At 38.9% G+C, this 64391-nt stretch overlaps 4 protein-coding genes across 5 annotated transcripts; 1 reads left to right on the top strand and 3 right to left on the bottom strand.

Moving 5' to 3' along the window:
* The first annotated feature begins 5435 nt into the window (after positions 1–5435).
* Positions 5436–10761, top strand: LOC104447738 (probable LRR receptor-like serine/threonine-protein kinase At5g45780). 2 transcript variants are annotated; one of them, XM_039312536.1, is made up of 11 exons: positions 5436–5832; positions 5974–6106; positions 6215–6286; positions 6871–7014; positions 7120–7191; positions 7277–7336; positions 7790–7854; positions 7941–8090; positions 8185–8523; positions 9252–9643; positions 10217–10761. In XM_039312536.1, exons 1-11 carry the CDS (start codon positions 5733–5735, stop codon positions 10535–10537), a joined length of 1848 nt encoding a protein of 615 aa, XP_039168470.1. In that variant the 5' UTR covers positions 5436–5732; the 3' UTR covers positions 10538–10761. The 2 variants fall into 2 exon arrangements, with proteins under 2 accessions (XP_039168470.1, XP_010059023.3); XM_010060721.3 differs by having other exon boundaries at positions 7935–8090.
* Positions 10762–15322: 4561 nt separating this feature from the next.
* On the bottom strand, positions 15323–17146 carry LOC104445023 (receptor-like protein 51). Its single transcript, XM_018872886.2, is given in 2 exon segments — positions 15323–16332; positions 16335–17146. Coding segments are annotated over 2 exon segments (1431 nt in total). The 5' UTR covers positions 17071–17146; the 3' UTR covers positions 15323–15637.
* Positions 17147–24814: 7668 nt separating this feature from the next.
* LOC104445855 (WD repeat-containing protein 53) lies at positions 24815–29594 on the bottom strand. The gene is made up of 11 exons (XM_010059802.3): positions 29455–29594; positions 29209–29305; positions 28926–28987; positions 28693–28749; positions 28199–28255; positions 27916–27972; positions 27664–27706; positions 26735–26812; positions 25635–25941; positions 25401–25560; positions 24815–25305 (listed from the first exon to the last, which is right to left on the bottom strand). The coding sequence occupies exons 1-10, from the start codon at positions 29557–29559 to the stop codon at positions 25524–25526; spliced, it is 900 nt and encodes a 299-aa protein (XP_010058104.2). The 5' UTR covers positions 29560–29594; the 3' UTR covers positions 24815–25305; positions 25401–25523.
* Positions 29595–49162: 19568 nt separating this feature from the next.
* Positions 49163–50287, bottom strand: LOC104447737 (F-box/kelch-repeat protein At3g23880). The gene has a single exon (XM_010061442.2). It carries the CDS (start codon positions 50285–50287, stop codon positions 49163–49165), a length of 1125 nt encoding a protein of 374 aa, XP_010059744.2.
* Between the last annotated feature and the right edge of the window lie 14104 nt (positions 50288–64391).

The raw sequence follows: 64391 nt of genomic DNA, 5'->3' as shown, positions 1-64391 counted from the left end.
CTACGAGTGGTGGTAGTGTCTTAACAATATGGAAGTTTGATCAAGAACGTTATAGGCATATGCTTACTCAAATGATTATTATTGATGAACAACAATTTTCCATGGTTGAGCGTGTTAGTTTTCGTGATTTTGTTACTGAATTGCAACATCTTTTACAACATCTTTTACAATTTACAGTAGCAAGAGATTGTATGAAGTTATATCTAAGTGAAATGACTTATTTGAAAGCTTACTTTGGTAAGCTTAAATCTAGGATTGCACTCATAATGGATATGTGGAATTCCATTCAAAACATGAACTATTTGTGTCTCATTGCACATTATATTGATGAAAATTGGCAGTTGCATAAAAGAAAAATCAATTTTGTGTTGATGCATAATCATAAGAGTATGGAGATTGAGAAAATGGTGGAGAAATACATTTGTGACTGGGGAATAGAAAAAAAGATGTCCACAATAACCGTGGATAATGCTAGTTCAAATGATGTGGCCGTTGGTTATTTAAAAGAAAATTTTTCAGAAGAATGATTTTTTATTTTGAATGTCAATGTTTTATATATGAGATGCACTGCTCATATATTTAACTTGATAGTAAGAGATGGATTGAATGAGGTGCGTGATTCTATTGCACGCATCCAAAATGTAGTTAGGTATGTTAGGAGTTCTCCAGCGAGAGTTAAGACATTCAAATTTTGCATTGAGAGTGAGAAAATTGCATACAAGGGCTCGGTCTGTCTTGATATTGCCACTAGATGGAACTCCACTTACATGATGTTACCATAAAGTTCAAGAAAACTTTTCAAAGAATAGAAGAAAATTTATTTTTCTTAAGGGAAATTGACAACGATTCTCCTCAAGATGAAGATTGGGAAAATGCCATTATTCTTTCTAAATTTCTGAGACGGTCTTATGATGCAACTAAAAGGATGTTTGGTAGTTCATATGTTACTTCAAATGATTATTTTGAATGGATAGTTATGTTGTATAAGTATTTGAATAATACGGCGAATTCTTTAGACCCAAAGCTTCAAACTATGGGTTTAAAAATGAAAGAGAAGTTTGACAAGTACTATGGGAGTTTGGATAAAGTTAATATGATGGCATTGATTGTGGTTGCATTGGATCCTACAAAGAAGTTGAATTATGTAAAGTTCTGTTTTAAACAAATTTATGATGATGAAGCGAAAATTGATGAGATGCATGATAAAGTGAAGTTTGCCTTAGAGAATTTGTATAAATCTTATGAGCAATCTTTTGTTGGCTCTTCTAGTAAAGAAAAATTTGGTGGTTCAAGTGTGAATAACAATAGTAGTGCTTTCAAAGCCGATATTGATGACAATGAGTGTGAAATCCATGCTTTGCACAAAAGCTTTCTCCACACAAAGAAAAAAGTGTTGGATAAAAACAAATCTGAGCTTGATCGGTATCTTGAAGCTGAAAGTGAAGATATCTTTAATCTCAATATTTTGATATGGTGGAAAAGTACTGGGTCAAAGTATAAAATCTTATCTTTGATAGCTCGAGATGTTTTGTCTATTTTCGTGACTACCATTGCTTCAGAGTTGGCTTTTAATACATAGGGACGTGTACTTGATGGCTTTCGAAGTTTTTTTTTACTCCTAGAGTGGTGGAGAGTTTGATTTGTACTCAAGATTGGTTGAGAGCTGTTCGCGTACCGAATTAATGTTGAAGAGTGCATCGAGAACTCGGAAAATTTGAAGCGGATAAGTCATATATATTTCTTTCTATTTTGTAATTCATTCGCATAACTATCTATTAAGTGAATGTCTTATTTAATTTTTTTTTTTTTAAGATTTGGATTGTCTTACTGAGGACATTATCATTAGAAAATAAACTTCATTTTGTGGAAACTCAAATTTTGTGGTAAGTAAGTAAACTTGATTAAATCATAACTTTTGCATGTCTTTAGAGTATGGTTTCTTGTTGATTTTTCTTTATATATGAATTTTAGGTTTTTGTCAGAGATTTTGTACCACGTGGATTGACTCGTCTGATTTCACTTTTGGAGGAGGAGTTATGTTGATTTCACTTTTGGAGGAGTTATGCTTGCGCCAAAGATTTTTTGACCATTTTAGACAAATGATCGTACGGGAACACGAGGCCGAAGAAGGAGAAGAAGATCAAGCACATCAAGGACAAGGTTGAAGTTCCCAGGTCCACTCCTTGGCCTCTTTCTTTCAAGCTCATTTGAAATTCATCTCACTCTCTCGCGCTCTCTTTTTCTCTAGTTTTGTTCGTTTGTGTAGTTGTAGTTGTACTTCTGATTTACCGATTGGCAATGGAATATGGAAGCTATTTGTGTAAATCGTCGACGGATTTTCGGTTGGGATTCACTTTGTATTTCGGTTTTGAGATTAGAGAAGTTCTATTTTCTTTGAGATCGATTGTTCTGCTGGTTTGAAAGCGTGCATGGTGATACTTAGGAACTTTTGGATAAGAATGAGAGTCATTAGCATTTCAATTGACGGTGTTTTTAATCGCTAGTTCTCGCGATTTGCTGAAAGTGAGTGATTTGATTGTTGATGTCTGGAAAAATTGGAGAATAAGTTTATCTTTGGTGCAAAGCGAGGATACGGGACACAGGTTAGCTTGTTGCTATGCAAATATGGTGTAACACAATTAGAGGATATTGGTTAATTATGTGGTTTTGATTAGCTTTGGGTCTGAGCTGTTAAGAAATTGAGGAACCTAACATGCCAAGAAAGGAGAGAACTTGTTTTCAAGAAATTGATATGTGAGGTTGCTGTACAACAATTTTTATATAAAATGACAATTTGTGTATGGCTAATCCATCAGTGACCACCAGGCTCATTAGGGGGATAGAGATCATAGCCATCCTAAAATTTTCATCATTAACACAGTAGATTATGCTGGTGACAAAACTCGAGTCTCACTACAAGCACATTGATCGTCATTAGTGCTTCTACTGGTGAGAGTTGATTGTAATGCAATTGGATTGTAGAAAGGAGATATTTAGCATCGCTGCTGTCTTAATCATGGATGGCTCTACAATTTATGTATAATGACCTGCCTGGCAAATCCAGGGTTAGCTCCACAAGGTCTAGTGTAGTAATAAAATAAACCATACCAAAGATAACATACCTATTGAAATTGTTAGAGCATAAATAATTATGTTGTTTTCTCGCGTATTAATATAAAATTCGAAGTCGTATATGATGGACGATTGCAAAACAAGTTCCAATATAAACAGGGTTAGCCTTAGAACCATACGAGAAAAATAAGGTGAGTCGAATACACGATCCAATGTAAATAGGGTCGGGTACAGGATCCAAAAAATGGGAACCGATTATAATAAGGTCGAGTATAGGGTCCAGGTCTGGAACCTACCCGATCATCACTATTGACCGCACTCATGATATAAGTACCCGGTTTATGTAAAAGCCCCTTTAAGAAAGAACTCAAGGCCACATGAAAAATTTATAGCAAATCCATGTTAGTTTTCATTATGTTCCTTTAGCATACAAATTAGAGATTAAATTTTGAATTTCAATTTTTTTCTTTGCGATTTAGAGTTTACAATTCTAAGTTTGTAGTCTCAAAATTTAGTGGGGCCAAAAGTCCACAAAAATAATAGGGTAAAAATATACACCGTGCATCAGAATTTGTTGGTAAATAGCAATATAAGTAAAATAAATAAATAAATAAAAATTGTGGGGTCGACTTACCCCAACACATAGAATGGCGCTCCGTTCCGTGCCGGTAATTTTGTCGGTCGGGGTTGTCCTTTGAGGTTGTCTCCAGGTGACCACAAATTGCGGTACGGTGTAAAAAATTCTAATCTTTTTCAGTATACTACGCAATCAATGTTGCCTAACTGAGAGAATATTGGAAATTCTTATGAAGGGGAGCTAACATTAACTTTATAATAGTTTACTTTGTGATAATATGTTATTATTAATTAAATAAAATATATGTGAAGATGCTTGATAGCCCGAACTCGATAATGTGATACAAATTATATTGGGCTTAGCACACTGTTCGGTAACAAAAAAGTTGGGTGGTTAGTATAAGGTAGTATTTTAATAGTTACTTGTGGAGCACTCTTTCACTTCTTATTCTCAACACTTGTCGTTATCCATAAAACCTGTCTGAGGGAGGAGAAGCAGACGAAAACCTAATCCCAAATGCTCGTGTGGTATCATCCTCACTGGTCGATTCAAAGATGTTAATTGGCAAATCAGGGGTGTGATTTTGATGTTTCATCAAAACGGATGACGAAATACCTTTAGGATCTGGGATAGGTCAACGTAAATCAACGAAGGTTGCGACGGTGTTTTGTTAATTTTAGACAATAAATAACAAGGAATTTAAAGTGCACTGAAAACAATTGTTACCAACGATTTGAATGGCAGAAAAGTAAAGATATAAATAAATTTGCAAAAGAGTGTTGATTTGTGTGATTGATTTAGGGCTTTACAAATGATACAGTGTGAGTATTGTAACCCATAATTGATGGCTACTAAGAAATTTTACATGATCTACATGGCTCCCACTGATTAGCAACAACCACCCACAAATTATTATATCCAAGACTGTCAACTTCACTACTCGACAATTATATCGACTCTACTATTCAACATTTACATTGACTTCGCTAATACTCTATTGCTCAATGGTTTCTATCGACCAAACTATCAACTACAACACTTGGACTTTTTTTTTTTGGTGTCAACAGTGTGTATCTATTTTAAATTCTATGTACGGAACTAGATTGTTGAATTTTTTTACACCAATTTCTTGTTCTATTTCAATATTTACATATTGTACTACGTTTAAGATAGAAAAAATGTCCTCTTTAATATGTATGAAATAGAACAGAAACTAGCACAATTTACAAAATGGCCAAGAAAGAAAGTTGATGCGAAGGTGATCAGTGAAGAGGTTTCCATTGTGCTAGTATGGAGCTAGCCGGGGACTCATCTTTCTTACATGCCCTTTCTTTTATTTTTTCTTGCTAGAACTTCTTATCTTTTTTACATGGCCAATCGAATCACTACTGATACATAGGCCACTAAACATGGTAACTCAGCGAAACACGTGGAATCTTGTTTATAAAAGAAAAGAAAAAATCATGCACTTAGTTAAATGAAGAAGCCATGAATGTTCATGTCAGGGAGGACCTGAAGTCGATGGGATATCAAGAAACTCACCAACTTTGATAAATGATAAACTCAACCGAGGACCGGGGACCATCTCTGCTTGTTTCAAATCTCGAAGCCCCCAGTTCCCAACCTGCACAATTAAAAATTACACCGTCTAAAGCTTTCCTGGTCTTACGTTCCTGAATGAAGTATTCTAAACATAAAATTTTAAAAAGAAAACTTCACGTCTTCCGACCATCTGCCTTCATTTTTCTCTTGCTCTTTCCTTCGAATAATTTGTCTTGTCTCCGACTTGTTTTAGCTTCTCGAGAAGTAATAGGTTACAAGAGGGTGCTGTCATCTGTCGTGTGAGTACAGGCTACCCTGCTTTAAAGGAACAAATAGAAGAAAAAATTGAGGAGAAACTAGGGAGAAGAGAAGAACGAGAAGAAAGTAGAGCTCTTTTTGTACTGTCAGAAGATCTCGGGGAGCTCCTTTCATTGGGTCGAAACCCACAAAAAGACCCATAAAAGTCGCTCATTGAGTGTAAAGTTCTCAAAAGGAGAAACAAAAGGAAGGAAGAACAATCTTGTCTGGTTGCTCTTCTTCCATGGAAGTGGAACTGGTTCTTTTCTTGTTCTTTCTTCTTGCTCCGGTTGTTAGAGGCTCTGATGACAGTGTTCTCTCTCCAAAGGGTGTCAACTATGAAGGTCGTCTTCTCAAGAAAAAATGTTTCCTTAGCGTTATCTTGTGTTTTCAGGGATTGAATGAGTTTGGATTTGCATTTTTCTTTTTCCTTTAACTCAAAGATGTTTGTGAATGTGCTTTTGTGCAATTTTTACATGTTTTAGTGGCTGCGTTGATGTCGGTGAAGAGCAAAATGATGGACCAGCAGCACGTTTTGGAAGGTTGGGACATTAATTCTGTGGATCCGTGCACCTGGAACATGGTTGCTTGCTCTGCTGATGGCTTTGTCAATTCTCTGTAAGTAATGCCCCTCATATCATCTTCCTAGACTTTCCTTTTTGTTTTTTTAATCTCTTTAACATCGTTTGAATTCATAGTTTTGCTGATTTTGTCTGCTATTTTCAGCGTAATGGGCAGCGTTGGACTATCAGGAATGCTTTCACCGAGCATTGGAAACTTGAGTCACTTGAGGACATTGTAAGCTTTTCAGCATCCTCCACCTTTTTGTTTCACTTGTTTTAGATTATCTGCTTTTTCTGCAGAGAGAAATGCTGTTTTTAAAAAAGTTTACTTTATTTTATTGTTAGGTGATGGCTTGATCGTTTAAAACTGAGCATTTTATCTGTGATTCAAGTAGCTTGTGTCTTTAGTGTTTGTGCAAGTCATTGACTAGTTGGAGGGTGTCAAGCAGGACATCAATTACATCAATCTCAGTTTCATATCTTCTGTACATTGCTAGTGGATAAGTTGATCTTCATGCCATCATAGTACAATGCAATAAGTCTACTAGCATTTTTGCAATTAACTCTAGTGTTGCCTGTATGTATAGAAGATTGGCACTTGATGATGTGTTGATATCACTTGCTAAATTCAATCTTTTTTTGCTAGATGTGGACGGAAGATATTACCATTTGATTCTGTAGTGACTCACTAATCTTGGGTGTTAATTGACATGATCCGGAATAGCTTTTAGAAAGAGCCATTTCATTATCACAAGTGTTTTTACGGATTTCAGGCATCAAGTTTCAATTGTAGATTCTAAGTTTTTGTCTTTATCGAAGATTATTGCAGAACAATCAACTATCTGGTCCAATCCCAGCTGAGATAGGAAAGCTTTCGGAACTTCAGACTCTTGATCTTTCAGGAAACCAATTTTCCGGGGACATCCCAAGTTCACTAGGATTCCTATTTCATCTGACTTATTTGTGAGTATTGCTTTGCTGATACCATTTTTTTCCTTCTCCTCTATTATTTGCATTGTACCTGTCAATGTCGGGCCCTCTAAACCTTCTCCATATTAAGTTGTTTAGGCGGCTGAGTAGAAACAAGTTAACAGGGCAGATACCTAGCGCGGTGGCAAATCTCTCAGATCTTTCATTCTTGTATGTGTTCCATTCCACTCTATTGGTTTCTCATCAAGTTAAGTCTTTTATATCTGTGATTACACTTATAAATCGAATTAAGCAGGGATTTATCTTTCAATAATCTTAGTGGTCCAACTCCAAAAATACTTGCAAAGGGCTACAGGTGAGCACCATCTAACAACATATCTTATTATCAAGCTGCATGCTTCTTTTCTTGTCAGTGCATGATATATTTATGAGCTGTGATTTTCTCTATCTGACAAATGAGTTAAGATGTATCAACTAAATTTGACAGAAAACAAAAGAAAATGTTGGTTATCCATGGACACTTCTTTTCTCGGGGTCAAGTGTAGTGAAGTAAGAGCAAATCATAGGATGTACATATTAATCATATGGAAATTGTATGATGCATCTGTCTATTGGAGTGCTACAAGAATTTTTACAATGTTCATTTAACTACATCTTGATGTCCCAACTCCTGTTTTTGTTTGTCAAATAAGGTGTTGACTGGCCTTAGACTTCAAACTCTTGCTATGCTTTACCATCATATGATCAAATAAATTTCAAGATACATGTGCTGGTCTGTACATTTAACACTTCATGGTATTTCTCGTAGTGTTTTAGGAAACAGCTTCCTCTGCACTTCAAAAGCTTGCACAGGCCTCTGGAAACCAATGAACGGTAATGCAGTCAGTCAACTTCTTTTGTATAATAAATATTCACAAGAATGCAAGCGGAGTTCATATACTATTTTGGAGCAGGAACAGCTGCAGCATCTTCACCTCAGAGGGCAGACGGTCATAACAGATGGGTTCTTTCAGTAGGCACCGGTATCAGTTGTACGTTCGTGGTTTCGGTTATGTTGCTCATTTGCTGGGTACATTGGTACAGATCACGTTTTCTCTTCGGCTCATATGGTACTTCCTAGACACGGTTCTGGGTTTTGCTTTCATCTTACATAATCCTTCTTTCGAATGACTTGGGAGCCTTTTCCATCATGTGAATTCGCAGTACAGCAGGATTATGAATTTGAGATAGGCCAATTGAAGAGGTTCACTTTCCGTGAGTTGCAAACAGCAACTGGAAACTTTAGCCCCAAAAACATCCTTGGTCAAGGTGGATATGGAGTAGTCTATAAAGGATGTCTTCTCAATGGTACATTGGTGGCAGTCAAACGGCTGAAGGACCCAAACTATACTGGTGAAGTGCAGTTCCAAACTGAAGTCGAGATGATTGGCCTAGCTGTGCACCGAAACCTCTTAAGACTCTATGGCTTTTGTTTGACGCCAGAAGAGAGAATGCTTGTCTATCCTTACATGCCAAATGGAAGTGTGGCTGACCGATTGAGAGGTTTGATTCCCCTTTTTTGTAAGCTTGCTTCTCTGCTTGCCAATTGTCGCGTTCTTGATCCTTTCTTCGTCTTCATTTGTTCTTTTGAAATCAGGAGATTAGATGCTGGACAGTTGCTCATGGCAATTGATTGTGCTTGCGTATTTTATCTTTGCAAAAAATTGGTAATCAATGTTAATGTCTCACCTTCAGAATTATGTAGACTCAATCACAGGGAAACTTGCTTATCACAAGCTTTTACTGTTGAATTGTTACACGGAAATTTACTTACCTTTTAATCATCTGTGCTTAGACTCCCCTAAGCCCTATTACGACTATGTGATGGGATTTTCATCTTCTCATGAGATACCAGTTTCATCACTTGTGGCATTAACCCTGAATAATTTATCTGGAAGAAACTCATTCTGATATTTTGAGATGGGAAGGTGTATAGATATGATGCTACAGTAATTGAAGCAAATGTGCATCTTTATCGATAGATTGAGGACTTCAGAGTCACTTAACAAATTTAAGTATTGCGGAATATTATACGGAGCAGACTTCTTGTGTGTCAAATAAATAATTCTTTTATCTTTGAACAATAGCTTACTCTGCCGTCTCCTATCATGACCCATGAGCTTTTGGATTTATCTTATATTTTGCCCTTCCCAGTCTCATTTGTAAAACAGAACATAATAGTCTTATTATCTTACTCTGACATTCTTGAGTGCCTTAAATCTCTCCTACAGAGACTTCTCGTGAAAGGCCATCTTTGGACTGGAAGAGAAGAATGTGTATTGCCCTTGGCACTGCGCGTGGACTTCTGTATTTGCATGAACAATGCAATCCTAGAATAATTCACCGGGATGTGAAGGCAGCGAACATCCTTCTTGATGAAAGTTTTGAAGCCATAGTTGGTGATTTTGGTCTAGCTAAATTGCTAGATAGGAGGGAGTCTCATGTGACTACTGCAGTACGTGGTACCGTGGGACACATCGCCCCAGAGTATCTCTCAACCGGACAGTCCTCGGAGAAAACCGATGTCTTTGGATTTGGGATACTGCTTTTGGAACTCATAACTGGGCAAAAGGCACTAGATGCTGGAAATGGTCAGGTTCAGAAAGGAATGATTCTTGACTGGGTTAGTACTTACTAATACTGAGCAAAGGAATGTCAAGTTATGGTCTATTTCTATAGTTAGAGAATGATACGAACAATTTTCTCTCATGCATCATTTGTTTATCATTTTCTGTTTAGGGCATAAATTTGTTGGACCGTATATGCTCAATGCATCTTTGTTTGAGCCTGATTATTGTGGTTAAATATTCTGACTCAGTACATTAAGTTGATTGAATGAACAAATGGACCTCTTCCCTTAATCCATATCTGAGGCTTACTTTTTTCTTTAATGAATGAAGAACTTTTCAAATCTTTTCTGTTTTTTATATGAGTGCACATTGCTGATTATTTCCCATTTTCTCTTCTAATTTGTTGTCTGACTTTAACATCATCAGAAGAACTTGGAGCAGTGATGTATTGTGATCAATGAACGTAATATATCATTTTCTCTATGCATTATAGAAGGTTTTCTGTGGCTTATACTGTTCGGACTGATTATGATTGTTCTGATTACAGTCTGCTTTAGGAATACAGAGTTTGATCAATTTTGCTTGTACCCTAAGTAACATGTTGAATATCATATCCAATTTGCCAGGTGCGAACCTTGCATGAAGAAAAGAGGCTTGAAGTCCTGGTAGATAGGGATCTGAGAGGGTGTTTCGACGCGCTGGAGCTAGAGAAGGCGGCAGAACTGGCCCTGCAGTGTACTCAGTCGAATCCAAGCCTTCGGCCGAAGATGTCTGCTGCTTTGAATATCCTAGATGGTCTCGGACAAGTGGAAAACATGGAGGATTCACATGGTGGGAACAACAACCTAGGAGAAAACAGAGAATGTAGTTTCTCTAGGAACTACAGCGACATCCACGACGAGTCATCTTTCATAATTGAAGCCATGGAGCTCTCTGGACCCAGATGATGAGGTTTTTTTTGCTCAGCGCCTGCACCAGATGCTACTGTATATAATATGAACATCCGATATCTGAACTTACAACATATCAGAAAGGATTTTCGGGAGCGAGTCTTCGAGAGGTTCAGAACGCAGCTTGCCAAAGAATTTTGTCCTATGGACTTACCCTAATATTCCAAATAGATGATGATCATGTCAGATCTAATACACAGAAGAACATATGTATGCTTTCCTTTTCCTGACTAATCCACTGTTTTTTATTGACAGGAATCAGGATATTTTAGCCCTCAATTGCATCCAAACGTGGTCATTTCCAGTAGTTTAGGTGCTGATTCGATACTAGATGACTTTCCCATTCGAATGTTCGGTCCATGATAGCTTGTAATCAGCAAGAGAAAGTCCATGCCACGGTCTAGTTAAGCTATGTTGCCAGTACTGCATTAGGGGATCGCGATAATACATTACTTTCTTGTGACCTTACTCGAGACGGAATCCAACGTTAAGCCGTCAGCCTTCAGGAGATGCCGAGTCTTAGTCAATTCATCAATTTGCTTAACCGATTGATCCATGTTAGGGCTTTTCTAGTTGCTTCAGGTTGAAGAATTTCTAGTTCTGGCCTACAGAGATCATAAGTGGTACTTTTTTCCTCAAGATGCTGTTATTTCAGGAAGCAATACCCAGCCATACATATGGTTTTCAGATGTCACGTAAAATGATATTATGTGAAGGGAAATTGAAATAAATGGTCATTGAAATTTGGTTTAATTAGCAATGTCGTTTATAAAATTTATGTTGGTTAAATGTGATTTTTAAACTTTGATCCAATGTGCAATATTATCCTTAAACTTTTAATTTATGTAATATGTCTTTGAACTTTGGTTCAATATCCAATGTGGTATCTCGAACTTTAAAATATTAATGAAAATGTACCGATAATTCATGGATCATATTAAAAAAATTAAAAGTTTATAAACGATATTGTATATTGGATCAAAATTCACAAATCAAATAGCACAAATTAAATGTTCAGGAACAACATAGAAATTATTTGTGCTATTGTCCCCATAGGAGTGTGATATCAATATTATTTGGGGATAGAATCTGATTTAGGCCCTCTAATTATACTACTCTTTCAATTCGACCCTTCAGCTTCTTTTCGTCCAATTTCGAAACCTCTAATTGGCTTGATATTCGCAATCGAAAAAGTGCCACCCGTTTTGTCGCCTTCGTTTTATTCCCATTTTTGGCTCCTTCTCAGGCACCTATTTTTCTTTTTCTTTTCAATTTGGTCCAAGTTTTGGTTTGGCTCAGTGCGTTGTGCCCTTCATTATCTCATAAACATTCTTGTGGTACAAAAGGAAAAGCATAATCATTTACCAACTTTCTCCAATTTTTGCACTTTTCATGCTCCATTTTCAGAATCTAAATTTCATTTCCAAAGGTTAGGGATAAAAATAGTATAAGCGCCAAAACTTTCGCGAGTCATTCATTTGAATGTCATAACTGTTTTTTTATTTTTATTTTTCATTTGACTTTGGTTGGCAATTTGTGCGGTCGGAAAATTTGACGTCGCATTAATTTAATATAATCTGTCTAATATAGCTTGCTAACAAAATCAAGTCAGCGAAACAGCATAAAAACGATGTTGTTCGACTCATTTATCTATCCCAAATTGACAAATGGGGGCTAAATTAGAAGTGTGTCAAAACCCTAACCCCAATTTCTCAATTGGGGGAAAGCGGGAGCTGACATGGTGTAGATTGCTTGAGTAGGATACAATCAGCCAAGCAACGTTTCATACCGTTTCTGTCTTCTTCTCCGGCTGAGCTCGGAGGAGAAAACGCTCCGAGGATTAGGGTTTCTTTTTTAACATCAATTTGGCGAAATTTTTTCTAAAAAAGCTATGTCATAATATAATTCAATTTAAAAAGCTATATAGGATGAATTGTCGGGGTTAGCACTTAACAGAACGGTTTTTCGTCGATATGGCACTCAAGTCATAAAAGAGAAAGGTTACAACATTCAGGTGAGTAATATACGAAAATTACAGCACTTATGATGTTTTTATCCCTGAAAAGTCACAAAAAATAAAAAGAATTGGAGCTCATGTCTTGAGACTCAGGAGTGAGCAAAAGGAATTGCCAGATTGGATCAATTGGGCTTTCCCAAGTGCCAGTTTAGTTCTTGGTTTCATAAAATTGAAACCGGTGATTTTCAGTCCGGTTTCTAATTCTAGGTGTCGAATTGCCCACTCCAATTGGCCAGACACAATTAATTATTTTATTTTATTTTATTAATTTCTTAAAAATCTTTTGAAGAAACTCTAATCCTAATTCACAATTACCGCTCGCTCTTTTCCCTGTTCCCACTCACGCTCACTCTTTTCCTCTCTACTCTCACGCCTCTTTCATAATCACAAACCCTAATTTCTCTTTGCCTCTCAGGCTTCTCTCCCTCGACCGTTACTCACGACTCATGTCTCTCTCAATCACTTTCTCGCTCGACTCTCGCCTCCCTCTCTTGCTCGATTTTTTGCATCTCATCAAAGTAATATCCAATGCTCTAATTTCTTTTTTTTTTTCTTTTTCCATACAAAATACAAGTTATAGGCCAACTAGAATGTGAAGTTGGGTGATTTGTAGTTTAGGATTTTGCTTACAATGGTGGGCGTGTTTATGGTTTTCAAAACTACCGAAACAAGAAGATGTTATATGTTCCATTAGATCACCCGGGAATCGAACCGATTGATCCAGTCTTAGGACCAGGTAGTTAGGTTCCTCATTCCAAAAAATAAGAAATCATTTCCTTTGTTCCGGTTCTTGATTCTTGGATAGGAATTGAATTGCCCGGGAATCAATCACTCCGGTTAGGACTCAATATCCCGAGATGGTAAACTATCAAATATGGTACGGTGTGGTTTGTCATGATCAATTTATAGACTTTAATGGAAAAATTAGTTTTCCTGCTTCGCATCAAATCACTAGACACGTTCCGAGCATGTTGTTAGGGCAGAGTGGACCGCGGTCCCCTACATTTGACCAATTCGAATAAGTTAATGCAATTTTTCTCCGACAAAGAGGAGCGGCGCCAACTAGGCACGAAATTAAAAATATAATTAGGTGATCTTGGAGATTTCTTTAAAATATGTGAGCTTGTTGTCACCGCCATATCACTCCAGTGGCTAACAAAATAATCAATTTCAATGCTCTAAAATTTAGCAAATATTTACCCATCATCACTGTAAGGAGGAAGGCAAGAAAATAATATTGAAAATCAACATATCACGATGCATTCAATGACCACTTCCCTACTTTTACTTTGCAAAACATTTTGTACCCGAGACCATAGACGCCCTCGAGCCCCCACCCCTACCACAGTCATAGTCACCAGACGCCACAACGGCTCGTGACCTCGGCCGGAGGTTGTGAGCCGACATGGTCGACATCGATTGAGGTGGTCCATGGCTTGAGAGGAGGTCGGCTGATCAAGAGAGATCTCCGAGCAGTTTTTTTATAGAGGGAGGAAGGCAAGGGCCTCGAGGTTGGCATCGGGCCATGGCCGGCCAGGTAGCGTCGGACATGGCGGCCAGCGGTAGACACCGGCGTCATCTGAGGGGGGCGGCAGTAGCGACTTTGTAAATGCCGATTTTGAAAATAAAGACAACAATAACTGATCTGAAGGTGCAAAGTGGTACTTGGAATCGAAGCTCCAGGTGCAAAGCTGCATAGTCAAAGTAAGAGCCAAAAAGATTTCCGACCCGTTAGCAGAATGTAAGATCAAGTCCTCGCCTGGACTCCTGTACAGATCTATGCACATCTTGGTGCGACATTTGCAAGGGAAAATAATATCGAATACGTATGGCCGCAACGATGGATCGAAACGAAGTGTAGTCATTCGACACCGCAGGATCGAGATCAAAGGGCGAGCGATCGGCATTGCTATCAGCTACGGCTATTGCTCTTCCTCAAGCCGATTGCAAATTCTCAACCTCGTACGAACACCCTTTTAAGCTCTTTGCCAAGGCTAGTCGGATCGATGAACCAGTGCTACTCACCAACTTCCAATCGCGCGAGAACTCGCACATACAGTACCCACGCACGTTGAAATACAGCAAGAGGCAGAGAGCAACAGGTAAAAAGCAAGCTACCAAAGCGATCTTTCTCAACCCGAATCAGCTCAAGATCAATCACATTGCGCAGGAAGACATCGAGAGCTTGTTAGATACGAAATCGATTGCTTCTTGCTCCGCAAATAAGGAAACTATGTAGTCAATGAGACGCTCATTAGGGAACAATAATGAGATACATTGGTGTCGTACAAGCCTCTAAATTCTACTAATCAGAGCAATGCTTACAACAAATGAAACTAGCTACTTTTTCCTACATCTTGAATAGGATGTTTTGTCACTGTGTCAATGAAATGCTAATTAGGGAACATAAGAAAGTACATTGGTGTCATAGACGCCTCTGATCCTACTAATCCAAGCAATGTTTTCAAATGCAACAAGCTACTTTTCACTCCATCTTGAATAGGATGTTTGGTCACCATCTCAGACACAAAACTTATCTTTGGATCTCTTGCATCATCTTTTTTTTTTTTTTTTTTTTTTCCTGAGGACTAAAAGCCCAGCCCTCGAAAATTTCCAGGGGGGAAAAGCTTGAAAGCTACGGCGCTTTCCTCATGCATGCATCAACACTTAATCGAGCCTCCAATTCTCATGATGTAGATGGAAATAGATCATATCTAATCTAGTTTACCCAAATGAACAGAGGACTAACAATTAAATCTTGCAACTTTCAAGCTCAAACGGTGATAGCATTTTCAACATTGCATATACATGCAAAACAACCACCTTTATGAGTTATATAACACACAATAACCCAAAGCAACATGGGAAATAATTAATGAAAAAATTCACCCTCTGCAATTCAATTCTCTCTCGCCAATCTTGTGTTATCCCCCCCTCTCTGCCATTGAACCCTCTTCTTCTCGAGCACCCTTTTGTATATGACGAATCAAACAATTAAAATCAACACTAACTTGCCAAATTTCTCCCCCATCTACTTCTATAATTTCCTAATTTAGCAGCAATGAGTTCTGGTATATGCATCATTTACAGCATCTAGATAGGAGAACCAGGAACACGATAAGGAACACGATGGAGGAGAGCGCGATCGCGAAACCGAGAACGACCTTGTTCGGCCCGTGGTGGTGGCCGCTCTTGCCGGAATCGCTGCTGTCACTGTCGCTGTCGTCCGACGTGCCGCTGTCGTCCGCCGTCGAATCCCCCTTTGCAGGCGGAGGCGACAGCGGGAGCCCGTGCTTGTCGCAAGGCGCGATCCCGAGCTTCACTTTCGACGACATGACGGTGTGGTTGTAGCACAGGTTGCTGTTCTCCCCAATCTTGAAGACCACTAGTTTCTTGATAAACGACTCATTGAAAGGCATGATCCCATGGAAGTTGTTCTTCTCAAGATTCAAGTACTTGAGGCTTTTCATCTCGGTGAAGAACTTGGGGATGGTCCCGTTGAGCTGGTTCGAGCTCAGATCGACGTGGATGAGGCCCGGGATTGCCGACATCGACTCCGGGACGCTGCCGGAGATCGAATTGGACCCCAAAGACAGGTTCTTGAGCGAGATCAGGTTGCCGATCTCGGTGGGTATCACTCCGGCGAGCGCATTGGAGGAGAGATTCAGCAATTGGAGGTTTTCCAGGAAGGTAATGGATGAGGGTATGGGCCCCTTGAGCTGATTACCGGACAGATCGATGTGGGTGATGTTGAGGTCCCAGTGGCGGGGAGATAGCCGGTGAAGTTGGCGCGGGAGATGGTGAGGGACCGGAGGTTCTTGATGTTGCCGAGGATGACGTAGAGGCCGGAGGCGTTGACGGGGACGTCGGAGACGGCGAGGTCGGTGAGGTTCCTGAGGCGGGAGAGCCAGACGCCGGTGAGGTGGCGGAGGCTGTGGACGCAGGAGAAGGAGCGGAGGGAGGCGGCGAGCTCGGCGGGGAGGCGGACGGGGGCGACGGGGCAGTTGAGGAAGGCGAGGGACTGGAGGGTGGAGAGGGACTTGAGGGCGGTGAAGGAGAGGGCGACGTCGTCCGGGGAGCAGTTGGCGAGGCGGAGGGAGGTCAGGTGGCGGAAGGGCTTGCCGGCGTCGCAGGCGGTGGCGGCGGCGGCGGCGGCGGACAGCGGGGAGCAGGGGTCCTTGGGGATGGGGATGTTGAGGGACTGCAGGGCTTGGAGCTGCTTCGGGTCGAGGCCGGAGGAGGAGGAGGAAGGGGCGGAGGGGGTGGTCGGGGTTGATGGGGCGGCGGGGGAGGCGGAGGGGGAGGTGGCGGCGGCGGGGCGGCGGCGGCGGCAGGCGGAGAGGTGGTGGGGAGAGGCTGTGGTTGCGGGTGGGGGAGGGGGCGGCGGTGGGGAAATGGCGTGTGGTGGAGAGACGGAGGAGTTGGCGGCGGCGGCGGCGGGCGCGGCGGCGGCGGTGGCGGAGAGGAGGAGGAGGAGGAGGAGGAATGTGGCCGGAGGTGACGGTGGTTCCATGGTGAGCTAGAGAGAGAGAGAGAGAGCTTGGTTTAGTGAGAGAGTGAGGACTGAAGTGAGAGTGAGGACTTGAGGAGAGAGAGAGAAGGGAGCAAAATGACGGTTGGAACTTTGCAGGACAAATATGTCCCTACTTGTTGGGCTCCAAATGACTAAAGTACCCCTGGGCATGATTACCCATCCACTGCCACGGTAACTATATGATGAAAGGATCTAAGGGTCATTATTGAGGACTTCTGACCAAACAAGTCAAACTAATAAGGACCAGTTAAAAACTAGCACTTGACATTCTAGCTAGAATTGCTTCTCAAAAGTTTGATGAAAAAGGAAAAAAAACTTTTCATGATGAAGAATTCATTTTTCTAAATTTAAGCATGCATATAATTTTAAGATCATTTTCAACAAATCGGATGAAATGCCCTAATCATTAATTCATGGATAATTTTTTTATTCAAACAAATGCATCCCTAATAAGCAACCATTAGAAAAAAAAAAGCACATAAAAATTTTTACGACATGAAATCAATGCTTATACTGTTTTTTTTCCTTACCTAATGTGAACTTATATTGAAAAAGGCAAAGAGATTATTTGGTATGAAAGCTACCATAAGATTAAAAAGTTCACTTATTATACAAATGGATACTTGTTATGTGACCAATCAATACATTATTACAAATATCACAATAATTGAATGAATTGATTTTTAAATTTAACATAAAAACTAATGTTGATCAAATTTAGTTTCGGTCGATGGTAATGTTGAATTAGAAATTAGAACTTTGATATAAGAGTGTGTCTGTTTCGTTGAAAACTTCATACTAAAAAAAAAATTCTTGAGAATCATTTTCAAAGAAAATTGTTAGTTTTAATTTATTCGGTGGTTTAAAAAAGAAGTTGTTCTCCTTCGATTTAAGCTTGCCACTTTTCAGCCTATGGAAATTTTTTTCATAATTCAATTAATTTCCATCATTTAAACATTGAAAAGTCGAAAATAAGTTTCAAAACAATTTTCCTTTAAAGAAACATATCCTAAATTATGAAAAGTCTGGGAGGAAGCAATTGGATCAAACTAGGTTTTTCATGCCTCTAATGATCTTTAATATAACTTAAATGGATTTAGGATTTCGGGTTATGAGATAGATTTATGATTCTATTGACAAAATCTTTTTAGTTTGGGACGAATTTAGGACAGTAATTAACTAATGTAACATTTTACATCTTAAAATGCTACAACGGTTATAATTTAATAGCTTGAAGAATAATCAAGATTTACCATGAATGATTTGGACCTCATAAAGTTCAACGCGTCCCCATTTTTCATCCTTCGGTACTTAAATTAATACATTCATTATCATTTATAAATGAGCAATCCTATCATTTAACTAGATTATAATTGACTTTTTACATTCTACAATCATCGACTTTTTCTCTAATAATCTTATATCATGTATTATATTTTTGTCGGTCATTGCTGACTGTAATGTTGAAACATTCAATGTTAGATAATTAGAAAGACAAGGGTCAAATTGGAATTCAACAGACGACAAGCCCAGAATAAAAAAAAAACAAAAAACAAAAGTGGTACTAAATAAATAATCCAGTCCATCAACGTAGACAGTTGTCCTTTTTCTTATGTACATAAAAAGCGTCCCATGTTAACTTTTTCTAATTGGTTTGGCCAAAAAAAAAAAAAAACACTTTATTGTATTTCTCGGACGTCCTTGACTTTATATAGATTGTTTGGAACTAAACACGGCAATAATTAAAAAAAAAAAAAAAAACCGTTTAGTGTTCTTATGCACATTAAATCATTTTATAATAATAAGATCGCAAGGAAAATTTCAGAACACCAAAACAACAATTAGATAAATAAGTTCGCACATAAGAAAATGAAAAATGTTAGTTCCATTTTTTTAAACATTTCCGGGAAAAAAAAACTTGGGCAACTTAGTTAATTTTATAAAATAGAGTTAATATCATTAATAAATTAAAAGTTGTAATCCCACGACATATGAATTTTAAAAAAAAATTGTTTCACCAAAAATTCAAACTAGTATCGTGCAATCTATTTGTCACAGATTAACTTTTATCTCAAATCAAAACTCGCATGTCATTATACATTAATGTTAAACTAATTTTCATATCACAAAAAAACTTAACCTAACCCAAATCTATCATCCCTAGGCATCGCTTCCAATATCTTTTAAAAAATATGTGTGTCGCAAGAAGTTCGACTTCAATAATAAACAAATTTGACATGGAAAATCCACAAGTGTTGACACATTCGAATGAGGGTTGATTTGTGTCCGGAGTGTCGGTTTTTGGATTTTTTTTTTTTCATGAGGCGAAAATCGATTTGAAGAAAAACACATTAGGAAGGTATTGGTTCGAAATTTTTGCGAGACGAAAATTATTCAGTGGCCAATATTTTCATGAGGTACCGGTTTGTGATTTTCAAGTGTATTAACCGTATAAAGTATTTTTGTTAATTATTATTCACATAATATTAATAAAAACCAGATGAAATGTTTTCTTTTAGCTCAAGCTGGACGTGCGTGGTTTCCAGCTAATTTCCACGCAACCTTTTTTGGGTGCGGCCAACTTATGAGCTATGATGATGGCCTCATCATTCTCCGTAACATGGTCTATTTCCAAGGGAAAATGAACAAAAAAACTCATCTCCCACGCGCTCGAGCACCGAAATTTGGAAACTCGCTACGAGACAATGGAAACGCACCGAATCGGACGGCTGTGGAACCGCAAGATCAAGCGCGTGCAGGCGAAGCTCCGTAGCGCGTGTGATTTAAAAATCATTTCTGGAAGAAAAATTGAATTTTTGATAATTCCAATATATATTTTTATATACATGGCAATTTTTTTGAAAAGTCTGAAACCGAAAATCGAATAAATTGCTTGCACGACACAGATCCTTCAGCTTTTCCCTCTCCCTACGTTTCCTGAGCCTCCTTTTTTATTTTTGTTTGAGGCATAGAAGACAAAAAATTCATTAAATAATAAAAAGAGGAAAAAAAAAGGGGAAGGTATCGTAATTTCTGAAAGAAATAAAGTAATTTCCCCTTTTTTATTATTACTGTTCTCATCGCCACTTTTTCTTTTTTGGGTTATTTAACAAGGGGCTTCCCATTTTTAGGGCTTCTTCCGTTTGACTTCTTCAACTTCATATATTAATGCAAAAGAGCAAGTATAATTATTACGGTGGTTGATGAAGATTGCTTAGTTGCTTTCCTAATTCGTGCTACCAACTCTTGTAGGTATTAACTCAATGCGTGGCGGCCCGATTGATTACTACCATAAATATTTCGAATTCATCGTCGGGAAGTTATTCCCTCACTATTACTATAGTTTGATAATTCCATTTCTTGTTTGTACGTCAATTTGCAAAGTGAATATTATGAGATCAAAGTTCCGTATATTTAATGAAAAATGAATGATTTAAAAATTACTTTTCTAAAAGTGATTGATTGTGCAGCTTGGAATTATTAGTCAAACAATTTTTTTTTTTTTTCATTATCAACAATTGTTCATGTCTAAACATATTCATAGAAGATACAAGTATTTTCTATTCATTTATTTTGTAAAAGCAACACGACGATCGTTTTTAGGAAAAATATTTTCTAAATTATTTGTTTTCCTAAGAAAAAGATGCATTTTAAAAAAGTAATTTGCATGCATGATGCTCCTTTTCGTACGTAACATTTATAGTTAGAGAACGACAGGAGTTTCCTCTTCATGTTCTGTTCGAGTGTTGCTATCAAAAGAGACGGTTGGAAAATCACACTCTATTGTATTGAAGGAGCTTCCAAAAATTTCTTTTAATATTCGGTAGAAAATGGGGAAATAAAAGGTATAATCTTGTTCATCCAAATTCAAAATTGAACAATATGATAGTCATGTTTTCATTCCATACATTATCTAATAATATTTCATGGTTTTTTTTTTAATATCTTCATTGATTTTTTGAGTAAACAAGTGTTAAAGACAATTTCATGCTCACTTTTGCGTGTATAATTACCTAAAATTCATCATGTTTTTCTAGAGGGGCAATACCATTAAAAATCCTAAACTAATACCCCATGATATATTTACTCAAAAATAATTTTCGTCTTGCAAAAGATTGGAACTTATACCCATGATCCAAATTTATTTTCCACTAACAATCCATTCAATGTTCCGATAAAGTTTATACATGTCAAAAAAAGCTTGTGGATAACCCAAATTTATTATCCGCCGGCATTCCATTCAATATCCTGATAAAGTTTATACGTGTTTAAAAAAAAGTCATGAATTTTCCATCTTGAATCTATTATTTTTCACATCAGATCCGACTTATAGTCATTTGTCATATGTGTCGACACATGTATTTTCAACAAAATGTTGGACGGAACATTAGTAACGAATAGGTTTAGATTCAGGGTATAATGTCTTGGGTTTTCTTGTGAAGTGAGAATTAATATAATATAATCATGTCATCGGGACTATTTCAATATTTTTAATGGTACTACCCCCTTTTCTCTAGAAAATTCAAAGTTCTTCAAGGTTAGCATATATTTTTGGTCAACGCAAAATTAGAAGAAGTTTTCTTTCCCCAAAAAAGTCATGTTTCTCAAACTTCGAAAATACATCCATCCAAATGGACCAATACCAATACCTCAAAAGAAGAGACTTCTTATTGATCTCCTATTCAAAAGTTGCTTCACGATAAGATCGTCTCGCTTCAATGGAAATGATCATGTTCTGAACAAGAAGATTTGCGTAGAACCCAACCTATGTGGCACCATCAAATTGGACCAATTAGACCAAAAAATCAATGCAAATCAAAAGTGTCTAGGCGGGATTGATGTTTACAACGTTTTGATTATGTCCTCAGATTGCTCCAATCCAACAGAAACCCTCCAGCAACAACTCCATTCTCTGTGTGCAGATCACTCTGCACGCGTGTGATTTTAAAATCATTTCTGAAAGGAAAATTGAATTTTTGACAATTCCAATATATATTTATATATACATGGCAATCTTTTGAAAAGTCTGAAACCGAAAATCGAATAAATTGCTTGCACGATACAGATCCTTCAGCTTTTCCCTCTCCATACGTTTCCCGAGCCTCTTCTTTTTTTTTTTTTTTTTTTTTGTATGAGACATAGAAGACAAAAATTCATTAAATAATAAAAGAGGAAAAAAAGGGGAAAGTATCATAATTTCTGAAAGAAATAAAGTAATTTCTCTTTCTTTATTATTACTGTTTTCATCGCCATTTTTTCTTTTTTGGGTTATTTAAGGACTTCCCATTTTTAGGGCTTCTTCCGTTTGACTTCTCCAACTTCATATATGAATGCAAAAGGGCAAGCATAATTATTACGGTGGTTGATGAAGTACTTAGTTGCTTTCCTAATTTGTGCTACCAACTCTTGTAGGTACTAACTCAATGCGTAGTTGGCTCGATTGATTACAATCATAAATATTTCGAATTCATCATAGGGAAGCTTTTTTTTTGGTAATCGAGGATCCGCCAGGCTCGCCTTTCACTTACGTTAATCGGCAACCCACGGTCCGTACAGTGCACGATGCACCTCGGATCAAGTGTCAATACCTCAGGGGAGGCTAGTACATGACCCCACCACCATGACCCTCCACTTAAGATGTGTTAGTAGTTGTGGAGTTTTGACCCTGTGATCTCTGCGATGAAGTGTCCAAAGCCCAACCAACTTAGCTGCTTACTGGTGGGTCATCATAAGGAAGTTATTCCCTCACTATTACTATAATATGATAATTCCATTTCTTGGTTCGCATGTTAGTTTGTAAAGCAAATATCATGAGATTAAGGTTCCATATGTTTCATAAAAAATTAATGATTTGAAAATTATATTTTTTTAAATGATCAATTGTACAGTTTGGAATTATTAGTCGAAGAAATTTTTTTATCAACAACTATTTATGTCTAAACATATTTATAGATGATATAAGTATTTTCCATTTATTTAATTTTTAAAAGCAACAACGGCAATAGTTTTTAGGGAAAATATTTTTTAAATTGTTCATTTTCTTATGAAAATGATGCATTTAAAAAAAGTAATTTGTGTGTACGGTCCTCCTTTTCGTACGTAACATTTATAGTTAGAGAACGACGGGAGTTTCCTCTTCACGTTCTGCTCGAATGTTGCTGTCAAAAGAGTCGGTTGGAAAATCACACTCTACTGTATTGGAGAGGAGCTTCCAAAAATTTCTTTTAATATTCGGTAGAAAACGGGGAAAAAGGAGGGATAATATTGTTCATCAAAATTCAAAATTGAACAATATGATAGTCATGTTTTCATTCCATACCTTATCTAATAATATTTCATGGTTTTTTTTTTTTTATATAAATATCTTCATTGATTTTTTTAGTAAACAAGTGTTAAACACAATTTCTCGCTCACTTTTGTGTGTATAATTACTTAAAATTCTTCGTGTTTTTCTAGAGGGACAATACCATTAAAAGTCCCGAATTAATTCCTCATGACATATTTAGTCAGAAATAATTTTCGTCAAGCAAAAGATCCAAATTTATACCCATAATCCGAATTTATTTTCCACTAACAATCCATTCAATATTCCGATAAAGTTTATACGTGTCAAAAAAAGCTTGTGGATAACCCAAATTTATCATCCATTGGCATTCCATTCAATATCCTGATAAAGTTTATATGTGTCTAAAAAGAGTCATAGATTTTTAGATCTATCTTACGGTCATTTGTCATATGTGTTTTTTTTTTTTTTTTTTTTTTGAATTTGTCATATGTGTTAACACACATGTATTTTCAACAAAATGTTGGATGGAACATTAATGAGGGGTACCGGCTTGGGTTCTCTCGTGAAGTGAGAATTAATTTAACATAATCATGTCATCGGGTACTATCTCAATATTTTTAATGGTACTACCTATCTGTTTTCTCTAAAAGAAGAAAATTCAAAGTTATTCAAGGTTAGCATATATTTTTTGGTCAACACAAAATTATAAGAGGTTTTCTTTCCCCAAAAAAGTCATGTTTCTCAAACTTCGAAAATACATCCATCCAATACCGAGACCTCAAAAGAAGAGATTTCTTATTGATCTCCTATTCAAAAGTTGCTTCACAGTAAGATCGTCTCCCTAAGATGGAAATGATCATGTTCTGAACAAGAAGATTTGCGTAGAACCCAACCCATGCGGCACCATCAAATTGGACCAATTAGACTGAAAAATCACTGCAAATCAAAAGCGTCTAGGAGGGATTGATGTTTACAACGTTTTGATTGTGTCCTAAGATTGCTCCAATCCTACCAGCAGAAACCCTCCAGCAACAACTCCATTCTCTGTGTGCAGATCACTCTGAATATCCAAGCTGCCATCACCGTAGATAACCCATGTATCTACTGGCTCCATCGATGACAAACGCCAGCTCTAATTGACAAGATGTCGTTCTTAGGAGAGCAACAAAGCCGATTTTCTCGTAAGTTCATCCCTACCCACCAGCCACGACCCCCTCCGGGGCTGGATTTTGCTAATTAAATTCCAATCTTACATGCTGGTCGGACAATGCCCGCACCAGAGGCATCGTGTGGAATCGCGGTCCTTCATGAATTATTTGCTTCAAATTGTGAAAAAAAATTTCCTAACAAAAGCTATATGATCATGAAGGTTGAGATCAATCACATTAACAAGATATTGTAATAGAATAAATTTCGCTCGACATGCCAGATTTGTGCTGATGCAAAAAGAAAGTAGAGATGACATGGATTTGATCTCAGCCATTCTATTAATCAATATAAAAACCGATGAACTCTGGTGGATAAATTACCATGTAAAGCACAACATTCGCCGTGACTATATCAATTTTCAACTTTAAGAAAGGTCAGTACGCTATATTACCCCAGGGCATTCTTGAAGCTTCGCTCGGTGGAGACTCACAGCCCTCCTGCTGTAGGATGTAGCAGCCGCATCGCTGAGTAGTAATGGCAGTTCACCTGAGGGCAAGTCCTCAGCTGGTCTCGCCTTAAATTCCGAGCATACGACAATCGTGAACATAAAAAGCGCCAACAGCTCATCGAGAGTGTCCTCCGTCATGTGGCAGAGAAGCTCCTGCTTTCCACAGCTTTGGGCTGCACAACTAGGAAACACTATAGACTTTGATCACTTTGGTTGTGTCGCAGACAACGAGGTTCTCAGTTGCAGCAGGAGTTGTGCACAGCCAATTCACCTGCACATGTGAAGCGCTGTGATTTAGAATGACTGAAGGACGTAAACATGTACATCAAAGAGATTATGAAGGTAGATGCAGCAGGAATAACTTACTTTTCTGCTGAGATTGATGTTCAGATGTACGAGATCACGATGATCACTTTGGCTGCCACTTTGGTCCATATCAATGTACTTGAACAGATTCCACAACTTGATGGATTTATCATTTCCCCGAGATTATGAACTTCCCCGCTCACCAAACATCGAAAATGCCCTGAAAATATATTCCTGCTATTCAATATGCATATATTTAACTTCTGGTGTAGCTAAATTAGGTCAGCCACTTACACACAAGAAACAGCAGCAGTATGACCGCCCACAGTGTAATCCAAGTGTAATCTCCCCCGAGTATCTGTATTTTCTGCATCACTTGATTGGGAGTGAGATCCCTTCCGGGGTTTAACAGAATTTTTTGTCCTGCTAGCAGCAAGTTCCGATCCAATGTTCATTACATCGATGCCACCATCACCCCGTGCCACAACACAGATTTTGCCCAACTTGTCCAGGATATCAACATCTGGAACAGCTATTGAGTGAACAAAAGCAGGATTGAAGCATTGCCCTGTGCTACTGCCACTTTTCATTTCAGATGACCCTGCAGTAAAGAAAATGAAATAGGACTCTTATTTTAGACCTTTCAAACTACAACAACACTAGATGGACTCCAAAAATAGAAATGGTGCTGCTGTACTGTAAAACAAGTAGCTGAAGTTGTACTACAGTACTTTGCCAAGAAAAAGAGATTCTACAGGAAAAGAATTATGAGAAGTTGTTATAATAATTGAGAGCTGATCAAGTTCTCTAGCTCTGGAAATCCAATACAGAAACTATCAATCCAACATGCAAAAGAGAGTTGTTCAACCGCCTACATAACTAGGAAATATCTCAACAATTGAAAAAAGAAAAAAAGAGATGATGCATGATGAGCCTGTCTAGGTGTAACTTCAGCTCACATTCTAGGAAAATTGACAAGGTGAATTCAACTCATGATGAAGAATGTTACAGGAGATAACAATCATTAGCATCCCAAATGTATAACCTATAAGAGTACACGCTCATTCACCAAGATATGCAACCTTTCAGACCGGAAATATGCTTGCAGAAACTACTATAGCACAAAAATAGAGCAAAGTCAAAATTTCAGTTCCGCGACATCAGCTCAAGATAGAGTTCCAGACAGCCTACTCAAATGTGCAAAGTCATAAAAGAAATATCTTGAGACACTATGAAATGGCCACCACCCCCCTTTATGTAAGTTGAAACCCATCTGAAAGGAGGGTTGCTAAGGGTTTGAGTAGCAAGCCCTACAAATTGATCACAATCTGATCAACCTAATTTAAAGATACTTATCCATGAATATACTGTAAACGATCTCCATAAAAACTTACCTAAGTCTACAACTTTGAAAGGTCTCCCTTTGGAGAAGTCCCACATCACTAGCTTTGAATCAAGGCCTCCAGTGATGACTGTAAGAAAAAACACAAAAACAGATTGATGTATAGATATCATTGGAAAAAGAAGTCAAAATGTGAGTTTGTCAAGTTGAGAAAAACATTAATTAGCAACCCTTATTACATTATTGCAGACTTTGAAACTTCTAAAGGATTCTTAAATTGCATTTCCGTAAGTTCTCTAGCTTTTAGGTTGTACTTTATAATGAAACCACATATAATGTCAGTAGGTAAAGTATTTGCTTAAACAGCTTGTACTTAGAGTTTTGCAGAAAAGTACTTTGAATAAACATCAACTCATTGTGCTGCATAGTCCATAGTCCCAGAGTAAAACATGAACCAGTCAATATGTACAGCTTCCAAGGATTGAATGATCTATATCCAGTTCACAACTAATCAGGAATTGAATTTTTGTTTATTGTCAACTAAAGTATGATTAACAAAGTAAAGAAAATCCTAAAGTATCTGCAGGAGCATCCTGACTGTATCAATGAAAGCAAGGACAATTAAGGACTTCAAGACAAAGATGTGGAAGAAGTTTCACATTAAAGCAAATTAAGTGCACCAGAATCTCCAGTTTAAGATCATTACTCAAATATGAAAACAATGCGAAGTAAAAAAAAGGTCCAAGATCACAAATTTCTATTTCTTTTTGGGAAGTTTAATTGTCCATGATGACCAATTTCTTCCATAGCATGACTCCAAAATCCTTCAAATTCTATCACCCAATATCATATTACAGACCTATCAAATAAGTGTCAGGATTGTACATTAAATTTTTTGCAACCTTAGCATTGGTAGCTTATGGCCAGTTTAAAAAAAGAAAAAAAAAAAGCCTTGGTAGCAAACTACAACGGTAATAGTACCTTCCCAAGGTTTCCAAGGGAGAAACTGCACGCTGCTACAAATCTACACTCTAGAGTCAAGGACCAGCAATTCTTACTAGAGATTGGAATTAAATTATCAGCAATTGCAACACAAAAACCAAAATAAATTCAAACGGGGCAATGAGAGGCTATTGAGCTGCAAATGTTACAAATGTATTTTCCAACTCATTATATTGCATAATCAGCATATACAACTGAAATGATATGCTAAAAGAAAACTGAGAAGGATACACTTGAATGGCCATTTCTTAATGTTTTGTAAAGACATTGCTGACGAATGTCAATAATCTGATGCACCAAAAAAAAGGAATAAGTTAAAATGCGGGAAAAGTAGCATGATCACAGTATGATCAAGAATTTACTGCATTCTGTAGAGACATAGGCTATTATAAACCAAAGTCATCTGTATGCTATGCATTAAAATGTGAAATGACAGATACCATATATTATGTATAGAGAGAACTTCATGCAAAAACTCAACCATAATGGACACAGTCTTATCAAACATTTGTACCTTTATCTCGCCACCATCATCTGCTGCAGCAAGGAATGACTTTGAGCTGCATACAATCTGCTCAAGGCAACACACACCTGTGTTATTTTAAAAGGTGTAGCACAGAATACCCATTTAAGAGGAGCAAACAACATGCTATAAGAATCAGAAGATGTCTATTATGAAGAGTCAAAGATCAAACTTCAGCCATCACAAGCAAAATTGCAAGTAAAGTTTCAAACGTATATTAGCTGAAGCACAACAGTCGAAAATCATAGAATATCTTCTTTTAATTAATTGGATTCTCTTAAAAAATTTGGGAAGTTAAATCATCCTTAATTCTCACACCGAAAAAATGAACTGTATTGATTTGTAAAGAAGCAATAAACGATTTTGATGGCCTAAAGCATGAGAAACATAATGAAATGCATTTAGACAGATCAATATAACTAAATAGGGCCCATTATGCATCAACATAAGGTCAATTAAGATCAAGAAAGACTGCAACTATCTACCTGGTTTATTTCTTCTTTGTTGTAATCATAACACTCCAATGGCGTCCATGAGGTACCCTTAAACGTGAACGGAGGAGCCGATTGTTAGTAACAGTGATGCAGTAATAGGGGTTCAAAAGATACTATAATACATTCACAATTCAGACACACATCTAGAATCAGGTCACAAGGAAGTGAATAACATACGAAATGAGAAAAGAATCTGGGCAAACATCGAAATTATCATTGCTTACCAGACGAACATCGAAGCACTTGACTTCCTTTCCAGACGAAACATATATGGTATCCTCCTTACCTATCAAAACCCAAAATTTAAAATCACAACGAAATCAGCTAACACTGGAGATTGCTAGTTCAAGCATACCTGCATGCACAATCGCAGGCACCATATCAACTTCGAACGACACAATCCCACATACCCGGAACGACCCTTTTAAGTCGGAAACAAAGGGAGAGACAATTTCCAAGCAGAAGACCACAAGCAGCGAAAATCAACACGAGGAGAAAGGAACTGACCAGGCTTGAAACACAGGGACGATACGGGTTCCTTCCCAATCTCCATGACGAGCTGGACGTCCTTGCAACGCATGTCGAACCAGCAAACGCAACCATCCTGTCAAAACACCCAATTTGTGATCAGAATAACAACAGCAACAGGAAGCCCATCCGACACGAACAACAACAACAAGAAGTCCGTCCATCACTGCTCGAATCGTAGACAATCTAAAGCCAAGGGACGAAGAGGGACGAAACGTATATTACTTCGCCGGCAGTGGCGACGAGGCCGGGGCGGTCGCGGGAGGCGATGCAGCACGTCGCCGTCGCTCTGTGGCCCCTCAGCCGTCTCGGCTCCGCCGGTGAGCTCATAGCTTCTTCTCCTTCTTCTTCACAGCGCTTGCCGATTTTCCCGTTCTCTTCTGCGAAAGAGGAACAAACTGCAAACGAAAAGGACCGGGCCGGGCCGGGCCGGGTCGGGCCGGGTCGGGCTTGGCCTGGTTTATTTATGGGCAGTGAGATTAGTACGGGCTTTTTACTACTTGAATTATGGCCGGAGATAACTTCTCAATGGAGAAAATTTCATCCATGGAAAGGAAAAAGGGAAAATTTAAAAAGACCATCTCGAGTTTTCTTCCTAATGTCAATTTACATCCTCGCTTTTTGAAAACTTATAATTAGCATCTTCACATTTGTTAAGTTACACCTAACCATGAATTTATCATTTTCCTTTCGAATTTGTCATTCTCTCTATTCCAAATTCACTCGAGACATTCACGATGACGAAACCTAATTACTGAAAACCCTAACTCTCTAGTCCACTGCTTGACCCATCTCCTCTCTAGCACCGTCGACATTAGTCGAGGGAACCAAGAACCAAACAAATTTTCCCTAGAATTGGTTGGTTAGTTTCATTTCCCGAGTCGAATGGTCCTAGTGCTCATCTGAAATAATTCGCTAGTGTAATGAGATTGGATATTGCGAAGGAATGCCCCATGACATGCAAAGCAATTGTTGTAGGAATTATTAAAGATCTGTAAAATTAAACGGTCTAGGCAGGTTTGTTTGAACTGGACTTAGTGCTCACCCTAAACAATAGTTAAGCATAATAAAATTGGATGTGTCAGGGAATGTCCCAAGACACACAAAACGTTTATTTCACGAAAACTAATGTCTTGGAAAAAATATTTTTTAAAAGATAATGGCATACATTCCATGGAAAAAATTAGTCAATGCAAAGTAATTTCATTATCAACAACTATATGCGTCTAATATTTTCGTTGATAATGAAAATATATACATTCATTATTTATGTAATATAAGTTATCATTTTTCAAGAAATATTATCCAAATCATTTATATTCTATAAAATAAACACGTCATAGAAAAGTGTCCTTTTTGTACCATAAGATGCGGAGGAGAGTGTTAGGAAAAATGTTTCATAGAAGTGTACAATATATTTCTTACCAACGGTCAGAAAATGAAAAATCTCATTTAATAATTGTGGACCAAAGTCATTTATCGCTATTAAACGTAGTATGTAGATCTGTCAAAATGAGTTATAGACCTATTTCTTAACCCATATATGATGGACTAACTTATTATATGAGATAGTTATGTATACTGAATGGGTTATAATGGGCTTAGATTAGTAAAACCCAAAATAATATGTGTGTTATATGGATTCATAATTTACTTAGATACAACTTACTTTTATAATTTTTTTTTTGCCTTCACTCATTCTCATGCTTGCTTGCTTGTTGCTTTCACCTTAGTTTGGCTATAAATTTTCCTAAGTTGGGCTAATTATGTAAGTGTTTTAGCAAATTGAGTTGGGTCATGTTTGAGTTAGGTATGGTTGGGTCAGCATGAGTCATTAGATTTGCATCGCATTAGAACTGATAAATTTAGATCGGATAATTTTTTATGCAATTCAACTCACCCGTTTGATGGTTCTAATAGTATGTGTGTCACCATCTTAACGCTACTTGTATAATGATTTATTTTATATTTTCATTATACCAAATAAAAGTCCAAATAGAAAATTAAAACAAATCCAACACTCCAAAACACATTTCTTCTATTCTCATTTGAGAAAATATTGTGTGCATAAGTTGTGCTAGCACAACAAATTAGAAGAGCATGAAATTGCAACATGTGTTGGGCATGGCCCAAGTTGTTAGATGAAATTTTGAACTTGAGCCGCACTTCTTGAGGAGAAAATATTGTGTGCACAAGTTGTGCCAATGCAACAAATAAGAAGAGACGTGAAATTGTGACACATGTTGCAAGTGGCCCAAGTTGTTCGACAAAATTTTGAACATGGGCAGCACTTCTTGAGGGGAGAGAGAGCGTTCTCTCTCCCTTGCATGCTTTATCTTCTCAGTTGATTCTCTCTACCTCCCTCTGACCGACAATCCATCATGCCTGATCGATGAACCACCGCATCGTCCCTTCGACTCTCGCTTTGGCTCTGGCTCATCCTACACGCTCTCTCTCTCTCTGTCTCTCTCTGTCTCTCTGTGCGCCCGACACTCTTGACTCTACTTGCTCTCTCTCCCTCCGACAAACCACTGAGCCCTTGTCACACAATGGTTCATCGGACGAGGGCTTGGTCGTGACTTGAAGGGAGAGAGAGAGGGAACAGCCTAGAGGGGCTAATGATTCGGCAACGGCGAAGGCAATGGACGAGCTGGAGCTAAAGTCAGAGGGATGGTGTAATGGCTCATCAGTCGGATGAGTGCTTGGTGGTTTGTCTAAGGGAGAGGCAACGAGCAGAGTCGAGAGCATTCAGTGAAGAGAGAGAGAGAGAGAGAGCCTAAGCCGGAGTCGGAAGTCGGTGCCCGAGAGGCGGCATGGTGGTTTGTTGATCGGGTGTGGTGGCTCATCAGTCGGAAGAGGGTTTGGAAGGAGAGAGAGTCAAGTGCGAGGAGAGAGAGCGTGTAGGGGAAAGAGAATGCTTTTTCTCAAGAAGTGCCACTCAAGTTCAAAATTTCATTAGACAACTTGGCCCACCTGCAACACATGCCACTCAAGTTCAAAATTTCACACCCCTTTGTATTTGTTGTACTAAGCACGTAATATTTTCTCTAAAATCTTGTTTGACAACTTGGCCCTCCCACGACACGTGTCACAATTTCACGTCCCTTTGCCTTGGCACAATTTGTGCACATAATATTTTCTCCTTATTTTCCGATAAACATAAAGCAAAAAGAGGAAAACATTCTTAGTAGAATTAGAATTTGCAGTCTCCAGTCAACGACGAACAAGAATTCGTCAGTTAAATAGGTCAACCTCTCTCCAAATTACACTTAAACATAGCTAAACTCTCCTTGCCCTACTACTTGACAGCACAGGCTACTGCAATGGCCCAAGACCTGAGATGCTCTCTCATGGCGATCCCATCGCTCAGCGGAGGCATCTTCTTCACCGCTTGGACTCCGCTCGCGACTCCAGACCCTCGACGACGATGATCCACGAGGACGCGATTCTCCTCGAACCCGGAAAAATCCTCCCCATCACATCCCAGATCAAGCTCCCCAAGAACGCTCCTCCCCCTCCTTTCGCAGAACATCCTTCTGCTCCTCTGTCTCCTCTTGCTTCTTCTCGCCCACTCTTTGAGCTTCGACCCTTCCTCTGCCGACTCCGGAGTCCCCACAGCTTCCACGGCTGAAGATTTCATCACTCCTAGCTCTGCAACTTCAGCGTCGAGGATTCCGCATCTGGGGCATCTCGGGAGCGAATCTTCGGTAGTCGTAGCGACGGGCTTGGCTAGTGCTGTTTCGTCCTCAGGTCCATCCGCCTGGTTCTCGACGGGCTGCTCTCCTCCTCCTTTCTCTTCCGTTTCTTCCGCTTCGGCTGCAGGAGACAGAGGCCAAGCTCTCCAGAGGACGTTGCTGAAGAACCAGAGATTGTCCAAGCTCTCCACAGCAGCCCACGAGCGCTCCATTCTCGCTCCCCGTGAGCGCATGAACGAAAAAGCAGCTGAGAAAAGGGGAGGAAGAAGATCTGCCGCTGAAAGAAAAAGACGATCTCCGCCGCGACCTTTTCGTCTCGGACAAAACAAGACGGGACGCGAGTTGCGGAATCCTCGTCGGTCATCTCCGAATGACGAAAATGGCCCTCGCCTAAAGGCTACAACGGGGGGCATCCGCGGGGGTAGTTCCGTCCTTTCGAGGGAAAACTGGTGGCGCAAGCCGATGGGTGAATTTTCGGGGTCGTGATCGTCGCTTTCTCCTTGGATTTTAAGCGGTGCGTGCGTCCACGCGCTGCGGAGGAAGGTGAGGGTTGGCGTCTTCGCGGCGGAGCGTAGGTAGGGGAATTAGGTGGAAATTAACCCCAACGGTCGACTACAACGTCGACACAGCCATACAGGTAATTATTAGCGTCATTAATCATTACTATATATATATCTCTCTCTCTCTCTCTCTCTCTCTCTCTCTCTCTCTCTCTTCAAACTAAGACATAGTTTCAAATTAATGGTGTCCACTTGGATTGATACAAGTTCCTATTCGAATTCACTGTAATTGGCGCAAGCTCTCTCTAAAAGAAATAGAGGAATTTCACGAAGTGTTTTATCAGCTCAAACTCGACTGAAAATTTAACTTGGTTTAAGTTTAACTTCAAATGCGAGTTTTATTAGTACCACAGAACTAGAAATAGTGAGGCGTCACAGTTTCGAAAGTCTAATCGTAACTAAGATATCAAAAACCTACCATGCTCACGAGTTAGAGTTATTTGAATGAAATTATTTATTTTCATACTTGTGGGCATATAATAATTGAGTTATCTGGACTCAATCGTGTATCTTAAAAGATGATGGAGAATGATTTGAGTAGTCCACAAGTCGATATTTAGAAGAACCTATGTGTAGTTTGCCTATGTCTCATACAAATATGGTTGATGGTAATGGGTCAAAAGGTTTAGGTCGATCAAGTGTCAAATTGAGAGACTTTAGTTGCCTAGCTTTTATAATTTGAAGTTGTCTTTCATCTTTGTAAGAAAACATTCATCACTTTTACACACAACACTTAAGCATCAGAATTGTATGATAAAAGAATGCAATCAGATTAAATTTGATAATGGCTAGATTTGAAACATTCATATTAATAGATTTGATCACATTTAAACATTGAGCTATAAAAAAAATAAAGAAAACATTGACTAGGCTACTAGGTAGTAACTGTGATCCTCAAGATTATTCTGAGTGGGAGATGTACTTTGTAACTTGATCTTGAAATCCCACATCCAAACCCATTGATTTGTCACTAAGCCAACCTTCTCATCACTTCTATTTGAGGCAAACTTCACTTGCAAAAAGTACTTCGAGGGCATGGCAACATACACTTGCCAATGAAGAAGCGAGATTAGTCACTTCCAAAGGATAGACTCTTGTATTAACTTGGGTCCATGTATTGAGTGCAATCACGACCATTGATGATGGGGCCCCACATGTGGAGCTCTCATGAACAATGACAATGATGAATCTAGTCCATGTGGATTTGGGTGTAGATAAGAATTTGCCCTTTAAAAGACACGTGCTTTTTGTTGCCAAAAGAAAGAAATATGATTTACTTTACTCATGAAGATGCATTATGAATTGCATTATGGCTGGAGATAAATGTACATATCTATTTGGAGATCACTTCTCTTTTTTCCCAGAAAAAATAAAATGGAAGCAAGTAAACAAGATGGTTTCTACACAGAATGAAAATTTTTGTTAGTGCTCGGGAAGAAGAAAAAATGAAACCATAACTTGCATTGATTCTCTATCTCTCTTTAAGCCATCAACTTGTTGATGGTGGAGTGGGAATTACAGGGCATTTCTCCTTTAGCAGAACAGAAGCTATTTGACAAAGTTCAAAGGTTTTGCATGCAATGTCTCTATTCTGCCAAAGGAGAATTGCATTGTTATTTCACAACTTCATACTCTCTCTCTCTCTCTCTCTCTTCCCCCCCTTTGATTAGCTTAGCCTGGGTCTTGTGAAGGTTGAACCTCCTTTTTTATAACCCCATTGTTCGCACAAACTTTCGGATATGCTGGGTAGATGGAACAGTATATGCTGGAAGACTTCTTATGTAGGTTCTTTTTGAACATGGTCCCAAAGTCTTGACCCATCTTTTCCTCAAAGAAGCGAAAAGGCAAGTTGATGTCCAGATTTCTTTTCTCCTCTCTTTTTACATGCAACTGCATGGAGGGATATCAAGTGCAAGACTTTTCTATTTATTGCTTATTTAATCTAGAGCTATTATGTTGTGGCTAGGATTATTATTATTTTTTAATTTGCCTTTGCCTCGAAGTGGCTATAGCCAATTAGAATTCTATTATTCCGTATTAAAAGATGCGAATTGTTTTTCAACTGAAGGTACACTTTAATTAGCGTTGATAAGTGTCAAAATTATTTTGATAGAAAGAAAAGGACAATTCACTTTTATTTAAAAGTAGTTTCGGTAGTTCTGCTACCTTGTGTTGTTATCAGAGTCCCCATGTTAATTTGGTTGGTCAGAATGTCAGAAATGGATGTCCGAATACATGTGGCATTCTCCCATTCGATCAAATTGCTTACCAGGCACCACATCAATAACCTAAAAAAATTGAAAAAGGAATTGGGTGCGAGAGAGAGAGAGAGAGAGAGAGAGAGAGAGAGAGAGTCGGCCGTGGTTTGTAACACTACTGAGGTTAGCCAAGACAGTGGCCACCACCTGATGTTGCCTCGGTTGGAGATGATTATTGCACCTCGTGAATGATCGTAGGACCATGGGAGGATTATAGTGCCGCCTCTTTTTAAGGTTTTGTCTCTTCTTTTTGTTAAGTGACGATCAATTGTTTATTAGATTCTTTAAATCTCTCCATCTCTCGCTATTCTTAAACAATTTGACCTTGAGATCTGGTCAAAGAAGCATGCTCGGTGAGAGTCATGTGATAAATGATTGGAGGAAGAGAATGAAACTCAGACGTTCTTCAAAATTACTGAATGAGCTTTTAATTAAATGAGCTTTGTTGAACTAGAATGCCAGCATGAAGTCTAGAGAGCTGAATCAAACTTCTAATTTAGAGGGGAGTTTCAGCAAACCAGTCTAACAATACAACGTAGAGGGGGAGTAAATATGTTCTTTTTATTTATTTTTATTTTTTTTAATTTTAACTTTGAAAAATTTTTGTGGAAAACTTCAAGTTTTTAATAGATATGGAAATAAATTATATCAATTTAGATATGGAGACTTCTATCAAATATGTATATAATAATAAGCAGATAAAAGACATTGCACACATACATATAGTGATTTGGCTTATTTCTAGTCTACATATGTGAAATATTGATTTTTAGGTTCTGATTTCGATCGAATAAGTTGGGCTTTTCATCGACGCGACTATAGTGTTTTTCTCTAAGATGGCTACTCATGAGATAACTAGATGATTTAGGGAAGCCATTAAGAGATTTTAATATAATAGACTTGAGAATTCGACCAGGAACTGATTATTCAACCATGTTCATCTACCGAGATCATTACGACATAGTAAGATCGATTAGAAATCGGAGATAGGTAAGTTTGACTGAGACATGTGGTTAAACGTGGGTGATTCCACTAAATTACAAAATTCTCGTCGATCAGCACTAGACTGATTTTTCTGTCGTTTTGGTATCCTGTGTCTATATTTGAAACATCGAGATTTTTACGACTATCGAGAGTCACCAATGTGTTGAAGGGGTTCATTGTGGCTCAAAGAAAATCGACCACATGTCATTTGCACTAAAGATTTCGAAAGCTATTAGGTCGCCTAGGTCACGCTAAAATCGCGTCGGATCGAAATTAATTGCGAATTTGAATCCAATTTCAGAAATTAGAAGTTCGGTCATGTCGCAGGTCATTTTAGGAACATTGACTAATCTTTCGAGGAATTTTCGGTGACTTCGGGATTTCTACGGAAAATCAATTTGGATGATTCGGAAACGAACGGAAATTTGGGTTGGCCAAATTGAAATGATTTTTAGCCTCCGGTGTGAGTTACTTGGTGAATGGAAGTGGCGTGGGGTTTTTCTTTAACAAATTGGATCTCAATTGGAGAGATTTGTTCGGAAATCGGATTTCGAGAAAAAAGAAATAGAATTCGGAATTAAATGAAATGGCCGTTTTTGTTGCCCAAGACTTGTTGTTTGGGGGAAATTTGGTGCGAGAAAGCAAGTGAGGATAAAGTATTTTAGCACGGGGATTTTTTAGGACCAAATTGGATTAATCAAGCGCAAGTGGGATCAAGAATTTTGATTATAGGAATTTCTTTTAATTTTCTTTTCTTTCCCCCTCTTCGGCCGCACGTTCTCCCCCTAGCCGAGCGTCCCCTGCACATTTGGTCTCCCATTTCCTTTCTTTCTTTAACTTTTCCTTCATGCTTATTCTTCTCTCTCTCTCTCTCACTCACATGAATTACCCCCCCACCCGCTAAAAAAACCAACAGCTCTCTGCCGTGTCCCACCTTCTTCCCCAGTTCTTTAACTTTTGAGTTATACTTATCCTCTCTTTTCCCTTGCGGACGCCACACTCTCTCTCCTCTCTCTCTTTGTCGCACGTTGCTAGCTGCCCCGACCGGATCTGATTCTTCTTTGCTTGCGTTTTCATTTTCCTCCGAAGCCCTCCATCTCTCTCTCCCTCAAACCGAAGCAGACCACTTGGAGCCGAGCCCAATAAACCGCAGATTCTGGCCAGCTCCGCAACTTCTTCAACAGCCCGCTTGAAGCCGCAAGTCCCGCCGTTTCTTCCTCACTGAAGCAGCCGCTCGGAGTCAGCCCAGCAACCGCGGAATTCCTGCAACAACCGTGGGCTTTGTTGGCTGTTTTCGGCCCGGCCCAGTCTCCGTTTGGCACCGCTGCTTTGGAGCTTATCGTCCCTCGCCGCATCCCCGTCATTTTGATTCGAGTGGATCATTTAACAAGTGAGTTTACTCACTAATCCTTACTTAGTAAGTTAATGATGTTTAAGGGTCGATTAGTTATACTAAGCATGATTTCGGTGGATAGTTAGATTAGATTAGCAATTTAATTAATTGTTATTGTATGTTAGATGGTTAGAGTAGTGTAATTAGAGCCTAGACAAGCTTTAGTATTTAACTAGAGTGGTTCGGTAATTTTCCGAGCTCATCTTGGCTTCTAATTATGCTTTACGGGCCTAAATTCTATTTATTGGCATTTATTTATTATTTTCCATATTATTTATTTATTTATTTATTTTCCGAAAATTAGACTGAAATAGCCGATGATTGAAATTTTATGCGGATTGCAATGGTGTGATCTGTTTATTTAATTGAGCTTTAATTTGTGCAAATTTTGTATGATTTGTATTTTAGGAATTTATTCTTAAATTTATTTAATTTCTATAATTAATTGGAAAATTACCGGCGTTGGTTTACAATGCCAAAAACATGTTTATGGGCTGTTGAAATTGGTGGAATTTTCAAATGTGAAAATATTATATCTTGGCTAAAGCCGACCGTGTATCTATGCATTAGTATTTTTATTGGGTATTTTTAAAATGAAGGAAATAGGCCAAGACATGATTTGAATTGAAGAATTTGATTGTGAGATACAAAGTCTTTGGCTGTGGATGAATAATCTTGTGAGGTTAAGATTCAAGTTAAGAAAACCACCTAATAGAGGTTGTGCCTTTTGGGCCGTAATCATCTACCTCATAAAGGTTGTGCTCGTTGGATTGTAATTTACCACCTAACTAAGGTTGTGCTTGTTAAGCAGTAATTATCCACCTCATAGAGGTTGTGCCTTTTGGGCCATAATCAACCACCTCATAGAGGCTGTGCCTCTGGGTTGTAATCTACCACCGCACTTGGAGCGAGTTGTGCCCGGTGGGCCGTATTTAAGCTGCGCATGACAACGCTTCGCCCTGGGAAGAGTTATTTATTTATTTATTTTTATTTTTATTTTTATTTTTTCAGAAATAGTTCTTTTCTATTTCTGTTATGGGAACAATTTCTAAGTAAAAAAAAATCTATTTGGTAACTATACAAAATTTCTACTCTTGGAATAGAAAAATAATAGAAATGCGTTTGGTAACGCAACAATTTTTTTTTTGTATTTATTTATTTTTTATTTTTGCTTACGGATCGCCGCCGCCGCCGGTGGCGCGGCAACAGGCGGCGGCGGTGGGCGGTGGCTCAAGCGGTTGACGGTGGCTGCGGTAAGAAAAAGAAATAAAAGAAAAATAAAAAAGAAAATTAGCTTATTTCTAGAAATTGTTTAGGGAACAAGAAGTAACTTTTTTTTGCTTCTCAAAATTGTTCTGGGAACAAAAAATTAAAGAAATTATTTTTGGGAACAAATATTTTACCAAACAGGTTTATGTTATTTTTGTTCCGAGGAACAAAAGAACAGAAATTGGGAGAAACGAAGCGTTACCATGCGCTACCTTAGTAGTAGGTGTGCTTGAGTGTGGCTGTAATTAATAGTTGAAATGAATAATTGAAATGACCGTGGGATGATCTTAATGACATGTAATTGATTGAGTTGATTAATTAATTAATTGATTGATGTGAATTGTAAGCATTTAAATTAAACTGACTTGTAGAAGGAATTTGAGACAAAGGTAAGTCCTCTATCTCGTGATTGTGCTTAGGTAGCCCTTGTGGGCATATTTTCTTCCTAGTCGAGGCTTAGGGGGTTGAATTTGCTGAGATGTCATCTCATCCCATTGTGGGATAACATTTTAGGTCCCTAGACGGCGGTCGTGGAGGACCAGAAGCCCTGAAGTCTGGGAAGGTAGAGATTGAAGAATCGGCGAACGTGTTTGACTAGTGGGTCATAGGACAATTCCCTATTTGTTGAGCCGATATTTTTGTAAACAGCCTGGTATTGTAAATAAACCTGTTTGTTTATAAAAGGCTTGTTTTGATTTGAAAATTTGTGACCCTACTTTTCTATCCCATCTTGTTATTGTTTGGGGATTATATATTTGCTTCTGCATGCGCATATTAAAATGAAAGGATTGGCGATATGTCCTGGGATGTCGCTATTTAATCGACCGCAGAGGGATGGACACGTTTTCGGAGGATCGGGGCGTTACAACATTTACTCTTTAGTCTAACATACACCAACAGAGTCGAAATCTACTAGTAATCTCAAGAGATGTTAAAAAGTAGGAAGTGTGGCTTCAACTCGAAACTAACAGATTTGACTATCCATACACAAACATTGCAATTACACTTGTACACTTCTCTATTTGCTTATTACAAGCAATAAACACTCTTAATAGAGAGAATTTTGGATGAGTAAAAGCCCATGAGCACAACATAGATAATATGACAATATTGGAGTTTAAACTTTCTCAATTTTGCGCTATCCCCTTCCACTTGCTTTGATCTTCTAATATAGATGTCCCAACTCCAATTTAGCTATTAGAGTCTTCAAGAAAGTCAAAGAACTATTAGGATCAAGTAGAAGTAATCACTAGCAATCCAGCCATCCATATAGTCTGATCTTCTTGATAAAAGCAAGGTTTCCCAAAATGAAGCTTGCTGCATCTATCATCTGTTCCTTCCTTTGATTGCTTGAGCAACATCAGTAAAAACTGTTCAGGCTCAACCCTATGCTTTTTCTACGATCTTCAAGTGGCCGTATCCCTTTTGTCCTACATTCGAACCAAACGAAAAATGAACAATGTCTTCTTGGATAATTGATAGAAGCACAGCAAGCATCTCCTAATCAATTGATAAAAGAAGATGCCTTTGCCAGTAATTTAATGGCTCAATCCATACTGATTTTTGCAGGTTTAATTGTGATTTACTATTTATTGGTCTTCCTAAATATACCATCAGTCAAGACTCTATCAAGATGTTCACCTTCTATGGTCCTATTAAGTCTTCACAATACTTGTTCTCCTTTTGTCTAGGGTTATCTATTTGTAGACTACTTTCTGCTGTAAGCTGAAGACACCACGAATATTGGCAAAGTCTTCCTTATATCAACAGCACTTGATTATACCAACATCTGCGCTTGTCAATTAAGAATTAAAATAAACGGTTTTGTCATCTTCAAAATATATAGGGGAGTTTTCTCAACAATCTTCCCTTTTTTTATGATGACAAAATTATCCATGCAGTCCGCAAACAAGTAAATTGATTATGGGTTTCAACTAAATTAAAATTTTTGTCAAACATGCACTGAATATGTGCGATTTAAGCAAAAGAGCAATTGAAAGAGTCTCCATGTATTCGTATGACCGCTGAATAATCAGAGACAACTAATAGAAGTAAAAGTGAACATTTTGAAAGAAGTGGGAACTTTCTCTAGCTTCTATTCAAGGATGATTTCATGAAATAGAGGACGAAGTGAAATTCTACCTTGATATGCTTTGTTCTAGCATAAAAAGTGGTTCATCGTAAGATATGTTGCCCCTAGGTTGTTGCACCAAAGGATAATGGTTTTAATTGAGAGATGCCCATTCTTATAACAATTATTGCAGCCATACCACTTCTATTGTGGCATCTGCCAATGCTTAATGCTTAGATTCAATTGAGGAACATGGATGGGTATGCTACTTCTTGGCATACCAAGAAACCTGATTTTGACCCATCTAAATTATATAACCTCCTGTTGAGTGTCTATCAATGGGGAAATCGGCCCAATCCACATCACCATATGTGTGGAGCTCTATGGTGGATTGGGAACTGATGAGTATTCCTTGTGAAACAATTTCCTTTAAGTAGTGTAGGATCCATTTCACCACACTTTAGTGGTTGTCTCTTAGTTCTTTCAAGAACTGATAGACTTTGTTTACTACATAAGAGATATCTAGTCGAGTTAGGGTGGCATGTTAAAGGGCTTCTACAGTGCTCTTGTACAAATTGATATCTTCAAGTGGCTTACCTTGATTGATTAAATTGGTATTTGTATCCATGCATGTGTGAATCGATTTAACATCGTCCGTTTTGGTTCAGTGAAGGAGATCTATACCATATTGCTGTTGTGATAGGTGGAGCCCTAATAGATGTTTGAGCACCTCAATTCCTAGGAAGTAATTAAGTTTGCCCAAGTCCTATATGGAGAACCCCTTATTTAAGTAGTTAATAGTGTCTTGAAGAAATGTCAAATTGGACCATGTAATAACAATGTAGTTAACATAGATGAGCATGTAAATGAAGAAATTAGGCTGATGTGGATTTTTATAGCTTGCATATATGGTTTAGCCTTTCTTTATCAATGAAGCCTTGGGGTTGGGCCATGTAGACTTCTTTGGTCAAGTTACCATTCTAACATCCAATTGTGGGAGTTTCCAATTCTTTGTCACAACCAATGAAATAATTGTATGAACATTGGTCGCTTTAACAATTGGACTAAATGTTTTTGTATAGTCAATGCCCTCTTGCTGATTATAGCCATTGGCCACTAAGTGGGCTTTATACTGGTCTATCAAACCATCTGGATGTATCTTGGGTTGAGAAACCCATTTGAAGCCCATGACATTTGCTTTGGGATTTGGTGGAACCAAAACCCCCGTTCCATTATGCAACAAAGCATTATATTTTTGGAGCATTGTGTCCCTCTAACTTTCATGTTTGTTAGCCATAGTGAAGTGCCGTGGCTCTTCTTTAGAGCTTATTTCAGTCAGGTTCACATCTGCCGATAGATATTTAGTGTTGGGGTTTGGGTTTTGTCGTAGCTGCATTGAATGGGTTCTTGGTTTTTTGATAAACTTGTTGTGGAGGTATCACAACAGCCTACTATGGGGAGGCATTTGAAAGAGCCTCATTAGAACCTATAATAGCATTAGATGGACTAAAAACTAACGTGTTAGGCGTTAAAGAAGTATTAGTATTGGATAATATTGGTAATGATTTTCAAAGGTGGGTGGGGAGGTGTTAAAGGGTGGAGTAGAAGGTAGGATATGGTCATGAACACCACGGTTCACATGAGGACATACTGGAGATCGTTAGCCAATGATGTGATGGTGAGGATATTTTAGAAGGGTGTGAATCAAGTGTGGCGAATGGATAAATGAATAAATAGTTTCAATAAAATAAGCATGTCTTACAATATACATGAGCCCAATTTTGTAATTGAAACAACGGTAACAACATGCAATTGACTATATCCTAAAAACATACTTGAGTAGATTGTAAACTTATGCGAATTGTATGACCTTAATAAAGAAAAAATAATACAACCAAATATTTTTAAAAACTTGTAATCTGGTTGTTGATGGAAAAGTGTTTGAAAGGGTGAGATGTTGTTTAAGAGTGGTGTGGGTAATTTGTAAATGGGGTAAATTGTGGTTTCAAAAGTGTAAGGCTGACACTAAAGGGGAAAATATGCATAGGCCAATAATGTAAGATTGGTATCAACAATATGACAAATTTTTCACTCAGCTTCTCTGTTTAGCTTGTGAGTGTTTTGAGAAGCAACACGATGGAGAATTATATCTCTTAAAAAAAATTATTCAGGGTTCCATATTCTCCACCCCAATAAGACTATATGAATTTGATGGATTTTTCAAATTGTTTTTCAGCCATTTATCTATTTTTTTTTTTGAAAATGGAGGGGACGATAGACTGATTTCGAATATATGATAGTATGAGGTATCTTTGAAAAAATCATTAACATATTCTATCTTATTTTGGTTTGATTTGATTTATACACTACTTTCCTTATTTTTTTGGTCAGAAATTTATCTACTCTCAACATATTATGAACAACCACTGAGGGTTTGTCTCGGTGGTCACCCTTCCAACTTGGAAGGGGAGGTGAGGGGTTCAAATCCCCACATTCTCAGGAGGGATTGGGGTGGGGACGATTTTATTTCAGGAGTGGGTTTCGACTCCCACGCCTTGCATGGAGGCACGGCAAAAGTCTGGGAGTGAGTGTTAAAGTAGGATTATAGTAGGACAGACCAAAAAAAATAAAATTATGAACAACTGTAGTTTTCCAATCTAGAGTACATATCAATATGTCTGCCCAATCTGACGAGGGCTCACCTCTGTAGTTGCTGCGTTATCTCGTCCAAGCCCAACAATGATGAGGTTGAGCTCGTGCAGCCATTGGCGAGGTGACCTTGAGTTCGGCGACCAGCCCTTGCCTTTGCCGATCACCAAAGCCAGAGGAGTAAGGAGGGAGGATGAAAAGAAAAGAGAAAGACAAAAAAAGGAAAAAGAAAGATAAAAATAATAAAAAAATTCAAAAAAAAATTATTAAAAATTGTCTACCGGCGCCGGCCCACATCCACGTTAGGAGGGACTAGATTGATATAATTATAAAATGTTTATGATTCAATTGACAAAAAAAAAAAAGAATCAAATCAGTATAATTGCAATAGATTTAGAACTTTTTTTAGATAATTTTTCCTGAAGCAATTATATGCTATTTTAAAGCTTATCAGATGCCATACTTGATCATGAATATGTTCTTTGATGAAGAATTATCTCTAAAAAGTTACTTGCAAATAAATCTTTTCCAGGTAGACTATAGCAAACTTAATTGGCCGCTAGCTCAGGTAAACAATTTATTTCTTGGACTCAAATTACTTGTGTAGTCCCACTTGAACTTATTTAGATTATTAATATGGAATAAATGGAGAATATTAATATTTTCAGACGAGCTTGAATAACGAATTTCAAGCTCGAGATCCGGCTGGAATCGTCCATTGATCAGGTCTACAAAAGCATTCCAAGATAAGCAAGCCCCGTCATCTTAGCCTCGTAGATGTATTAGATGTCCAAAATTCCGTACGTATATTTGAACTTGCGATCCACTGTATGGCCGCCACACTGCATTTGAAAGGGACACGTCTCGCACGACCGGAATCCAAAAACTTAGTCGAGCGGAAAGAACCCTAAAATCGGAGGCTCGCCTTCCCGTTTCTCCTTTTGATCGTCGACCCCACACGGTGAAGAAGCAATCGCAGACCTCACCGTCGTCCTCCACTTCTCCTTGGTGTGACACCCCTAGGCGATGACGCTGATCAGTGATCACATAAGCACCTAGCTTAGGACCAACTCGCACAGTGTTGATAGAGACTTAGTGATCCCTTACTCTTTGGGTTTGGAGCTCCACAGGGCAATGGTGGAGACTCGCCTCCTAATTCACGCCTTCATTGTCATGGCTGAAAAAGAGGGTGAGTGGTGTTAGTTTACCGGCCAGTGAGGGTGGTCTAGCATTGGTTGTTGGTGCGGGTCTTGCGTTGAACAGGGGCATTTTAATGAGTAGAGACATTAAAGGTGGTGGCTGTGAGCATGGCGGCGGCGGCGGCGGCTCGGTGGTGAACTTAGGTAAGTGATGGTGGTGCTTAGTTTGTATAGGAAGTGTAGATAACGGACGAAACCTTGGTGGTTGTTTTGCGTTCATGGTTCATGGTTCTTCGTGAGAGAACAGGCTGTTGTTTCGGAAGTAGAAAACAAACGTGGAAGGCGATAAGAATAGATAGAAGAGAAATATGGTTAATAAAATTGGGCCTATTTTGATTGCAGGAGGAAATAGATTACAAGTTGGGCTTCAGGTGGTTACAAGGAGGGGAATAGATTTAGTCTATGGGTCTGTTTATTAACTGGTCAATAGTAATTGACTCTATTTTTAACTCTCCAAAAAAAGAATAGAAATCCATTTGATAACTTTTTTGTTCTCGAAAACAAATTTATTCCTAGAAATAAATTTGGAACAGAGTCAAGAGGTAAAAAAAGAGTTTTTTTTTTTTGTTCACGAGAACAATTCTAGAATCAAGTCAATTTTTTTCTTTTCTTTTCTTCTTTTTCTCTTCATTTTTTCTATTCTTCTTCCTTATTGCCGGTTGCTGACCACCGCTAGTGTAATGTTGGCCTCGCCTTGGCCTAGTGAGGGTTGGCCTTGCGCTAGCTTGCCCAGCCACCCGTGACACTTGGCCTCGCTAGGCCAAGGCGAGGTTGGCCTTGCGCTGAGCTTTGCCCAGAGCACGTTTGAGTAGGCTTATTTTTTACGAACTTGGACTTGTCTAATTTTGGGAGTTTGGCCTAGATTTGGTTTGGATCACTTTGGGTCTAGATAGTTTTGGTAGATTTGGGCTTGGCCTTGTTTAAATGAGTGTGGGCTGGGTTTTTTTAATGAAATGGGTCTAGGGAGTTTGGGCCTGACACTAGAGGCCCAATTGGTTTATTGGGCCTGATTTTGATTACAGCAGGAAATGGATCATAGGGCCCTGCTAGCATGACGGTATGGTCATGTTGAAATTTTAATGGTTGCATGTTGATCACAATTTTCACTTTGTGAAATGTGGAAAACCGGATTTGAGAATTAAGGGAGGGAGGGTTTTGGGCTTTTATTTTATTTAAGGAATAATGTCACCTTTTATTCTTCTATCTTTCTCCAAAAATTAATACATGCCTCTATATTTATTGATGTTAAAAGCCGCTTTCAACTTTTAAGAAAATGTCCCGTTAATTTTTTTTTCTATTGCTAGTCAATTTTTATTGACATTTAATAGTAAAATTGTTGACGCAAATGTTGGAATATATGTTTCATGTTATAGATCATTCAACAATGTTATATGACGCTGAATATATGCCATATTAAACAATATAAATGAAAACAAAACTATGAGAGAGATAGAGTCCTAGCTGCCATAGTGTGGGCTCAAATTCTAGCTAATGGCAACCATGGATGTTCAAGCTTAGGTCTATGGACGTCATAGGAACTCGGGCTTGTAGCCATGACCACTTAATTTAAGCTTGCAATGGCCATTGTGCAGGATTGTTTTAATTGTGAAGCTTGCAGTGGTTATGTCCACTAGATCTTTTCGAGCCACGAAGCTCGAGGCTACCATGATGCTTGAGCTTTGTGATGCAGCCCGCATTGAAGACCAACTCTCTCAACCAAAAAGATCGGTTCGCATTCAAGCTCGACGAAACCGAGAAGCTGTATCGACATCTTGAGTCCATCCCGGAAGCTTGAAAGACACATTGGAAGCTGGCGTGACGCTTTTACTAGTTTATAGTTTCCATGCCCTTTACTATATCTCCTAATTTCAATGCTCCTTTATTTCTCCTAGTTTCAATGCTCTATCTTTATTTCTTTGATGATAGAAGCCCAATTTCTTGTAGAAGACAGATGACTTTTGATAAATGAAAAATTTTGCTTGAAGCAAGTATCGTGAACCTTATAGAGTTCATCTCCTTGAAAACGTAGAAGAGTTTTCACTTCGTCCTTGAAGAGTCGGAGCTTTCGAAATCTGCATCCTTGAAGAGTTGCAGTTATCGATCTAGAAGAATCGGTGCCCCCTCAACGTCCTTAGAGGCCTAGAAGAGCAACCAACGGAGTTTCTATCTTTTTATATTCTGTTCGTTATTTCCTACCCAATTTCGACCATTCTACAGTGATTATTTCAGAAAACCCTAAACAGAGACATTGTAGATCCAGAAGTCTTTGTTCATTTGGCTTTGGAATCAGGTCAATCCGATCTGTATCGACAAAGATACGACTATTCTCCTGAGTTTACGCAGTGCTGAAATTCCTGTTTGTCCTGTTTCTGTGTGCGAGTCACTCTCCCGATCCTATTGTTTGAGAAAGCCTCCCCTAGGCTTGCATCACTTTGAGCTAGTGATGGCCATGGCCACTTGAGCTTCAAGTCATGAAGCTCGAGGCCATGGTTGCTTGATGTGAGCTCTCAATTATGGTCACTCAATTGGTGATTATGTGAATAGTTACATAATGATAAATTTCATATTGTTGTGGGTATCTTGTTGGTCTTCTCCACATAAATCATTTTCCTTATTTTGTCTTTATCCCTTGAGGAATTTCACTGTCATCCCAATAATGAAGATTTTCCTTCCAAATTTCTCAAATAAACAGGCTAAACAATTTAACCGATTTCTTTGAGAAATTGAAAGGCAAGGAAGGCACGATCTCTTTTTAAAATGGAAAGGTGCCATTAGAAAATTATTTCTCATTATCATAACAATATCCTAGTAATTATGCCTATGACTGAACTTGATACCCCCGGACCATGTGAACATCCTCCATGCTGAGAAACCGACATAATTCTCACTAGGTCGCAAAGCATTTCAAGCACCTAATCTCGACTTGTATAAGTGAAGCTCAAGAAGGTTTTCTCATACCCTTTGCTGAATGCGTATCTCTAGAATCCATGTCCAATACTGAAATGATTGGCCTCACGGGAGTAAGATGAAATAATGTCGGTCTAGTCACAGCTTCTGTTATAATGCATCGGCTTCAATCTTCCAATATTTTACAAGCTTGTTAAAAGCCTTTCACATCAACCATCAGGAATACTAGTTGTTCGGGGGATGTTGGTGGAAGTGCAATCTGCATTTGACATTTTAAATAAGTGCTTCATCAAAGCATCATTACGATTTTGGCGTGCGAACATCTACTACGTAATCGATGGATACAGGAGAGTCTCTGATTTGAAGCGTGCCGTCCTCAGCTTGCAGAGTAAGGGGTGGATTTATTGTCTGACAAAGGTATTAGAAAACTCAAGAAGAGTTGTTTGCGACGGCCTAATACGATTAGAACTATCGCACACAAGGCTTTCAAGACGCTTGGAGGATCAATGGAGTATTTCTTCACTGGAATATTTAGTTTACAAGAATTAAGTTTCTCCAGCAATAAGAACTCGGCTTCTCTCTTTCTACATGCAAGTCGAATTAGTACATAACAATTACTACGGTCGGAGATGGGCATCTGGTTGTCTTTATAACCGTCGAAGAAAACATGAATCATGATTCTTGCCATTAATAGAAGTGAATCAAAGCAAATATGAGCTTTCCAAGTATTGCATTAACATTCAAACAATATGCTAAAGTTGTCAGCTGTCTCGAGGCACCTTATTCAATTTGCATTTCAAACAGTTATGAATATGGCCTATGAAGAAGCAGGAATTACAAGTTGATATAAGTATCTTGGTTCTCATCATTCTTTAATAATTGGCATGAATTAGATCGAGACATCTAATCTTCTTGTCTACAATAGTAAAGCAACGACAAATTTTGTTCCTATGGGAAAACCAGGCTCTCCACCATAGTTACTAGATCAAATCTCCCCAATTTTTGAAGGAGTCGGGTCAGTCCCACACTAGGATCCCACGAAATCAGCTCATGTTGGTACGTTTGCATAAGAAGCTCGCCACTTCTTGTGAAGCCGTGAAATCTTGACACTCCTTCATTGAGATCCAAGGTATGCAGCTTAGTCCAAGAATCAGGCACGCCATATTTAGTCATAACCCAAATGTAACACTTCTCGTAAGATCGACCTATCAGGTCCCTACGATTAATTAGCAGCGCCAACGAGCTATTAAGTTCTGCTAGGTAAGCACGATTATACGTGATTCCAATGAAACAGCTCTTTGGCAATGCCATTTCGTTGAAGACCTCACCTGCTACCCCAAATGTGATAATTGATCTAAAAGATCGGCGACGGTCCTCATCGACACCCATCGATAGCCAATGCAAATTTCCATTGAAAGAGACCCTCGAAAAGTGGCTCAGCTCGCACTTGAAATTGAATTGGACTGTTCGCCACAAATTCGTACCAAGGCTATATACATCGACTTTAGGATCTATTTCGCCCAAGTATCTTCCATATTTATCAGGAAAATAAGTAATCCTAACAACCTTGTAGTCATCAATCCTATCGCTGTATCCAAATGCTAGAACCATATGAGCAGCATACATGTCAACAAACGGATAATCTGGAAGCGAACTTAGAATCGCCTTATGCTTTCTAGTGAATAAATTCCACAAAAATATCCTTTGAATGCGATCTTCAGCATTAGTCTCAGCAAAACAGATCAATCCATTGCATGAACCTACGACACCATAATAGCCCTTTGGGCTAATAAATGGAACTTCGATTTCTGACTGAGAAGCCAGTGTAAGAGACTTTTGTGGATACAGAGAGCTTCTTTGATCGCGAGAAAAGTACCAATCTGTAAGAAGAATATACCAATTCGTGCCACTCAAAGTGGAGTGCTTCAAGTGCATGGCCACGAAGTTAGGATCTTCAATTGTGCAGAGCCACAATTTGGAGACACATTTGAATCTCATGAGAGGCTTCACAGGTAATCTCTTGAGAATTTCGAGGACTATCTCATGAGGGAGGTTGTTCTCCAGCCTCATCATCCTTGGAGCTAGGCGAATCAAGACAAAAAGCTCTAAACCAAAGTTGATTCTGATCGGATGAAGAGTAGTTTTTGTGAGATCTAAATGTTCTAATCTCTAGAAAGAGGATTAAACATTGCTCACCATACTTAGTCTTTATTTTGTCCGTCAGGTTCAATTTTGTAACCCTAGACTTCTTATATATTGATCTTTAAAGGGAAACAAATCTCAAAGTTTGAAGAAAGGGAAAGAAATCTCAATGTCAGAGCATAATTTAGTTGTGTTAGAATTATAGCGAAAGCAGATCTTTTCATCCATTTATGTCTCGTGGCTGTCTGAGGCAAGCTTGAAGGCCACACAAAGACCTCCTAGAGCCATTTTCTAGTGATCACATTGGTGATTTGCACGGTCTTTAACCACGAGGGCCAGGTGAAATTTCACACCATATTTCCAATTCAATTTGCACGTGTGAGCTGAATTCTCTCGTCTTGTCGAGATTTCTCTCTATCAGTGGGGTAGAGTTCTTCTTCTCTTGTAATCTGTTTTCTTCCTCCGTCTCGCTCATCTTGCGGTAGCCATGCAAGCTGCAATTCCTCATCATCTTCCTTTCTTCTTCCATCCCAGGCTCTATCTAGTGTACCCCCATTCCACACCTTAACCCAGTCTCCCCTCAGTGTCTACTTGCAGCATCTCTTTCCTCCTGCCTTACGGGATTTAGTTTTCTCCTCTGCATGTCGCAATTTTCTTCTTTTAAGACCTTGATCTTCTAAGGCGACATCCCCACTCTTGTAATGGCCTGCGATGAGGATCCTGATGCATATCGAGTTGCAGCCCTCTGTCAAAAATTGGGCCGATTATGTTCTGAAAAGGAAATTGACGAATGGCATGTTGAACCCGCACCTGAAGCAGTTGAGGAGTGCAAGTTAACGTTAATCGGTAAAGTCCCTTCCAATCCTTCCTTTAATTTCCAAGCCTTTCAATCGGTCTTGAAGAGGGCATGGAGGTCGGAGCAAGTTGATATACTGCAGAGAGAAGCGGGCATTTATTTAGTCAAATTCCGGTCTCAATCCGAAAAACAGAGAATCTTAGAAACAGGACCTTGGCAATTTGCGGGACATCTCATTAATTTTAAACCTTGGGTAGCTAACACCCCTCTTCATTGTTACGATTTCTCTACCTGTATGTTCTGGGTCCAGGTGATTGGTCTACCCTTAGAATGTTGTACGGATGATATGATTCGCAAGGCAGTCAATACTGTTGGTGATGTTCTGCAAGTAAAATCGGATTTTGTCACTGGTTCCACTCTGAGAGCAGGCCGAGCAAGAGTAGAGCTGTCTTTATCTGAACCGTTGAAGGTAGGTAGACTAATTAAATTCAAAAAGCAAACTCTCTGGCTGGATTTCAGGTATGAACGGTTACCTCACTATTGTTACTCCTGTGGCCGCTTGGGCCATTATACCGACTCCTGTCCGTCAGTACCTTTCGAGGAGAATATGATGGTTGACTCTGGGAAAACTCCTTATGGCCCCTGGTTAAAAGCAGAAGTACAGCAACATAGCCCTTACTGGAAATTCTATTATGAACAGTCAGTTATGGAGGAGGAGTGGGAGGAAACCATACCTGAAACGCCTCCCACCAATGCTCAACCTATCCCTCGTCTACCACCACCTACCCCCAAAGCAACAACAAATCCTCCACTAGCTATACCAGGCTCTGCTTCTTCGACTAGCCACAATATTAATACTGCTCTAATTCTTGCTGACGAAAAGCTCAAAGGAGTGCAAATGCAGATCTCGGTTCCTCAAGCAAAGAAAGGAAAAGGTGTTCATCAGAGTATAAAAACCGGACCTGCTAAAAAACCACGACGTTATACTCCATATGACATACCTGGAGGACATCCGGTAGCTTATGATGATTCTCTCTTGTTGGATACACTGATTGTAGAGGAGGGTGAAGATGGTTTGTGGGCGACGGTGGCTGGCCCTAAACAGCCACCTGTTCAAAGATGAAACTTCTCAGTTGGAATTGTCAGGGTTTGGGCAATCCCCTGACAGTCCAAGCTTTAAAAGCCCTAGTGGCTAAAGAAAAGCCCAACCTGATATTTTTGATGGAAATGAAGAATGGCGATGAAGTTTTGTTTCATTTGCAACGTACCTTGCATTTTCAGCACCTTCAAGTTTTCAGCCCTGTTGGCTCTACCGGTGGCCTAGCTCTTTTTTGGAATGATGGCTTGAGGTTGACAGACATTACCTCCAATCCTCATTTTTTTGACTTTATCTGCCAGGATATCTCGGAGGGCAGATCCATGCGGGTTACTTGTCTTCATGCACCTGCAGTTTTTCATGAGCGTAAGTTTCTTTGGCAGACTTTGCAGCAGTTTAGCAGTTACAATGGTTTACCTTAGGTTTGCCTCAGTGATTTTAATGAAATTCTAAACCGTTGGGAGAAGATGGGATCTAGGCACCTTTGACTCTTACCGTCTGTCTTCATTTCGAGATGTTCTCAATGATTGTAGCCTGTTGGATCTCCCTACTCATGGCTGCGCTTTCACATGGTCCAATAACCGAGATGGGGATGCATTAGTCAAGGAGCGTCTTGATAGGGCTTTGTGTACTACTGAATGGCGCGTTACTTTCCCGAATGCTCAAGTTTTTGCTCTTCCTGCAGTAGGATCAGATCACAGTCCACTTGTATTAGACACTATACCCTGTGCGGTTCGAAGATAGAGGCATTTTACCTTTGAAGCTTTCTGGAATCAGGATCCTGACTGTCGCTCAGTCATTCAAACCTCTTGGCACTCTAGTTCGAGGCAGGACTCTCCTCTCTCAGCCAAGCTTCGTGCAGTTGTTGTTGCTTTATCCACTTGGAGTCGTAAGAAATTCTCCCATAACCGACAAAAGGCAATTGAATTAGAGCATCAGTTAGAAATTATGACAAATCAGCATCCTACTTCATCGAATCAATCACGACAATGAACTTTACAAGAGGAACCTTAGAAAGTATGGCAGAAGGAAGAGCAATTTTGGGCGATGCGTTCGGATAAATTGGTTAAAATAGGGAGATCGCAATACTAGATTTTTTCATGCCACTACACTTCAAAGACGGCAACGTAATCGTATCAATGTATTGCATGATGAACATCAGCAATGGGTTCGGGATCGGAGAGCTAAAAGACATGACTACCAATTATTTTTCACAGCTCTATACCACTTCAGGCCCTCGCTGTTATGCTCAGATTTTACAGCAGTGTCCACAAATGGTTAATGCAGAAATGAATGCAATGCTTCTTGCTCAGGTAACACTTGAAGAAGTCAAAGAGGCCACATTTCTTTAGTCCTTTGTGTCCTATTTCTCTTTAGGAAAATTTGGCTTGTGAATTAAGGGTACCTGTTTTATAGCGATGTGGTAAGTATTTAGGGATACCTACAGATTGGGGACGCTCTAAAAGGGATATGTTTTCTTGGCTTATGAGTAGAATTTAGTCGAAATTGGAGGGATGGAAAGAGAAACTCATATCTAAGGGAGGGAAGGAAGTTTTGCTTAAGACTGTGATTCAATCTATTCCTCAATATGCCATGTCTGTTTTTAAGATTCCTATTTCCTTATGCAAAGTTATTGAACAACGTATGGCTAAATTTTGGTGGAACAATGATAAAAGCAAGTCTGGAATTCATTGGCAGTCTTGGAAGGAGCTACAGAATCGAAAGGAAATAGGGGGTTTAGGCTTTAGAGATTTGAGCCGTTTCAATCAAGCCATGCTTGGCAAGCAAGCATGGAGTCTTCTTCAACAACCTTCATCTTTATGGGGAAATTTTTTTAGAGGTTTATATTTTCATTCCTCCATTTTTTTAAAGCTGTTAAGGGCTCTCGCCCATCTTGGGGCTGGCAGAGTCTCTCGAGTGGGAGGGAAGCTATTCTAACCAACGTTCGTTGGTCAGTAGGGGATGGAACATGCATTAACATCATAGAAGATAGATGGCTACCTATGGGCATTCTAGGTGGACCAAAGGCCTAGGAAGAACCCCTACTAGTAGCTGATCTTATTGATCAGTCTACCAGCTCATGGAAGATCGATCTACTGCACAAATTTTTCGACTTGCCAATCATTCAACAAATCACAGACATTCAGATCAGACCTACTTTCACCAGAGATGCACTCATATGGACAACAACTAATCAGGGCACATTTATGGTCAAATCAACATATCATGCAATCACTAAGACTACATTAGATATTCTATCAACTGGTGCTTCTACATCATATCAAATTCCTACCTGGTTTTGGTGCAACCTATGGAAGATGCCTGCAGCTCCTAAGATCCGCATATTTCTTTGGTCCATTTGCAGCAACTCCTTAGCGACAAGAGACAACCTGCATCGACGGCATATTATTGATAGCCCTTGTTGCTCACTGTGTAAAAATCAGGTCCCGGAATCTTTAGAACATCTTTTCTTACTCTGTTCATGGACTCACAGGGTGTGGTCTCACCCCTAGATCGGTCTCCCCATCAATCCCAACAATCTTCACCGTCTGGACTCATGGATTGTGTCCATTGTCGGACATAACAACCGATTATCTCGACTGGCACTTATCTCTAATGTACCGTGGCAGATTTGGTGAGCTCAGAATAGTTTCCTTTTCAGAGGCACTTTTCCAGATCCGATCCAGGTTGTAGAGGCAGCACCGACTCATACCCAGGTCGATCGGTTGTCTAGGCTCTCCTGCACACAAAAGGCTCTCTCGGTCAAAACAAGGAACATCCCTGGCGTCCCCCAGATCCAGGCATTCTAAAGATTAATATTGATGGATCTTATCAACAGGGGAGCACTGAAGGCAAAATAGCTTGTATTTGCAGGGATCACTAGGGCAGACTTACCGATGGTTTCTCCCAAGGCGTAGCTGCGTCCTCCGTTATGCAGGTGGAGATCCAAGCCCTTTCCGTGACGCTTCGGCATCTTCTTGATCAGGGGCTCCAATATGCAAAGCTTCTGGTGGAATCTGATAATCTCACTCTGGTGGAAACGCTGAATCATCGAACACAGCCACCATGGACGATTCGCGCTCTCTTCTCTGAGGCAGCCTTCCTGTTAACCCGTTTCTCTCATCTATCGCTAGGGTTCTGTCGACGGGAGGTGAACGCGGCAGCCGACTGGGCTTGCAAGGCCCATAATAGAACTTCTCTGTCTCGTAGTTGGGCTCTTCTTCTGCCCTTTCCTCTCATGAATTTGCTCTGTGCGGATGCTATAGCCATTGGTTTATGTGGGTTACTCGTATTAATATATTTTCGTGCTTTACTAACCAAAAAAAAAAAAAAAAAAAAAAAAAACCACAAGGGCCAGGGTGTTGATCTAAATTGGCCCAAACACCCCCAACGGCCTCTATCTGCTAATCTTTCTATAATTTCATATTTACTGAATGTCATTTGCATTTAAGTAGAATTGATCTTTGGATTAAAGCACATGCAATTATAATTGTGATTTTTAAAGGTTCCTATTGACGAAAACAAGTTTTTTTTTTTTTTTTTTTTATAAATAATTCCATTTTTAGACATTATGTTAACAAATTAAAGTTGAAGCAAAATGAAAAGAAATTCATGTCTTTTTATTGAATATGTATTCACAAAACATGAGGGTGACCCTTTCAATGGGACAATAGTTAGAATAATAGAGATTAAGGAATTATAGTCCATTGGATAGTAAATTGTCAATTTAAGGGTCTGTTTCTTTCGTAAAAAATAAATGATTTAGAAAATATTTTCTTAAAAATGATCATTTATATTATTGAAATAATTACCAATGAATTTTTTTTTCCATTATAACGATAAATTATGGGTAAGCATTTTTGTGGACAATAATTTTTTTTTTTGTTCATTTATTTTGTGAGTGAGATAAATGACCATTTTTAGAAATATGTTTTTAAAATCATTCATTTTCCTCAAATGTGTGCATGCATGTATGTGTGCATTTGTCTTTTATTATAAGTATGTAGGCATTTATTTAGCTTTATTACAGTTTACACACCTGTGGGAAGAGTACTAATGCATACTTTAGGTGAAATATAGCAGTTACATTATTATTTTTTGGACTATTCAAATTAATATTACAAATTCATTTGATTCGTTCTCAAAGCCAAGAAGCTATACTATAACCTAAATATTTGGTCTCCAAATCATTAAACAATCTAATGTATATGCATATACATAAAATTTACAGTGATGGATACATAAATCTAACTCATGAGGCGAGATAAAAATTCCTACAATACTTAAGTAAAGGGCATGTTATAGGAAGTTTGGGATAAGAATACTATGAGTGTCAAAATTTTCGTATAGCGCTTATTGGAATATCATAAATTTTAAAATTGATCACTTGAGTATTATCGGCAATTTATCTTGTTGGAAAACTTGACACGGCATTAATTAAGAACAAATCATATGATGTGGCTCGCCAGTAAGATGAAGTCAGCAATTGAGAGAGCAAACGACGTTATTTAGACATCTAGTAAAAGAATCCTAACCTATTTTAAAGAAATTGGTGAATGATTCAACTTTTCTTCTTGACCCTAACCAAACCCTGATACCTCAAAGTGGGCCAAAACACTTTATCAATTTTGCAATGGGGAGAATAAGCAAGAGTAACGGCTCACCATTATATTAAAAAAAAAACCAAGATAAAGGTCAAGCTTTTTGCTATCGAGGCTATGAAGTCCAACAAGATTCGTCACGTACCAAGCCTTGATCTCTCCCTCCACATTGTAGCCTTTTCCCATGCATTTAGTCTCTATTGAGTGAGTGAGAGATGATTAGGGGTGATCGGGTCGGGGTGGGTAGGTTCCAGACCTAGACCTTGTACCTGACCCTGTTATAACCGGTTCTCCTTTTTTGGACCCTATATCCGATCCTGTTTGCATTGAACCTTGTATCCGACCCACCCTGTTTTTCTGGTCCAGTTCTAGGTTACCTATTTATATTGGAACTTATTTTGCAACCGCTCATCCTATACAATTTTGAATTTTATATTAATACGTGAGAAAACAACATAATTCTTCTAATTTATATTGAAATATTAAGCGTAATTAATAAGTAAATTTCTACCTAATTTCGTATGCATTAGTCAAACCCTAAGTGATTTACTTGAGGTTAGGTTAAGACAGCTTGACAACTCCATTTTTTTTTTTTTTTTTTTGGGATTACTCGGCGGGAGGCCTTCTTCATTCCTTTGAAAAAAGAAACACAAAAAAAGGGAAGGAAAAGCCTGAGAGTCAAGGTCAAGGTTAGGAGGCAGAGGAGACGTGGGTAGCAGAGAGAGCGATGTGAGGGAGACTTGACAAGCCAGCAGGGGGAAAAGAAAAAAAGAAAAGAAAAAAGAAGAAATAGAATAGTGCACTGTTCATTTTCTTCACGGGCTCCCTCCGCACACCACAGCCGCCGACCGCTGCACCTGCGTCGCCACGGTTGCACCACCGCGCACCGTTGGAGCCCCCTCACCCGCAAGCTCGCACCGCCACTCGTCGCCCTTGCTGTGGCCGTGACAACCCGACACCTTGACCACCCGAAGCTCTGTCGCTATCGCCTTTGCCCTTGTGGAGCCGCCACGCACCAGCACCGCCACTCGGCTCCTCATGACACCAGCAACCAGTGAAGTTGCAAGGTCGACAATAAGGCATACATTTCGGTTCTCAAACAGGGGAACAAATTAGGGTTTGGACTTTTGGGTTGGCTTACAAACCGGTTCTCAAATTGGTTCCGAATCGATCTGGTCAATTCGGTTCTGGGTGGGTAATTCCTCGGAACCGGTTCTCGCACGGGTTCAAATTGGTTCTGAATTTTGGGGACTGGTTCTCGGACCAGTTTTAACGGAAATTGGTTCCCGACCTTGTTTTCCGGGTGGGTTGGTCCGGGAACCGGGTTTACCCGATTCAGTTGCACACCCCTAGAGATGACAGTGAGTGAGTGAGAGAGTGAGTGAAGAAGACAGAAGACGCACGGAAGAGAGGAAGCTTTTTCTTCTATGGGGTCTACAACTTTCATATAGGAAGCTTTCGGGGAGAGAGAAATGTTATCGTATGACAAAGCATTTAGAGAGAGAGAAATTATCACTTGTAGAGGAAGCATGTAGAGAGGAGGAGAGAAATACATACATTTTTTAAACTCGCCATGTTGGACAAAACATTAGACTTAGAAAACCACGTTGGAATATAAAATTAAGTAAAAAAGCCACCTAGGACGAATTGTTGAAATAATCACTCAAATGAACGATTTTACAATGATGTGATACTCAAGTGAGTGGAAAAAAATTATATCACTCAAGTAAATGCCCTATGACAATTATGACACTATTAGTGTTCTTATCCCTCAGAAGATCATATGGAATTTCATAGAATAAAGTTACTAGTACATATATAGTAAAAAAATTCAGCAAGCATATTGGCGTTTTCTCCAATAAGCTTTCATTACCCTTTGTTCATTGATTAAGTTGACCTTTTACAAATTAAGTTTTAAAAAATATCACGCGCGATGACCCCATTAGCTAGGGGTGTCAAAAATACCCAAACCAACCTAACTCGAACCGAATATATTGGATCTTTTAAAGTCAGGGCTTTTGTCGGTTCATGCGATAGCTTAAAACATTGGGCTTTATGGCGGTCTGGTTCGGGTCAAAGAAAAGCTTTTGGATTTTCACTTGCATCAACGTGATAATCGTCATTCAAGCAAATGAAGATGGTCATATTTCCTTATTCCAAATCACATTTCAATAATTAATTCACCCCATTCGCATCAACGTGACGTCCCATGAGTCTGGCGGGCCGGGACCCTTCAGCCTGCATGTACACTGCGTTTGCCGGCTGCTTGCGGAGCTTTCTGGAAAATGGAGACGACGGAGGAGGGTCACCGTGCGTGCTTCCATTTCAGCTTCAGTTCTGACGAACTGCTTTGGCTTCTCAGGTTCGGCTGTCGTTCGGGCGTTCTTTTTGCGACCTCCTATTAGGCTGTTTTCCAACTCGGTTGGTGAGATTTTGGTTAGATTTCTTTCAACTGGCAGGTGAAGATAGCGGAGTTGAATCCCGAGAAGGCTTTGTTGGCCATGGTCATGGATAACACGAAGGTGTGGGTGCTTCATCGCTTCAATTGGCAGAGGCTGTGGACAAATCTCTCTTGGGTATTGCTTAGACTCGAGAAAGTTCGTTTCTTCAATGATGGCTTGGTGTGCCCCTCGAGTCATTGGCCTTATCTTGTTGTACTTCTTTAGCTTTTCCTAAATGCGCTACTCTTCCTTTTTCGCCATAAGGACCACTGTAAGTGCCAATCTAGCTTGAATTGCGTTCGATAGAGAATTGGACGAATATAGAGGTATCAAGTGCGTGGAAGTCTAAATGAGGATGTGATGTTGATCCAAGGAGTTGGTCTTTTATACAGAAACGAAGAGTGAATGATGGTGATGTAAGTGGAAATCTAGAGATGACTTGGCCGCGAGTAAATAATTCCAAGCTGGTATTAGTTGAATGAAGGGATTTTATTTATTGGTGCAATGGATTCTTATCGACTTCTCAATCAAGTTGTTGCCCTTCTTTGTACACCAGTTAAAGTGTCCATGAAAATAATTAACATGAATTGGAGGGATGCCATCTATGCTAGATAGATTAGATATGTCAGGTGCAGAAATGCTTGATGCCCGCTTGGAGTTCGCAGGTTTAGCTCCAGCAGAATACCATCTAAATGTCATCAGGCATCTAAAAAGATCTCCTAGATTTCTGATGGTGACTCTCACAACGTAATTTTACTACTGACTCCTCTTCTTTATTGATTGAGCATTCTTTTACTGACTGAGCATGCCCTACAAGGAGAGATTTAGTATTTCTTGAAGTTTTATTTATCTTCTTCTCATTACAGAAGGGCATTTGTTCATGTCATTTTGATTAACAAGCTCGCTGGTGGTAGTTTGACTTTCGAGTAGGATATATCTCCAGTTGTGTTGCATACTTGTATGACAATCTTGTTGAGAGGGATGGAGGGAGGAATAGGGAAAAGCAAAGAGACTAGGAGGGTAAGGGAAGCTGTGTCCAAGTATGTTAAGTTCCTATATGACTTAATCTTTTGGTAATTCAAATTCGTAAGAGCTTAGGATTAGATGCCCAGCCTTGGTAGTTCTTGCTGTCTATTCTCACTGGAAAACTTTAAAGAGGAGATATTTTCTCCAGAAACATCTAAATGCTTCGCTCGTCATATTGTCTTATGGTTACGGAGAATGTTTTGAGTGCACTATAATACTTGAGCCAATTCTTTAGTGGTTTCTGTTAAGACTAAAGTTGTGGATACTATTACATTTGTAATTTTTGCCTGGAGAAAGCTTTCATGCATCCAATCCACCTTGAGGTTCCATTGTTGAACAACAATTTTTTTTTTTTGATTCAGTTATTGGATTGGAGCCTACCAACAAGAAGTATATTCCCCCACTTTAGATGACCTACTAGCTCAAAGAAATCCTCTATCAAGTTACCGATATCCCTCTCAGTTATTTTGTATAGTTATGGAGTTTTGCTTCACTCCACAAAATTTGATTAACATTTTGTTGGATAACGTGTGTGCTCTATCTTTCCCTCTTCTTGTGTTAATTTTAATGGGAACATATTATTCATTCTTTGTTCTTTTTTGTTTACAATGAACTCACTTTATTTGCACATTTTAATGTGTCATCAATACTAACACTTCTTAATCATTTTAATTTACTCTAGGCAAATTATGCTGGCATCCTGATGGCAAGTTTGTTGTCTTGGGACTTGAAGATGGTACACTTTTACTACATGATGTCGAAGTAAGTTATCTATGTTTTTACTTGAATGTTACCCTCATTACTTCTCAAGTAGAAATTCCTCCTGCCACGATCCTTTATCATCGGAATGTGTCTCTAGTCTCTTGTGGGAAAGATTCTGAATTGCTCAAAATCTGCATGACGGAATGCAAACATCAAACTTGCTCAGCAAACATTCAACTGCTAACAGAGATGACAATCCATTTTTATTGGTCATGTCTTTCAATGTCAAGTTGACAATGGATTGCTAGGTATGTCAATCTGAGCGGGATAAGATCAACAAAATTTTTTATTAAAAAACTCTATTTGAACATGACCATGTTGTTAAATAGGTCAACAAATTACAAGAGATGAATACCCTGGTTAACTAATTAGATTGTATTGAATGGGTCATTCCAATCCTAGCATGACCGACACAGCATATTTACAATATGCTATTTGTCATCAATCTCAAATAAGTTTGAAAGAAAACTAGTCATAAGCTTACAAAATCATAGGTTTACATGAAATGTGTGATCAAATTGTAATTTGTAGCCACTATGGAAACAAAATTCATGTATGATTATTATTAGAGAACTTAATAATCTAAATATAAACAAGTCATGATAGGTCAGATTGTTAATCAAGTTTCGACTATTGTTTAGTTAGATAGATTACATGGGTCATTTTCTGTTTCGCTGTTTGAACTTTGAATTCAGGATTATATTCGTTTATTAATTGTGTTAACTGTTAAGTAGGCAGCCATAATTTTGATATGACATGATAACCACTCAGGTTCATCCCTAGCTTAATTGAATTAATTGGACTAAGCCCATGGTGATAACCAATTCGGCCAAGCTCTGCGCTCATGAAAAATAGCCAAAATTTTTCAAAGAAAAATTTGGAAAATCGGTGATGGTTGCACGAGATTTTTGGTTCACATAAAACACAATCGGCATAATCTTTGCGATGGACGATTGATTGGGAAACGAAAATAATGTTCCATTGTCATGGACAGGAAAGAAAAGTGGGCTGGATTATTTTATGGTTCTCATCACTTCACATGTGAGTGTTGTAAGGAAAGATCGAAACCTCCTACGGCCGAGCCCATGCATCGGCGCCGCCCTTTGCTGTTCTGTGACCTAGCTGCCGTCGTCCGCTGCTTCCCATCGTCCGCTGCACCACCGAGGATCAACCTTACTACGATCCCTTCCGACAACCAAGTAACGATTAAGTCCCAGCCCGTTGACGGGCTGTTTCTATCCCTATTCCGCCGTCGCCGCTGCGTCAAGCCAACACGACTGAGTCGTCTCTGCCCCTGCTGTCCCGAGACCACACGACGTTTTTGCTGTCCAGCCGAGGCATGATCTCCGACGACGATTGAAAGCCCACGATAATCAGATTTCCGTGGCTCTCGCGACGTTCCACTTGGCGAAACTGAGAGGACACGGCCACATTGAGGGAGAGGGAAATCGTGGGTGTGTCTTCTCGCTGAGCTTCACTTACCCAGTAGAAAAGCTTTAAAGAGTGTAGAGAGAGAGAGAGAGAGAGAGAGAGAGAGAGAGGAGGAAGTTTGCCTTCTTTCTCTGCCACGTTCTCACGCTCCAACACTACCGAGCTATCGCTGCTCCAGCCTCCATCCGTCTCGCATCACCGCCAATTGTGACAGCGACGTATAGCAATCACTAGCTATAGCTCCGTTGCTCCGACGCTCTTCCGGGCGATTCCCAGTTCCGCGCCGCACAGGAATCGAACCCGCCGTGCCAGGTTTCCTCCTGCTGTCGTTGCTCTTCATCCACGACGTTGCGACGCACTCGGCCTGAGAGACCCATTGTTGTTCCTTTTCCTTTTTGCAGGTTTGCTGAACCGCCGTGCGAGCACCGCCACGGCTGAGCTTCGTGAGCACGCCCACTGCTCGTCCGTGACTGAGCCTGCTGCCCTGCCGCTGTGCCGAGCTGCTGCGACAAGCACCACTGTTGATGCCGCCGTCAACCACCTCCATTGAGTCCGGTTTGATTACGTTGAGTTCGAATTTGGTAATTCGAAAGTTAATCTTTGAATTAGGCAATTATCTTATCTTTTATTTGAAATATTTGATTGCCTATTTTGAGTGAATGCTATATTTCGTAAAATATTTAATTAAATATGCATATCCACAAAATCTACAAAAACAGTCCAAGTTCTTGTGTTTGGATAGCTATCCAATCTCTAACTACAAGATAGGATATGCACGGAAAATCTTCTATCATATTTATAACTATTTGGATACAATGATTGATTTACCCGTTTCTAAATTTAAACAAATAACTTTCCATCAATACCCTTATCCACACAAATATGATTGTTGGCTTATTCTGATTCTTAATTTAAATCGATAATATAAATTTTGTGGATTGCATTATTTGATTGAATATTTATCATATTGCTTGATTATTTAAAAAAAAAATCCAAAAGAATTAGATAGAATTTGATTTGATTTTTTAATACCATTGCCTGTTTTAGATAGGTAATTTCTTTATTCTGAATTTCAAGAATAAAAATACAAAAACATTGCCTAGAATTGATTAGATTTCTTTTTTTTTTTAAATTTGAATTGCATGTTTTTAATTATAAATTTTAATTAAAAAAGAAAACATGAATATACCATGTGCATGTCATAGAATTGGTTCATCTAATGCACGTCACTTAATAATTGCTCGTTTTGGGTCATTAAATTGAAATGTATGATATGTTAGGATAGTTGCATTATTTATTATCTATCTTTAGAATCATGTCATTCAATTAAAATGATATGACATATAGTTTGTACGTTAAGTTACATGTCGCATGTCATTTTAGTATAGGCATTTTTAACCCGGTTTCTCTTTTCAGATGTCCTAAACTTAGTTGCAAAGAAACCACCCTTTCTGTCAAAACTTGGGTGAGGCCAACTAAGGTTAAAATCATACTCAAACAAGTCAATCATACCCAAGAGAAATCATTCACCCCGGATAGAATTTTACAAAAGAAAAAAATATATTTCACAAAATCAAAAGTTGTAAACATTAAACATGCCTCAATATACTACCTTAAATCCTAACAAAAAGAAAATTTACTAACTTAAAAATTTTCGAACAAATGGTTGTGCATATTAGGGGTGTGTTGAATAGATTGCCCAAATCGGGAGTTGCCCATACTTTGGATCGAACTAGTCAGTTGGGTCTAGTTTTTCAAAGTATTGATTTGATTCTTGATTCCTAAAATTGGAACCGGTACCTAATTGGTCCGGTCCGGAACAACTACATATCCTTTTTTTTTTTTAATTTCCTAAAAAAAATAGTAAAATGTGAACTATGCA

This window comes from Eucalyptus grandis, chromosome 5, assembly GCF_016545825.1.
Source record: "Eucalyptus grandis isolate ANBG69807.140 chromosome 5, ASM1654582v1, whole genome shotgun sequence".
Classification (NCBI taxonomy): Eukaryota; Viridiplantae; Streptophyta; class Magnoliopsida; order Myrtales; family Myrtaceae; genus Eucalyptus; species Eucalyptus grandis.
This window is presented reverse-complemented; position numbering and strand designations above follow the sequence as displayed.

Bases quoted from the DNA above. Each gene is read 5' to 3' on its own strand.
- LOC104447738 (XM_010060721.3), top strand. From the start codon at position 5,733: ATGGAAGTGGAACTGGTTCTTTTCTTGTTCTTTCTTCTTGCTCCGGTT. The intron at 5,833-5,973 runs GTCGTCTTCTCA...TACATGTTTTAG, and splicing joins AAAGGGTGTCAACTATGAAG to TGGCTGCGTTGATGTCGGTG. The intron at 6,287-6,870 runs GTAAGCTTTTCA...TCTTTATCGAAG, and splicing joins TTGAGTCACTTGAGGACATT to ATTATTGCAGAACAATCAAC.
- LOC104445855 (XM_010059802.3), bottom strand. From the start codon at position 29,559: ATGAGCTCACCGGCGGAGCCGAGACGGCTGAGGGGCCACAGAGCGACG. The intron at 29,306-29,454 runs GTAATATACGTT...GTGTTTTGACAG, and splicing joins TCGTCGCCACTGCCGGCGAA to GATGGTTGCGTTTGCTGGTT. The intron at 27,973-28,198 runs GTACAAATGTTT...TTGGTGCATCAG, and splicing joins ATGATGGTGGCGAGATAAAG to ATTATTGACATTCGTCAGCA.
- LOC104447737 (XM_010061442.2), bottom strand. From the start codon at position 50,287: ATGATGAGGCTGGAGAACAACCTCCCTCATGAGATAGTCCTCGAAATT.